The 70504-nt window shown below is 52.3% G+C and overlaps 5 non-coding genes across 5 annotated transcripts; 4 read left to right on the top strand and 1 right to left on the bottom strand.

The window, feature by feature from the left end:
* Positions 1-24657: 24657 nt before the first annotated feature.
* On the top strand, positions 24658-24729 carry TRNAA-UGC. Its single transcript has one exon. It is a non-coding gene; the product is annotated as a tRNA-Ala (tRNA).
* Positions 24730-36536: 11807 nt separating this feature from the next.
* Positions 36537-36608, bottom strand: TRNAG-UCC. Its single transcript has one exon. It is a non-coding gene; the product is annotated as a tRNA-Gly (tRNA).
* Positions 36609-45218: 8610 nt separating this feature from the next.
* TRNAT-CGU lies at positions 45219-45292 on the top strand. Its single transcript has one exon. It is a non-coding gene; the product is annotated as a tRNA-Thr (tRNA).
* A 6244-nt stretch (positions 45293-51536) lies between these two features.
* TRNAE-UUC lies at positions 51537-51608 on the top strand. Its single transcript has one exon. It is a non-coding gene; the product is annotated as a tRNA-Glu (tRNA).
* An 18606-nt stretch (positions 51609-70214) lies between these two features.
* TRNAQ-CUG lies at positions 70215-70286 on the top strand. Its single transcript has one exon. It is a non-coding gene; the product is annotated as a tRNA-Gln (tRNA).
* Positions 70287-70504: the final 218 nt, after the last annotated feature.

Here is a 70504-nt window from a genome sequence, read left to right as displayed (position 1 = left end):
GGAGGGAAGGCAGTGCCCCGCCCCTGCTGGAACGGCCACTCCCCAGTCCCCTCTCACAGCTGGGGATGGAAGGCAGCGCCTTGCCCCCGCAGGAATGGCCTCTCCCCTTTTCCCTCGCAGAGCTGGGAAGGGAAGGCAGCGCCCTGCTGCTGCTGGAACGGCTGCTCCCCAGTCCCCTGGCAGAGCTGAGAAGGGAACCCAGCGCCCTGCCCCCGCAGGAAAAACAACGTCCAAGTGCCCTTGCAGAGCTGGAAGGGGAACTCAGTGCCCTGCCTCCGCAGGAATGGCCGCTCCCCAGTCTCCTGGTAGAGCTGGGGAGGGAATAAAGTGCCCCACCCCCGCAGGAACGGCCACTCCCTAGTCCCCTGGCAGAACTGGGGAAGGAAGGCAGCGCCCCACCCCTGCAGGAACGGCCACTCCCTCTTCCCCTCACAGAGTTGGAGAGGGAAGGCAGTGCCCCAACCCCGCAGGAACAGCCGCTCCCCAGTGTTGGTGTCACTAGGCAGAAATCTAAGCCTTAGTGAACCAAAGCTCCTCCATGTTGAACTCTACTTGATCTGCAGCAGCACAGGAGCCAGCAAACAGAGCTGTAAACAGGGGAGTTTCAGTGGGAGTTCTGTTGGAGGAGCAGGATTTTGTAGTGTGTAGTTTGTGGATTGTAGTGTGTGTGTGTGTGTGTAGGCTGCTAGGGGCAGTGTGCTGGGAGAGCAGTGGAGCCCTGATTAGGGGGCGGGGCTTACCTGATTAGGGGTCTTATATAAGTAGCCAGCTAGTCAGGCAGCAGCACGGACAGCTGCAGCAGCACAGGAGCCAGCAACCGGAGCTGTAAACAGGGGAGATTCAGTGGAAGTTTCCAGGAGCAGGTTGCAGGAGAGACTAAGACAGAGGAACCGACAAGCAAGTCAAGGGATAGGGTGGTGGTCTGGTGCCTGCTGGGGGCTTGTGTTGTGTTGACTACCAGGCGTCAGGTGGGAAGGCCATGACTGATACAGAGGCAGCAATGAAAGACACAATGAGGATGACTGGATGTGGGAGCTCCGGCATGTAAATGATCCTGGAGGGGGCGCCTGAGAAGAGCTTTGTCTGCATGAAGTGCCGCCTAATAGAGCTGATGGAAGAGAAGATCCGAGGACTGGAGATGCAGGTGCAAACTCTGGTTGAGTTCAGAAGGGGGTTTGAGCAGACAATGGAGCACAGACATGAGGGGGCTGAAGGGATAAGCTCAGACATGCAGATGGAAGCAAGATCAAAGAATTCAGAGGAGAGACTGCTGGGTGAGGAAAGTGGACGGTGGAAACATGTGACTAAGAGAACCAGGCAGAGGAAAAGACGGGCCAGTAAAGGAGAAATAGAACTCAGGAACAGGTTTGCGGAGTTGGAAAATGAAGAAGGGGCACAGCAGGTGGTCGCTGAAGGAGAGAGGGCAAGGAAAAAGAGAAGAGCTGATAGTCCTGCAAGGGGAGGGGAGGAGTCAATGGAGGCAACACCAAATATAACCCCAAGAGGATTGCAAGGGGGAATAGGAATAGAGAGGACTTGCAGCCGGTGGGTGCGGGAGATAGACCGGAGAAGCGCATTGTCACCAGGAATAGGCAGGTCTACATGATTGGAGACTCCTTACTGAGAAGAATAGACAGGCGTGTGACTAGAGCTGATCGGGGGAACAGAAGGGTGTGCTGTATGCCGGGAGCTAAGATACAGGATGTGGACCTGCAGCTGAAAAGGATACTAGCGGGAGCAGGGAAGAATCCGTTGATTGTCCTTCATGTGGGAACGAATGATACGGCTAGATATTCTCTGGAATGTATCAAGGGAGACTATGCCAGACTGGGGAAGACGCTTAAGGAAATGGAGGCTCAGGTGATCTTCAGTGGGATCCTGCCGGTTCCTAGAGAAGGGCGACAAAGGTGTGACAAGATTATGGAGATCAACAGATGGCTCAGGCAGTGGTGCTATAAGGAGGGCTTTGGGATGTACGGCCACTGGGAAGCATTTAAGGACAGAAGACTGTTCTCTCGGGATGGGCTTCACCTGAGCAAGGAGGGAAATAGACTTCTAGGATGGAGGCTCGCCGACCTGATTAAGAGAGCTTTAAACTAGAAATTTGGGGGAGATGGTTGGGAGATGTTCGGGAGATCTCCACGCCGGAATTTAACCTTGAGAGGTAAGTAAACAAAGTAAGAGGTGATACAGCCATGGACAGAAGAATTGGCATAAGGAGGAAGGGTAGTATAGATAACAGACTAACAGGTGATGTTGGTGGTGGAATGTCTGTGCCTAACAGGGTACAGAATGTGAGTGAAGCCAAATGGTAAAAATTAAGATGTCTGTACACTACTGCGAGGAGCCTAGGGAACAAAATGGAGGAACTAGAGCTACTGGTGCAGGAAATGAAACCAGATATTATAGGGATAACAGAAACGTGGTGGAAAAGTAGTCATGACTGGACTACAGGTATTGAAGGCTATGTGCTGTTTAAGAAAGATAGAAATAAAGGCAAAGGTGGTGGAGTAGCATTGTACATCAATGAGGAGGTTAACTGTAAAGAAATAAGAAGTGATGGAATGGACAAGACAGAGTCTGTCTGGGCAAAAATCACACTGGGAAAGAAAGCTACTAGAGCCTCCCCTCAGATAGTGCTCGGGGTGTGCTACAGACCACCGGGATCTGATTTGGATATGGATAGAGACCTCTTTACTGTTTTTAAGGAAGTAAACACTAATCGGAAATGTGTGATCATGGGAGACTTTAACTTCCCAGATATAGCCTGGAGTACAAGTGCTAGCAAGAATAGTAGGGATCAGATTTTTCTGGATGTGGTAGCTGATGGATTCCTTCACCAAGTAGTTGAAAAACCGACAAGAGGGGATGCCATTTTAGATTTGGTTTTGGTGAGCAGTGAGGACCTCATAGAAGAAATGGTTGTAGGGGACAACCTTGGTTCGAGTGATCATGAGCTAATTCAGTTCAAACTAGATGGAAGGATAAACAAAAATAGATCTGGGACTAGGGTTTTTGATTTCTCAAGGGCTAACTTTAAAGAATTAAGGAAATTAGTTAGGGAAGTGGATTGGACTGAAGAACTTGTGGGTCTAAATGCAGAAGAGGCCTGGAATTACTTTAAGTCGCAGCTGCAGAAACTATCGGAAGCCTGCATCCCAAGAAAAGGGGAAAAAACGATAGGCAGGAGTTATAGACCAAGCTGGATGAGCAAGCATCTCAGAGAGGTGATAAAGAAAAAGCAGAAAGCCTACAAGGGAGGAAGAAGGGTGGGATTAGCAAGGAACGGTATCTTAGTGAGGTCAGAACATGTAGGGATAAAGTGAGAAAGGCTAAAAGTCAAGTAGAGTTGAACCTTTCAAAGGGAATTAAAACCAATAGTAAAAGGTTCTATAGCCATATAAATAAGAAGAAAACGAAGAAAGAAGTGGGACCGCTACATACTGAGGATGGAAAGGAGGTTAAGGATAACCTAGGCATGGCCCAATATCTAAATAAGTACTTTGCCTCAGTCTTTAATAAGGCTAATGGGGAGCTTAGGGGTAATGGAAGGATGACAAACGGGAATGAGGATATGGAGGTGGATATTACCACATCTGAGGTAGAAGCCATACTTGAACAGCTTAATGCACCTGCGCTTACCTAGTTGCTACAGGGGAGGAAGGAGGAGGAGGAGGGGTGGGGAAGAAAGAGGAAAAAAAATTATAAAACGGGTCAAGCCGCTTGTGTAGTGGTGCATGATTTGAGGCGTTCGTCTCCTTGCACTGCTTTGAGATCTCAAATAAACTTTGCTTGCTTCTCCACCCAGGTGTGTGTTCTTTGGGGCTTCGCACTCTGGGCATGAACCACTGTTGCTTGCCCCGGGCACCTTCTGTGTCGGCAACAGAAGGCAGCGCCCTGCCTCCCGCAGGAACGGCTGCTCGCCAGTCCCCTCGCAGAGCAGGAGAGGAAACCCAGCGACTGGCCCCTGCAGGAATGACGGCTCCCCAGTCGCATCGCGGAGCCGGGCAGTGAAGGCAGAGCCCCGCCCCTGCTGGAACGGCCGATACCCTGTCCCCTCGCAGAGCTGGGGAGGGAAGGCAGCACGCCACCCCCACTGGAACGGCCGCTGCCCAGTCCCCACGCAGAGCCGGAGAGAGTCTAGCGCCCTGCTCCCGCAGGAAAGGCTGTTCCCGAATCTCCTTGCAGAGCCGGGAAGGGAACCCAGGGCCCCACCCCCGCCGGAACGGCCGCTCCCCAGTCCCCTCGCAGAGCTAGGGAGGGAAGGCAGCGCCCCGACCCCGGTGGAACTGCCGCTCTCTAGTTCCCTGACAGAGCTGGGAAGGAAAGGCAGCGACCCCCCCCCCAGGAACGTCCGATCCTCAGCACCCTTGCAGACCCGGGGAGGGAACCCAGCGCCCCGCCTCTGCTGGAACGGCAGCTTCCCAGTCCCCTCACAGAGCTGAGGAGGGAACCCAACGCCCTGACCGCGTAGGAACAGCCGCTGCCCAGTCTCCCAACAGAGCTGGAGAGGGAACCCAGTGCCCACCCCCGGTGGAACAGCCGCTCTCCAGTTCCCTGGCAGAGCTGGGGAGCAAAGGTAGCGCCCCACCCTCCAGTAACGGCAGCTCCTCATTTCCCTCGCAGATCCGGGGAGGGAACCCAGCGCCCCACCCCGCTGGACTAGCCGTTCCCCAGTCCCCTGTCAGAGCTGGGGAGGGAATCCAGCGCCCCACCCCCACTGGCATGACCACTCCCCAGTCCGCTGGCAGAGAGGGGAGGGGAACCGAGCGCCCCTCCTCCACTGGAACGGGAGCTCCCCAGTCCATTGGCAGAGCTGGGGAGGGAACCCAGAGCCCACTGCAATGGCCGCACCCTAGTACCCTCCCAGAGCTGGGGAGAGAAGGCAGCACCCCGCCCCCGCTGGAACGGTCTCTCCTCATTCCCCTGCAGAGCCGGGGAGGGAAGGCAGCACCCCACCCCGCTGGAGAGGCGGCTCCACAGTCCCCTAGCAAAGATGGCGTGGGAACTCAGTGCCCAGTCCATTGGCAGAGGTGGGGAGGGAACCCAGTACCCCGCCCGGCTCGAACAGCCACTGTCCAGTCCCATCGCAGAGCCGGGGAGGGAAGGCAGCTCCCAGCCCCCATAGGAATGAACAGTCCCCACTCCCCTGGAAGAGCTGGGGAGGGAATGCAGAGCCCCGTTGCCGCAGGAACGAATGCTCCTCAGTCCCATCGCAGAGCTGGGGCCGGAACCCAGCGCCCTGTCCCCGCTGGAATGGTCGCTCCCCAGTCCTCTAACAGAGCTGGGGAGGGAAGGTAGCACCCTGCCCCCGTCGGAACGGATGCTCCCCAATCCCCTCGCACAGTTGGGGAGGGAAGGCAGGGCCACGCCCCTGCAGCAACGGCCACTGCCTATTCCCCTCGTAGAGCTGGGAAGGGAACCTAGCGCCCCGTCCCCGCAGGAACGGCCACTCCCCATACCCCTTGCAGAGCTGGGGAGGGAAGGCAGCGCCCCACCCCCGCAAGAAAGGCCGCTCCCCAGTCTCCTAACAGAGCTGGGGAGGGAACCCAGTGCCTCGCCCCCGCTTGAACTGCCGCTGCCCAGTCCCTTGGAAGAGCTGGGGAGGGAACTCAGTGCCGTGCCCCCGCAGGAACGACCACTCCCCATACGCCTTGCAGAGCTGGGGAGGGAAGGCAGCGCCCCGCCCCCGCCGGAATGGCTGCTCCCCAATCCCCTCGAAGAGCTGGGGAGGAAAGGCAGTGCCCCACCCCTGCTGGAACGGTTGCTCCCCAGTTCCCTGGCAGAGCTGGGAAGGGGAGGCAGCGCCCCACCCCCACAGCTACGGCCACTCCTGAGTCCCCTCGCAGAGCTGGGGAGGGAAAATAGTGCCCCACCCCCGCAGGAAAGCCGCTCCATAGTCCCCTTGCAGAGCTAGGGAGGGAACCCAGCACTTTACCCTCACTTGAACGGCCGCTCCCAAGTCCCCTGGCAGAGCTGGGGAGGGAAGGCAGGGCCCTGCCTCTGCAGGAACTGCCGCTCTCCATTCCCCTCACAAAAGTGGGAAGGGAAGGCAGTGCCCGACCCCGCTGGAATGGCTGCTGTCCTGTCCCCTGGCAGAGCTGGGTAGGGAAGGCAGCGCTCTACCCCCACAGGAACGGCCACTCCACAATCCTCTCGCAGAGCTGTGGAGGGAAGGCAGTGCCCCGTCCCCACTGGAACGGCCGCTCCCCAGTCTCCTGGCAGAGCTGGGGAGTGAAGGCAGCGCCCCACCACCGCAGGAACGGCCACTACCCAGTCCCCTGGGAAAGATGGAGAGGGAACAAAGCGCTCAGTTCCCGCAGGAATTGCCGCTCCCCAGTATCCTCGTAGAGCTGGGGAGAGAACCCAGTGCCCCACCCCAGCAGGAACGGCGGCTCCCCAGTCCAATCGCAGAGCTGGGGAGAAAACCCAGTGCCCCTATACTACAGTAACGGCCACTCCCCAGTCCCCTCGCAGAGCTGGGGAGGTAAGGCAGTGCTCCGTCCGCATTGGAACGACTGCTCCGCAGTTCCCTCGCAGAGCTGGGGAGCGAACCCAGTGCTCCGCCCCCACTGGAACGGCCGCTCCCCAGTCCCCTCGAAGAGCAGGAAGGAAACCCAGCGCCCCGCCCGCCCAGGAATGTCCGCTCCCCAGTCCGCTCTCAAAGCTGGGGAGGGAACCCAGCGCCCTGCCTCCACAGGAACGGGCCGCTCCCCAGTCCCCTTGCAGAGCTGGGGAGGGAACCCAGCGCCACATCCCAGCAGAAACGACAGCTGTCCAGTCCCTTCACAGAGCTGGGAGGGAAATCCAGTGCCCTGCCCCCGCCTGAATGGCCACCTCCCAGTCCCCTGGCAGAGCTGGGGAGGGAACCCAGCGCCCCGCCCACGCCTGAATGGCCGCTTCCCAGTCCCCTGGCAGAGCTGGGGAGGGAAGGCAGCACTCTGCCCCCCCTGGAACGACCGCACCCCAGTCGCCTCGCAGAGCTGGGAGGAGAACCCAGCACCCCACCCCCGCAGAAACGGCTGCTCCCCAGTGCCTTGGCAGAGCTGGGAAGGGAAGGTAGTGCCCCACCCCCGGAGGGGTGGACGCTCCCCAGTCCCCTCCCAGAGCTGGAGAGGGAAGGCAGCGCTCCGTCTCCGCAGGAACGGCCGCTCCCCAGTCCCCTCGCAAAGCTGGGAAGGGAACACAGCACCCTGCTCCTGCAGGAATGGCCGCTCCCCAGGCTTCTCGCAGAGCTGGGGAGGGAACCAAGTGCCCCACCCCTCTGGAATGGCCACTCTCCAGTCCCCTCGCAGAGGTGGGGAAGGGAGGCAGCGCCCTAACCCCGAAGGAACGACTGCTCCCCAGTCACTTCGCAGAGCTGGGGACAGTACCCAGCACCCCACCCCAGCAGGAATGGTCGGTCCCCAGTCTCCTTACAGAGCTGGGAAGGGAAAGCAGAGCCCCACCCCCGCTGGAATAACGGCCCCACAGTCCCCTCGCAGAGGTGGGGTGGGATGCCAGAGCTCCATCCCCGCAGGAACGGCTGCTTCCCAGTCCCCTGGCAGAGCTAGGGAGGGAACCCAGCGCCTTGCCCTCAGAGCAACGGCCGCTCCCCAGTCTCCTTGCAGAGCTGGGGAGGGTAAGCAGTGCCCCGCCCCTGCTGGAATAGCAGCCCGACAGTCCCCTCGCAGAGGTGGGGAGAGAAGGCAGCCCTCCATCCCTGCAGGAACGGCTGCTCTCCAGTCCCCTGGCAGAGCTGGGGAGGGAACCCAGTGCCCCACCATCGCTGGAACAGTCGCTCTCCGGTTTCCTCTCAGAGCTGGGGAGGGAACAAAGCGCCATGCCCCCACTGGTATGGCGGCCCTACAGTCCACACGCAGAGCTGGGGAGTAAAGGCATCGCCCCACCCCTGCAGGAAAGGCTGCTCCCCAGTCCCCTGGCAGAGCTGAGGAGGGTAGCCAGCGCCATGCCCCCGCAGGAACGACTGCACCCAGTCCCGTCGCAGAGCTGATGAGGGAAAGCAGCGCCCCGCCTCCACAGGAACGGCTGCACCGCAGTCCCCTCGCACAGCTGGGGAGGGAAGGCAGCGCCCAGCCCCCGCAGGAATGGCTGCACCCCAGTCCCGTCGCAGAGCTGATGAGGGAAAGCAGTGCCCCGCCTCCGAAGGAACGGCCACTCACCATTCCCCTGGTAGAGATGGGGAGGGAAGGCAGCGGCCCACCCCCGCTGTAACGGCCGCTCCCCAGTCCCCTCGCAGAGCAGGGACGGGAAACCAGCACCCCGCCTCCGTAGTAACGGCCGCACCCCAGTCCCCTGGGAGAGCTAGGTAGGGAAGGCAGCACACCCCCCCACAGGAACGGCTGCTCCCCATTTCCCTCGCAGAGCTGGGGAAGGAAGGCAGTGCCCTGCCCCTGCAGGAACGGACGCTCCCCAGTCCCCTGGGAGAGCTGGGTAGGGAAGGCAGTGCACCGACCCCCACAGGAACGGCTGCTCCCCATTCCCCTCGCATAGCTGGGGAGGGATCCTAGCCACCTTCCCCCTCAGGAACGACCTCTCCCCAGTCCCCTCACAGAGCTGGGATGGAACCCAGTGCCCCGTCCCTGCAGGTACGACCGCTCTGCAATACCCTGGCAGAGCTGGGGAGGGAAGGCAGCACCCCACCCCCGCAGGAACTGAAGTATCTCAGTCCCCTCGCAGAGCTGGGGAGGGAAGGCAGAGCTCTACCACCGCTGGAAATGTCGCTCCCCAGTCCCATCGCAGAGCTGGGAAGGGAACCTAGTGCCCCACACATGCAGGAATGACAGCTGCCCAGTCTATCTGTCCTAGCATTCTTTCTTAAATTTCAACTAGAGTCCAGAAAATGAGATACTAGCATGAATTTCCCTAAGCTTAATTACCAGCTTAGATCTGATAGGCTGCCACCACCCAAAAATACAGTGTTTTGGGGCACTCTGACCTCCCCAACCTTCCCTGGGAATCCCAAGAACCCAGATCCCTTGGGTTCTTAAAACAAGGAGAAATAAACCATTCCTCCACCTTTCTCCCTCCCAGAACTTCCCTCCCTGGGCTACCCTGAGATACTGATCCAACCTCTTAAATTACCATACAGAGAAGCATCTCCCTTCCCTTCCGCAAAGAGGCAAACAGATTCAAGGAAAACAGAGAGAGATTTTATCTCTCCCTCCTCCCGTCTCCCCCACCCGTCCTGGTGAGTTATTCCAATTCCCTGGGATAAAACAAGGAAAACAAGAAAGAAAAAAAATCAGTCAGGTTCTCTAAAAAGAAATCTTTTGATAAAAAAAAAGAAAAAAGTAAAGAATTATCTCTGTAACTTCAAGATGTAAATATTACAGGGTCCTATAGCTTACAGACACCAGAAAGAGACTTTCCCCCCAGTACCAATACAATCAAAATATTCTCAGCAACTACACATATAAAAGTTAACCAGCCAGTTAACAATTGCAAATAGAGTAAAACAATCAAACCAGCCACAATTGCAAATAGAGTAAAACAACCAAATAGAGTAAAACAACCAGACATTACTACAAGCTCTCTAAGTTTCTTTTCATATTTACTGTATGAAAAGAAACTTAGAGAGCCTGTAGTAATGTCTGGTCTCTCTCAGACCCTCTGAGAGAAGAACACACAACAGACAAAGAACACACACAAAAACTTCCCTCCACCCAAATGTAAAAGTATCTTGTCTTCTGATTGGTCTTCTGGTCAGGTGTCCAGTTCCCTGCTTGTAACCCTTTACAGGTAGAAGAGACATTAACCCTTAACAATCTGTTTATGACACTCTCACAGAGCTGGGAGGTAAACCCAGTGCCCCACCCCTGGGGGAATGAGAGGGGGCCAGTCCCCTCGCAGAGTTAGGGATGGAAGGCTGCGCCCCTCCCCCGCAGGAAAGGCCTCTCCCTAGTCCACTGGCAGAGCTCGGGAGGCAAGCCAGTGCCATGCCCCCACAGCAACGGCCACTCCCCCGTCCCCTGGCAGAGCTGGGGAAGGAAGGCAGCGCCCCACCCCCGCAGGAACCGCCACTCCCGAGTCCCTTGGCAGAGCTGGGGAGGGAGGGCAAAGCCCCGCCACCGCAGCAATGGCCGATCCCTAGTCTCCTGGCAGAGCCGGGGAGATAACCCAGTGCCCCGTGCCGACAGGAATGGCCGCTCACCAGCCACTCGAAGAGCTGGGAGGGGAACCCAGTGCCCCACCCCCGCTGGAACTGCCGCTCCCCAGTCCCATCGTAGAGCTGGGGAGGGAACCCAGCGCCCCGTCCCCGTAGGAACGGCTGCAGCCCAGTCCCCTCGCAGAGCTGAGGAGAGAAGGCAGTGCCCCACTCCCACTGGAACGGTCGCAGCTCAGTCCCCTGGCAGAGCTGGGGAGCGTATGCAGTGCCCCACTCCCGCAGGAATGGCCACTACCCAGTCCCCTCGCAGAGCTTGGAGCGGAACGCAGCACCCAGCCCCCGCAGGATCAGCCGATCCCTAGTCCCCTCGCAGAGCTGGAGAGGGAAAGCAGTGCCCCACTCCCGCAGGAACAGCCGCTGCCCAGTTTCCTGGCAGAGTGGGGGAGGGAACCCATCGCCCCACCCCCGCAGGAACGGCCGCTGCCTAGTCCCCTGGCAGAGCTAGGAGGTGAATCCAACGCCCGTCCCCGCAGGAACTGTCGTTACCAAGTCCCCTCACAGAGCTGGGGAGAGAACCAAGTGCCCTGCCCTCGTAGGAATGGCGACTCCCTAGACCCCTTGCAGAGCTGGGGAGGGAACCCAGTGCCCTGCCCCCGCTGGAACGGCCGCTCCCCAGTCCACTCCCAGATCTGGGGAGGGAAGGCAGCGCCCCACCCCCGCAGGAACGGCCGCTGCCCTGTCCCCTGGCAGAGGTGGGGAGGGAAAGCACCACACTACCACCGTTGGAATGTTGTGATGGAGTAGGGGCTGTCTGTGTGGGGGATGGGAGAGCCGAGGATGTCTTTAGGTGAGGGAAAGGATCTTAAATCCTGTAACCTGAGCCAGGTAGGAGGGAGGAGGTTAGCACCTTGGCCTGGGAAGTTGGACAAAGGAATCGGCCGGCTGGAGGAGGGACAGTTCAGTTCTGGTTTTGGGCTGGGTGAGGGGAATTCAGGGGATCCTATGCTGGACCCAAGCACCCTGAAACTCCAGAATGACTCGAATGAGAGGTCCTGACTGTGCCTGCAAGCTCTGCTGTAACCTGCATTCCTGTTATCCAATAAACCTTCTGTTTTACTGGCTGGCTGAAGAGGGGTGCCAGAACGGACTCCCCCATACTCCATGACAACTGGTGGCAGAGACGGGAGATACTGCACCCCGTGGACGGCACTTCCTTCAGTAAGTGACTGGGGAGCAGTAAAATGAAGGGACTATTTTAGGGGTGATTAACCCCTGGGAGTGTGTGCCCAGTGAGAAGGACTTTGCAGTAACAGGGTCCCCCAGGGGATTGCAGTGAGTGGTCCCAGGGGCGGAGGAGTCTGCAGCTTGACTCTGGCAGAGAGGTGGTGACCTCAAGAAGTGCTGGTGCACTGGGGTCTCCCTGGAAACCGTGGGGAGTGGTGAGCACCCCGGCGTGTGAGTGGCCAGCAAGAAGATGTATGCCCAGCTGCGCAAGTGCCACCTGGTGGAGCTGTGCAAGCAGAGGGGGCTGCGCAGTGGGAGACTCATGAAAGACCAGCTGATTGCCCAGCTGGAGGAGGGAGATCGCTTGAATGGACGGAGCCCTGTCTCTGAGGGAAGCAGCTGGGCAGATGCAGTGCAGGCACCTGTGTCTGTCCCAGCTGGGAGTGGTCAGCCGGCGGCTGAGGGCTTCCTGAGACCCCCCCTTCCTATGCCTAGGGGAAGGGAGAGGAGGATCCCAGCGAATAGCGAGGGCACCGTGACCCCCCCGGCCACCAGGGGATCCTCCTCGCCAAGCTCACCCCCCAGCAGGGGATCCCCTCGGCGGCGCTCGGCATCTGTGGAGCGGATTTGGCTGGAATATGACAGGGAGCTGAGACGGGAAGAGCTCGAGTTATGGAGGCAAGAACTGAAGGAACGGGGGATCCAGCGTAAACATGAGGCGAACCAGCGCCAGCGTGAGGAGAACCAGCGCCAGCGTGAGCTGGAGGAGAAGGAGAAACAGCGTAAACATGAGCTGGAGCTGGCCCGGCTGGCGAGCAGTGGGGCCCCGGCTGCGGTGAGTGAAGGGGGACCCAACCCTACAAAGAGCTTTGATAAAGGCTTGCTGGCCCGGCGTAAGGAGGGAGAGGACATAGATACCTTCCTGACGGCCTTTGAGAATGTCTGTGAGCTGCACAGGGTTGACCCTGCAGACAGGATCTCATTTCTCGCCCCCTTACTGGACTCCACAGCCTTGGAAGTGTACAGCTGACTGAAAGGGGTGGAGGCAGGGGACTACAAGCTGTTCAAACAGGCCTGCTCCAGGAGTTTGGGCTGACTCCAGAGATGCACCGGAAAAAGTTCCAGAGTCAGCGTAAAACCCTTAAAGTCACATACCTACAACTGGTCAATCGGGAGCAGGGGTATGCCCGCAAGTGGACAGCTGGGGCCCAAACTAAAGAGGACCTTCTTGACCTATTTATACTAGAGCACCTGTAAGAGCAGTGCCCGTCCGACCTGAGGCTGTGGTTGATGGGCCAGAAGCTGGAGAACCCGCAGCATGCAGGCCAGCTGGCCGACCAATTTGTGGACAGTCGAGCAGGGGACAACAGGAAGGAGTCTCAAAGGAGCAGGCCTGCCTCAACGCAGAGAGAGAGTCACCATGGGACCTCGCAGCGGGGGCCTATGGAGAACCCCCACCAAAGGGGAACATCCAGCGTCAGGTCCATCCAACCCACTCTAGGGGAACCACGAGACATGGGCTGCTATCACAGTGGCCAAGGAGGCCACATACAGGCCCAGTGCCCCAAGCTCAGGGACAGACCGAGCAGACCCAACCCGCAGAGGGTTGAATGAGTAAAGACCCAGTCGGAGGAGGGGGAACGTTCCCAGGAAAGGGGGGTTGGCAGCATGCAACCTGTGAAGGAGGGAGGAGGTCCCCAAGTCAGCCCTTCTGAGGGGCTGGATGCTTCAGGCTCTGGGTTTTTGGTTTTCAGGGTGGGCGCAGGGCTGCCCCTCCGGAAAGAGTGCCTTGTTTCCCTGGAGGTAGATGGGAGTAAGGTCACTGGGTACTGGGACATGGGCGCAGAGGTGACGCTCGCCCTGCCCGAGGTGGTGGCCTCAGATCGGATGGTGTCCGACACCTACCTGACCCTGAAGGGCGTGGGCGGGACCCCATTCAAGATGCCCGTGGCGGGGGTACACCTGAAGTGGGGAGCCAGGGAGGGCCCCAACGACGTGAGGGTACACCCACATTTGTCCACGGATGTGTTAATGGGAGGGGACCTCGAGGACTGGCCAAGTAACACCCAGAGTGCCCTGGTCGTGACTGGCAGTCAGAGTCAGCGAAGGGCACTGCACCCCCACAATAAGGAAGGGATTCTGCCTGAGGTGCAGGACCCTAACCTGGGGGGGGGGACGCCCAGGGACACGGCTCAGAGAGGCTGCCACCTCAGACCCAGCCAGCGAGAGAGAGGAGGTCCCCATCTCTGTCCCAGCTGCTGAGTTCCAGGCCGACTTGCAGAAAGATCCCTCCTTGCGGAAGCCCAGGGACCGGGCTAACCTCAATGCGGTACAGACCATGAGGAGAGGTTGCAAGGAGATGTTCCTGTGGGAGAAGGGGTTCCTGTACCGAGAATGGGCTCCCCCAGGGGAAGTAGAATCATGGGGGATCTGGAGGCAGCTGGTGGTTCCCCAGAAGTTTAGCCACAAGCTACTGTACCTGGCCCATGACATCCCTCTCGCAGGGCACAGGGAATCTGGCGCACCAGGCAGAGGCTGCTACAGAACTTTTACTGGCCTGGGGTCTTTACCCAGGTCCGACAGTACTGCCAAACCTGTGATCCCTGCCAGAGGATGGGGAAGGCCCAGGACAAGGGGAAAGCGGCTTTGAGGCCTTTACCCATCACAGAAGAACCTTTCCAGAAGGTGACCATGGACATAGTGGGACCTCTCAGCAAGACGACCCGGTCAGGGAAGAAATACATCCTGGTGGTGGTGGATTTCGCCACTCGCTATCCTGAGGCGGTGGCCTTGTCCTCTATTGAAGCAGACACCATGGCAGATGCGCTGCTGACCATTTTCAGCCTGGTGGGGTTCCCCAAGGAAGTCTTAACGGACCAGGGGTCCAACTTCATGTTGGCCCTGCTCCAGTGCTTGTGGGAAAAATGTGGGGTCCAGCATAACTGGGCCTCAGCATATCACCCCCAGTCCAACGGGCTGGTGGAAAGGTTCAACGGGACTCTGAAGATGATGCTAAAAACATTTACGAACCAGCACCCAAAGGAGTGGGACAAGTACTTACCTCACCTGCTGTTCGCGTACAGGGAGGTACCCCAGAAATCTACCGGGTTTTCGCCTTCCAAACTGTTGTATAGAAGGCGGGTAAGAGGGCCCCTGGACCTGATGAGAGACGAATGGGAGAGGAAGGCCACTCCTGAGGGAGAGTCGGTGGTGGAGTACATCTTGATGTTCCGGGAAACACTGGTCGAGCTCATGGGCCTGGCCAAGGAGAATCTGGCCCGAGCCCAGAGGAAGCAGAAGGTCTGGTATGACCGCGCGGGCTCGCGCCTTCGCCACCGGGGATCAAGTGATGGTTCTCATCCCCGTGAGGAAAAACAAACTTCAGGCTGCCTGGGAAGGGCCCTTCAAGGTTATCAAGCAACTAAATGAGGTAAACTATGTGGTGGAGCTGTCAAACCGGTCACATCACCGTCGAGTGGACCATGTGAACATGATGAAGCCATACTATGACAGGGGGAATGTGGTGTTGGCCGTGTGTGGACATTGGGAGGAACAGGGAGATGACCCTTTAGTGGATCTATTCCCTGGAACAAAAGCTGGTTCCCCCCTGGAGGCGATTCCCCTCTCTGATCTGCTGACCCTGGCCCAGCACGCTGAGATGAGAGGGGTGCTGCATCTATACCAACAGCTGTTTTCCAACCAGCCTGGAAGCACTAATTTGACTGTCCACCGGGCGGAGACTGGGCCACTTCCATCTATAAGATGCTCCCCTTTTCGGGTCACTGGGAAAACTGCTCAGGACCTAGAAAGAGAGGTCAGGGACATGCTGGCTTTTGGGGTGATCCATCCGTCTGCCAGTCCTTTGGCCTTGCCAGTGCTGCTGGTCCCCAAAAAGGACGGGTCAATCCGGTTCTGTGTGGACTATCGAAAGCTCAATGCCATCACCGTATCTGATGCCTACCCCAGGCCCAGGCCCGACGAGCTCCTAGACAAGCTGGGAGGTGCTTTGTACCTGACCACCATGGATCTTACAAAGGGCTACTGGCAAGTGCTGCTGGACGCAGATGCCAGGCTGAAATCAGCCTTTATCACCCCTCTGGGGCTCTACGAGTTTCTGACCCTGCCCTTCGGCCTCAAGGGAGCGCCAGCCACCTTCCAGTGCCTGGTAGACCAGCTAGTGAGGGGGATGGAGAGTTTTGCAGTGGCTTATATTGACGACATCTGCGTCTTCAGCCAGACCTGAGAGGACCACGTGACCCAGGTTAAACAAGTGCTGGGGGGACTCCAGGAGGCTGGGTTAAGCGTAAAGGCTGAGAAGTGCAAGGTGGGGATGGCTGAAGTATCTTACCTGGGCCATCGGGTGGGGAGTGGCTGCCTAAAGCCGGAACCAGCCAACGTGGAGGTGATCAGAAACTGACCCGCTCCCCAAACCAAAAAACAGGTCCAGGCCTTTATTGGGATGGCGGGGTACTATCGAAGGTTCGTGCCCCACTTTAGCACCATAGCCGCCCCCATCACTGAGCTGTGCAAGAAGGGGAAGCCAGACAAGCTGGTCTGGACCGAGCAGTGCAAGCAGGCTCTCCGGGCGCTGAAGAAGGCTCTGGTTAGTGGCCCAGTTCTGGCAAACCCAGATTTTAACAAGCCCTTTATGGTGTTCACTGATGCCTCAGACACGGGACTGGGGGCGGTGTTAATGCAGGAGGATGAAAAGGGGGAGAGACACCCCATCGTGTACCTGAGCAAGAAGTTGCTACCCCCGGAGCAGAACTAAGCGGCCATCGAGAAGGAATGCCTGGCTATGGTGTGAGCCCTTAAGAAACTGGAGCGATGTCTCTTTGGGTGACACTTCACCGTGTACACCGACCACTCTCCCCTGACCTGGCTGCACCAGATGAAAGGAGCCAACGCCAAGCTCCTGAGGTGGATCCTTCTCCTGCAGGACTATGACATGGATGTAGTCCATGTGAAGGGAAGTGCCAACCTTATAGTGGACGCGTTGTCCCTGAAAGGGGGCCCTGAACTTCCCCAGGTCACTGGGCAGAGTGACCCTGCTCAGTTCAGTGACAAATGGACACTCCCCAGTCCCATCGCAGAGCTGGGAAGGGAACCCAGCGCCCCACCCCCGGAGGAACGACAGCTGTCCAGTCCCCTCACAGAGCTGGAAGCGGAACCCAGCGCCCCGCTCCCGCAGAAACGGCCGCTCCCCAGTCCCCTGGCAGAGGTGGGGAGGGAAAGCAGCGCCCCGCCCTGCAGGAATGGCCGCTATCCAGTCCCCTCACAGAGCTGGGGAGGGAACCCAGCTGTCGTGGAAAATGACCACCACCGAGTTGAGTTGATCAGACAGCCTCAGGCTCCTTTATTGATTAATCAGAGAATACATGCATATGCATGGAGAGACGACAGGTCCTCTAGCAAGAGGTAAGTCGCTCTACCTTACAGCAGAGATACCTGTGTTTATAAAGCCTAAAACCGCAAATTATCACATGAGCTTTCACAGCTGTCATTACCTTATTTGGCTAACATCTGACATCTTTTCAAAACAATTGCTATTAATTATTTTTATATATTGCAAAAAGAGCTAAAAATTGCAAAGCTTGTCCCTTTTTACTTCCTCTTAGGAAGATCTTGCTATTGCCAAGACCTTGACACCCGATTACCTTGTACTTGCGGTTTCAGCAGCTGTGTTCTGAAGCAAATTTTGAGGAACTTGGGTCCAAAAATACGTTTGTTCTTTTGGCCAAATTATTAGGGGTTATCTTTTATGCTTGCATGAGCTACTTAATAAACTACAATGACCTAGCAGCTGTTAGGCTATTCCTGCAGTGATGGATGGGTTATTTAAGGGATTTTATGTCAGTTTTAACCCCTTTTTAGCAGCATTTTTATTGTTTAGCAGCATTTGGTGGTTATTGTAGTGTTAGTAGCATTTAATAGTGTTATGATAGTGTATTACATCAGAGAGTGAGCCTCAGGCGAGTTAGTGATTGATTATTGTCCTTACTTTTCTGTATGTTAGTATTGATTGAGGCCTATTGTCTTGATTTAATTTTTGGCAGCATCAAGACCTGGCTTTTGGGGCCTGGGGTTATTTTCTTTATCACAGCGTTCCGCCCCCGCAGGAACTGTGGCTCCCCACTCCCCTCGCAGAGCTGGGAGGGATCCCAGTGCCCCATCCCTGCAGGAATGGCCGTTCCCCAGTCCCATCGCAAAGCTCGGGGGGGAGAGTAGCGCCACGCCCCCATGGAATGGCGGCCCCACAGTCTCCTTGCAGAAGTGGGGAGGGAAGGCAGCACCCCGCCCCCGCAGGAACGGCTGCTCCCCATTCCCCTCACAGAGCTGGGGAGGCAACACAGCGCCCCGCCCCTGCAAGAATGACCACTCCCCAGTTCTCTCACAGAGCTGGGCAGGGAAGGCTGCGCCTCTCCCTCGCTTGAACTGGCGCTCCTCAGTCCCCTGGCAGAGCTGGGAAGGGAGCCCAGCGCCCCACCACCGCAGGAACGGCTGCTCCCTAGTACCTTTGCAGAGCTGGGGAAGGAAGGCAGCGCCCCGTCCCCGCAGGAACGGCCGCTCCCCAATCTCCTGGCAGAGCTGGAGAGGGAACACAATGTCCCGCTTCCGCAGGAACAGCCGCTCCCCAGGCCCCTCACAGAGCTGGGAAAGGAAGGCAGCGCCCCGCCCCCGCAGGAACGGCTGCTCCCCATTCTCCTTTCAGAGCTGGGGAGGTAACACAATGCCCCACCCCCACAGGAACGGCCGCTCCCCAGTCCCCTCGCAGAGGTAGGGAGGGAAGGCAGCGCCCCGTCCCCGCAGGAACAGCCGCTCCTCACTCCCCTCGCAGAGCTGGGAGGGAACCCAGAGCCCCGCCCGACCAGGAACGGCCGCTCTCCAATCTCATAGACTCATACACTTTAGGGTCAGAGGGGACCAATATGATAATCTAGTCTGACCTCCTGCACAAAGCAGGCCACAGAACCCTACCCATCCACTTCTAGAACAAACCCCTAACCTATGTCCGAGTTACTGAAGTCTTCAAATTGTGGTTTGAAGATATCAAGCTGCAGAGAATCCACTAGCAAGTGACCCATGCCTCATGCTGCAGAGGAAGACGAAAAACCTCCAGGGCTTCCGCCAATCTGCCCCAGAGGAAAATTCCTTCCCGACCCCAAATATGGCAATCAGCTAAACCCTGAGCATGTGGGCAAGACTCACCAGCCAGCACTCAGAAAAGAATTCTCTACAGTAACTCAGATCCCATCCCATCCAACATCCCATCACAGACCACTGGGCATACTTATCCGGTGATAATCAAAGATCAATTGCCAAAATTAAGCTATCCCATCATACCATCCCTTCCACAAACATATCAAGCTTAGTCTTAAAGCCAGATATGTCTTTTGCCCCCACTACTTCCCTTGGAAGGCTGTTCCAGAACTTCACTCCTCTAATGGTTAGAAACTTTCATCTAATTTCAAGTCTAAACTTCCTAGTGTCCAGTTTATATCCATTTGTACTTGTGTCTACATTGGTACTAAACTTAAATAATTCATTTCCCTCCCGAATTAATTCCTCTCCCTCCCTAAATAATTCCTTTGCCTCCCTAATTCCTCGCAGAGCTGGGGAGGGAAGGCAGCGCCCTGCCCCCCCGGAATGGCAGCTCCCCAGTCCCTTCGCAGAGCCGGAGAGGGAACCCAGCGCCCCACTCCCGGAGGAACAACAGCTGCCCAGTTCCCTCACAGAGCTGGGGAGGGAACACAGCGCCTTGCCCCTGCAGGAATGGCCGAACCCCAGTCCCTTCACAGAGGTGAGGAGGGAACCCAGTGCCCCACCCCCTTTGGAACGGCCACTCCCCAGTCCCCTCGCAGAGCTGGGAAGGGAAGGCAGCACCCCGCCACAGCAGGAATGGCTGCTCCCCAGTCACCTGACAGAGATAGGGAGGCAACGAAGCGCCCTACCCCTGCAGGAATGGCCGCTCCCCAGTCCCCTTGTAGGGCTGGAGAGGGAACCCAGCGCCCCACCCCCATAGGAATGGCCACTCCCCAGTCCCCTCGTTGAGCCGGAAAGGGAAAGCAGCGTCCCAACCCCGCTGGAATGGTGGCCCCACAGTCCCCTCCCAGAGCTGGGAAGGGAACCCAGCGCCCTGCCCCCGCAGGAACAACTGTTCCCCCATCTCCTCGCAGAGCTGGGAAGGAACCCAGCAACCCGCCCCCGCAAGAATGGCCACTCCCCAGTTTCCTGGCAGAGCTTGGAAGGGAACACAGTGCCCCGCCCCCAAAGGAACTGTCGCTCCCCAGTCTCCTGGCAGAGCTGGGGAGGGAAGTCAGCGCCCCGCCCCTGCTGGAATGGCCGCTCCTCATACCCTCGCAGAGCCGGAGAGGGAAAACAGTGCCCCGCCCCCATTTGAACTGCCACTGGCCAGTTTCCTGGCAGAGCTGGGGAGAGAAGGCAGCACCCAGCCCCCGCTGGAACGGTCGCTTCCCAGTCCCCTCGCAGAGCTAGGAAGGGAACCCAGCGCCTCGCCCTTGCAGGAACAGCCGCTCCCCAGTCCTCTGACAGAGCTGGGGTGGGAAGGCAGCGGCCCTCACCCACTGAAACGGTCGCTCCCCAGTCCCATCGCAGAGCTGGGGAAGGAAGGCAGCGCTCTGTCCCCGCAGGATTGGCTGCTCCCAATTCCCCTGGCAGAGCTGGGGAGGGAAGGAAACACCCTGCCCCAAATGGAACAGCCGCTTCCCAGTCCCCTCGCACAGCAGGGGCGGGAAGGCAGTGACCCACCACCACAGGAACGGCCACTCCCCAGTCCCCTCGCAGAGCTGGAGAGGGAACTCAGCACCCTGCCCCTGCAGAAACGGCCACTCCCCAGTCTCCTGGCAAAGCTGGGGAGGGAACACAACGCCTGGCTCCCGCACGAAAGGCCGCTCCCCAGTCCCCTCGCAGAGCTGGAGAGGGAACTCAGTGCCCTGCCCCTGTAGGAACGGCAGCTCCCCAGTCTCCTGGCAGAGCTGGGGAGGGAACACAACGCTTGGCCCCCGCAGGAACGATCACTCCCCAGTCCCCCCGCAGAGCTGGGAAGGGAACACAACGCCCGGCCCGCGCAGGAACGATCACTCCCCAGTCCCCCCGCAGAGCTGGGGAGGGAAGGCAGCGCCCCGCCCCCGCAAGAACGGCCACTAGAGAGTCCCCTAGCAGAGCTGAGGAGGGAACACAGTGCCCCGCCCCTGCAGGCACGGCCACTCCCCCATCCCCTGGCAGAGTTAGTCAACTATTAATGAAAACTAGGGTTGATAAGTCATATTCTTTGTAATATCAGGATGGTGGAATGGTCTAAAGTGCTAGTTATTAGACTCTTTTTTTTCCTAATCCCTTGGGTGTTCTGGTCTCTGCATGGAGATGTGGTTTCACATCCCACTCCTGATATTATCATTAATTCTATCTGGAGAATATGGAATCACTTCAATCTCCTTTGGAACAATAGAACACCATTTGCTTAGCTTTTCTATTCCAGTAGCTGTGAGAGAAGCTCCAAACCAGGAGAAACAGTGCTTGTTCTCTCGACTCATCAGTTTTTTGTCTTCCTTCATTCCAAACCATTTTCTCAAATACATCCGTATTTCCCACACTGTTATGAAACTTTAGAGTCATCATTTAATTGCCACACAACTGTACTTATGAAGTGAAGTGAAACACAACATTTTTTGGATATTCTTGCAGAAGAGTTTTGTTTTCTGACCAGGGGCTACCTGAGGGCGACAATTCTACTCCATTTTCTTGACTCATCCAAAAAACATAAGTGTGTGGTGCCCTTTGCTTACCTGTTCTTCAAACACCTGTCAGGGATGGCCTAGGGAGACTTGGTCCTGACTCTCAGGGTCCCTCCCTTCCCTACCTTTCTATATGATTCTATTGTGTGGGTTTGTGCTGTGTTGTTGTCCCACACTGAGCTGCTTTGCACAGTGTCACTTTGCACTCTGATGCATTGTTTCATGTTGTATGGTTTTTTAACTGGCTTGTGTTGCGTTGGTTTGAGCTGAGCTCTTTTGCAGTGCTTCATTTTGCCCTATGGGACGTTCATTTGCATAGTGCTGAATTGTCGGGCTTTGCACTCCTACATGTTGTCTCTTTGTGTTGTGGAATGTCATTTCACAGTGAATCGTTAGATGTTAGATTGTGGTGTTTCCACTTTTGTTCTTGTTTATATTACATTGTGATGGCATCGAATTATAGAGCTGTATGGCTGCAAGGGCCCTGGAGAGGTCATGAAATCCAGCCCTCTCTGCTGAGGCAGGGCCAAGGAGAGATGATGCATCGGGGGCATGTGGGATCAAGTGCTCACAGCAGTCGGCCCAGGCAGGGAGCAGAAGGAGGGAACCAGAGCCAGAGCAGGTTGTCTATAGGACCAAGTATATGCAGAGTATCCTTGACAGAGGTTTGTTCAACTTGTTCTTAAAAGCCTCCTAGGACAGAGACTCCACAGACACCCTTGGGAGCCTATTGCAGAGCTTAACTACCCTCAGAGTTAGAAAGCTGTTCCCAACATCTAAAGTGAATCTCGCTGGCTGCAGATTAAGCCCATTACTTCTTGTCCTACCATCAGTGGACATGGAGACCAATTGATCATTGTCCTATTTATAAAGACCAAACTTTTCCCTCTGCAATCATCCGTTAACTGGTTACTATCCTCTCTTCTTGCCTAGGGTACAATGGAAGAGGAGAAAATACCCTCTTAACAGAGGATGCAAATGTCAGTTTGTTCTCTCTTCATGTTTTAGTGAAGCTCAGAGAGAGGAAGAAACATGACCTGCCGAAGAGAATAGAGAGTTTGTTTCATTTTGATCTGTGACTATTAGCAGAAGAGTGACGCCTAAGGTTTGTTGCGACCACCTACCATGGGGCTTGAATTTATAATGGTGGGATTAAGAGCATCATGCTCTACCAACAGAGCTAACTAGATTTAAAGTCAGTCAACTGCCCAGTTGCAGTGTAGAAGGAGCCTGAGGGTGTTTATTTGTGAGCTGAGGTTCCCTGTCTGACATTTGTCTTCTTTCCTGGTTTGTTATGTCTCCAGCGAGCAAACCGGAGCTGTCACAAGGCTGGTTAGATGCTGCTTTCTAGACCAGAGAGCTTGTGTTGATTTAGCATGCTGCTGCCATCAGCTGGTCAGAGTAACCAGGGCGGGAAGTCGGAATTTAGGATTCTCCCACCAAGGGGAGGTGCTGTTGGACTCACCTAGTGGGGGAGAGTCTGAAAAAGTTTCTCAGTTCCCAGAGAGGGGGCAGACAAGCTGGTGCCACACACACATTTTCACAGGGAATCGGGCCCCCCCTTGGGAAAAAACTCAAAAGAAGCCCAGACCCAGGAGTGTCAGAGAAGAGAATCACTGTTTGCTTTAAGAGATGAGTGAGGGAAACCTGCAGGTCCTTAGATCCCTCCAGCACCTGATAGAACCATTTGTGGGGAAAGTCTGGGGAAGCCAAGGAGAGGGAAAAAGGCCTTGCAGCTGTTGTGCAATCACCATGCTCTCAGCAGAAGGGTCCGGGGAGCTCTCCTCTCAGAACTCACAAGATGGCAAAGTTCAGAGCCCTATTACATGGAGTCAGACTGTGATCAGCTCACAGCGAAGGGAAGCAACACCCTTTCCTTGGTCTCTATGCCAGAGCTCCTATCAGCTCAGTGTCCTTCCTGCAAGAGTCAGCTGCTGAGACGGTTGCGATGAGGTAAATGAAGGCAGAGGAGGATTGTTCCTCATGGGGTTTTTTTGCTGTGTTTCTGTGATCCTGCTGGAGGAAGCATCATTAGAGTTTGTTTCAGTGGCTTGTGTAGGGCTGAGGTTGTGACCCTGAGTACAGGGGTTCCTGCACTCTCTGTTCTTAATCCCTCAGGGAGTGGACAATGGAGTGGTTTCAGAAAGTGGATAGAAAGTAGCCTAAGAAAGTGTAGTATAAATAGGGGAAAAAAAAAACATTAGTGGTCTAGTGATTAGGATTTGACACTTTTACTGCCATGGCCTGGGTTTGATTCCCAGTCAGGGAAAAGTAACTTTAAACCAAAAAAGCTTCAGTTATTCTTCACTTGCAATGTAAGCAAGCCTGTGGTTTTTTCCGGATTCCCCCATCTTCCCAGTGTCTCCAGGGCAGGGCTGGCTCCAGGCACTAATACAGCAAGCAGGTGCCTGGGACGGCCAATGGAATGGGGAGGCTTCTGCGGCAGTTGGGCCCTCTCACTCCCTCTTGGAGGGAAAGACTTGTCGCCAAAAGTGGCAGAGGTAGAGCTGCCGCTGATTGCAGCTTTTTTATTTTTTTTTCCCCGCTTGGGATGGCAAAAATGCTGGATCTGGCCCTGCTCTATGGAGACAATTTGTTAAATCCCAGATGAGTGGAGTTCTATCAGTTCTCAGCCTGAGTCCTTAGGTCTTAATCCTGAGGATATTGTCCCATCATGGAGCCATTTCCCTCCTCTCTTTCATACAGAAGCACAATTTTCCTTGCACAGCCACAGGAACAGAAATATCTCTCTCTGTCCCTTGTGCAAAGCAGGGGGCCAAATTCCATGGAAACAATGGATAAGTTGGGGCCCTGGGCACATCCAGCCCTGGCAGTGAGATGTTCCCTCCCCTCTTTCTTTATGCTCCTGTTGTTATTTCATGGATTGTCTGGGATGGGGGAAAAGCTGAGTTCACCCCAGGTGGAGGGTAAAAAGGACCCTCAAAGTCTCAGGACCCAACTCCTGCTACCAGGATCACTGAGGTGCTGGGGATTTGAGTAGGAAAGGGACTGTGTGAATTGTCAAGGTGGGGAATGAATAACAATCTACAACTAGATCCACCTCATTAACAATTGACACAGGCTAATCCTGCTGCAGCTAGAAGGGAAACTGGGAGTGGTTCTTTGCTGTGCAACCATGGAAACAGTGACCCAATTGCACCGCAGTGAATTTGCTGGGGAAAGCTGGACTTTACAGGCAGGTGGAAATAGCGGATCCTGAAAACACTTGGAGCTCCCCACAGCAATTCTGCCACCAGGGTCAGGTGTTGAGCGACTCACAGCGCCACTCCCCTCCCATTACCTTCCAGCAGGAGGTGGCCGCACTCCCCACCCAATGCAGGGGAGAGGGCTGAGTGTATCTCTGCACTCTGAGTCCAGGGCACCCACTCTCTCTGCCCCACACATAGAATCTGGCCCTGCTGCAAAGTGACACCTAAGAACCAGCCACCTCCAGGGTGGCAGGTTTGGCCCTCAGAGGAGGGAATGTGTCCCCCATGCTGCTCCTAGGCCACTGGATGCTCTGGAAACAGGAGGGCTCTGAGTGTAACCTATAGCACCCACCACCTGTCAGGGGATGTAGCTCAGTGGTAGAGCACATGCTTTGCATGTATGAGGTCCTGGGTTCAATCCTCAGCATCTCCTGGTTCTTTTCACTCTGCTGCTTTGCTCATGGCCAGAGGGGATGTGGCCCACCAGTTGCCCTTTAGAAGCTTCAATCCTACTGAGTGAGGGGCAAGTGCCAATTGCAAGGAAGGTCTGGGGGGTTGGGTTCTGTTCCTAAGTCTCCTCTGTACATTCAAGATTCCCACTTGCTTTCTGCTTTGGACAAGGGTAGATGAGAAGGGTGAATCTTCCAGCACTGGAGGGAAAGGTCCTGTCTGCTCAGACTGAGAGGCAAGGAAAGGGAGGGGCAGTCAGTGCTTGGAGAGGAGAGAGGTCAGTGATTTACACCCACCAGGGGATACTGTCTTTCTGATGCAAGTGCAGCTGGCTTGGGATGGTGCTGGTGATGGACAGTAAAAAGGCTGGACTCAATAACAGATGAAACCAGGGAAGGGGAATGGCAGCCCCACAGAAGGTCCTGGGTGCTCAAATACCCCAATTATTGTGCCCTGGCCTGTCATAGAGAGAGAAAAGACAATGAGGGACCCAGCCCCCCTACAGTGATCCCATGGACAAGAACCTTGTTGGGAGTGGGGTGAAGGGTCCCTCTGGGCAAAGTGGAGCTGAAATCCCTCAGTGTCCTGGAATTTAAGCAATGGAAGCTTCAAACCCTGCACGAGTGTGGGCTGAGGTGCATTGGCAGCAGGTTTGTACAATTTTTGGTGGTGTCCAGAATGGGAACAAGTCCTGCCCAACCCACCCACCCCTGCCTAAGGCTCTGGGAGGGTGTTTGGGTGTGGGAGGGAGAGGGGTTGGGCTCTGGGAGAGTTTGGGTGCAGGGTATGGGCTCAGTCAGGGGATTGGGGTACAGGAAGGGATGCGGAGGGCAGGCTCTTGGAGGGAGTTTGGGTGCAGGTTTGGGGTCTGGGTTGGGGCAGGGGGTTGGAGGTGCAGGAGAGGGTGAGGGGTGCAGCATTTACCTCGGACATCTCCCGAAAGCAACCTGCACCCCTCTCTGGCAGCAGCCCCTAAGCAGGAGGGCTGGGGGCATATCTGAGCATGGCTGCCCTCAGACTCCACCCTTGCAGCTCCCATTGGCACAGTTGGCAGAGTTGGCACTTGGGGTGGGGGCAGCACGTGGAGACCCCCCCACCCCAGGGGCTGCAGGGACGTACCAGCCACTTCCGGGAACGGTGTGCCACATGGAGCAAGGGTGGGCAGGATGCCGCCTTAGTCCCCTTGTGCTGCTGCTGCTGGTGGCAGGGGACCCCGGGCCCTTTTAAATTGCCCAGGAGTGGCAGGTGGGACCAGAGGGGACACTCCCAAGGGCCTAACATTGCTTTGCACAACAATAAATCTTGGAACAGGACAGAAATGAAATGGCAGCAGAACCTAAGGAATTAAAAGCCTCCGGATTCATGTGTGTGCACTGACTCCAAACAGAAACTGTAATTTGACTCACTTTGTGTCTGCAGCCAGTAAAATATCAAGGGAAAATCATTCCAGTGATCATGACCTTGGGTTTGAGGAGGCTTTGGTCTTATTAAAATGTAACTAGCATGTTTCACTTGTGTTTTTAAAGGTGGCTTCCCCAAGCAATCCCAAGTTGTTCTTCCCACAGCTGGCTGATGGGGAGCAGCAGGGGATCTTCCCAGTCTGGGGGAATCTCTCTGGGCCCCACTGTTAGTTCTCCATCCTTTCTCCCCCTAATCACAGCCACCCCTTCCCTCTCCCTATTATCAGTGTTTTAGAGTGACCCCTCCCTCCCTTTATGGGATACAGACTCTGTGACAGAGACTGAATGGGGCTCCTCTCTGCATATCCCCAATGGGGAAGGAAAGAGACTGGGGGAGGGAGGAGAGAAGACAAGCAGAAGGAGTCAAATGGCGCTAAACCAGAATAGAGGAGATTTTCTTCTTGTTAAAATGTACTGGAGTCTCATGTCTGAAAAGCCGCATCTTGAGTTAGGTTTGATGCATCAGCCTTTCAATTACCATGCAAAGGTGTGACCCACAGAGACTGATAACCTCCTGCTTCCCAGCTTTGTCTAAGAAGCACCTGCAGTGGTGCAACTGGTTAGTGCAGAGGGGGATACTGCTGGGGTTATGAATTCAACCCTTATCTGAAGCACTGGTTTCTATTCCTTCTGTAATTTCCCCATCCTGCTTTGCTTAATTCACCTGGAAAGTGCCATACTAGGAAAAGGAGAGTAAGTTCCGAAAAGTGCATAGCTTGGAAACATCCCCCCTGTGCTGCCATTAGTTCCAGTAGATTGTTCACTAGCAGCATGAATTGATTTCTTTGCTGCTGTGAAAGCTGCCAGGAAAAGTCTCTGGTCACCAGAGCTCCCTGCTTCTTCCAGCACGTCTCTGGCTCCTTTGCTGCCCCAGTCACTGCTGTAGGAGTGTCCTATATACACTGAGCCTAAAGCTTATCCAAGCCTTCTTAGCCCAGTTAGCAGTGTGTCAGTCTCATAATCCAAAGGTCCTGAGTTCAAGCCTCAAAGAAAACAGTGGGTTTCACTCCCTGCTTCAGGTTTTCTACAGGAAATCAGAGAAAAGAAACTATAGGAGAGTGGTTTCTAGACACACACACACATACAGACTTTTCTAGGGCATTACCTTTTCCTTCTCTATGGAGCTTGTATTCTTCACAGAGCAAAATAAAACAAAAATATGCAAGTCCAAGCCTAATACAGGATGAAACTCAATACAGATCAAATTTCACCCTCAGAGATCTTCCAATAAGCTTCTTTTGCAGACTAGACTTATTTCTTGTCTGGGCCCAATCTTTTCACCAGGTATAGTCCGTGTTCCAGCTCAGGTGGTAGCTAGGGGATGTCTCATGACTGCAGCCACCTTTCTTCTGTTCCACCCCCTTATAAAACTTTGGTACAAGGCAGGAATCTTTTGTCTCTCTCCTGGGGAAGAGCTCCAGGTTTAAGATGGATTCCTGTACCAGGTGACATGGTCACATGTTCTGTGAGACCCCAAGCCTTCATTCTTCCTGGCCTGACTCACAGATGGTGCAGGACAGAGCCATCTGCAGTCAATTGTCCTGGTTAATGGGAGCCATCAAGAGTCCAAACCACTATTAATGGCCCACACTTTGCATCTTTACAACAGGACCTCAGAGTTATACTTCCTATTTCTAGTTTCAGATACAGGAATGATCGGTTCATACACATAGGATGAACACACTCAGTAGATTATAAGCTTTGTCATGATACCTTACAAGAGACCTTTTGCATGGAGCATAATCCAGTTACATTATATTCACACTCATTAGCATATTTTCATAATATCCTATAGCGTGCAACTTCACAGCTGGGAAAGGGTTTTACTGCAGCACCTGGGAGCAGTTGAGTTTCATGTTCAGGCTGTGGTATGAGTTCCTCCAGGTTTCTCGTAAGCACACAGGGACCTTCGCGGGTACTCTCGATACAGAAATGGCCCAGACATGATAAAGTGGTGGGGATTGCATTTTCCTTTTTTATTTTTGTATTTCCAATGACATTTCTGTTTGTGATTTCTTTCTGCTTTGTATAACTGTGTTTTCTCCTGGATTTGATATTTAACTAAAAGAAGAATAAGGCCTCAGGGCGCCGGATTGAAGAGCAGGCTGGGGCTAGGACTGCTAAGAGAGGGAGAGTAGCAGGTTTTCTGTATTATTTCCTGCCCTCATTTTCATGACTAGTTTCTATTCTGCATGAAATTTGTTCCTTTCCTATGTGAGCCTGGCTAGCTCAGTTGGTAGAGCATCCAGCTTTTAATCTGAGGGTCCAGGGTTCAAGTCCTTGCTCAAATAAAGAGGGAACCATTCTCCTCAAAAGGAAAAAAGAAGGTGTCTTTCCAGGATGTTATTTGACATCACCTTTTTCCCCCAGGACTTGGCATTTCCTAGGAAGGGCCGTGTACTGCCTGGGACTGAAGGGGCAACTTCTTCACATGCCCACTGGCCTCTCAGTCTGGATTAAGAAAGGTCTCTGGGAGCTGCAGCAAACTGCTGCATGCCAACTTGGTGAGTAAATGCAGGGCTGCCCACACAGGGTCATCCACACCAGAACTCAGCAGAGGTCTGGGTGTTCCCTATTGGTCCCATGGTGTAAGGGCCAGCACTCGGGACTTTGAATCCTGCAATCTGAATTGAAGTCTTGGTGGGATCTTAGGACAATTCCTGTGCCACAAACCCTGCTGGGTCTTCCAAGGCTCTATCTTGCTTTCTCAAAGGCCATGAAAGCCTGTCTTTTGCCCGCTAGCTGTTGTGACTTGAGCACAAGAGGGGACATTTGGTCCAGAAGCCTGATCGTGCCTGGAGTCCTGTAGGTAGGGATGCGAGCTGCTTTTCCTCTGAGTCCTGAAGCTGGGCTGCAGCCTGGCCTAGGAGGCAGCCCTATTGGTTGACCTACTGGCCCAAAGTCACCTGGGCAGTGTTGGTGTTCCCCAGGAATGCTGAAGGGCCTAAGGGAGGGAGGAACAATACCCCCCCCCTCAGTCAGGGCGGAAGAGGAGGGGTGTAAGAGTGGGCAGGTTGATGAGCTGGGCCTTCTACCATTCGGTTGGGGATGAGGTGGAGAACGCAAACTGGGAGAAATGGTTGCTGGCCTGTGAGGAATGGTTTGGCTGGAGGCGTAAGTGGACCTTGTCATTACCTACAAGGTTGTGATGCTCAAGACCCATCTGTGGGGAATTTCCTCAGCCATGTGTTTCCCCTGCTCCATGAGTGCTGCTGAGACCGAATACAATGGCCTTCCACCTCTTGTGGGGCAATAGGACTTCCCTACCTAGTCAGGAGAAGTGCGGCTTTTCTACCGTATTAGAAGGGGGGTTGGGGCTGGTGGGCTTTGAAGCCTTGTACGGCTCTACTTTTTTGTGTTTCAATTTTCAGTTGTGGCTAAGCTGGAGGGCAGATCAGGCCCGAGGGGAATGGTGGGGCAACCGCATAGAACCCAACTAACTCTTCCTATATGGCCGTATTTTTTTTGACCCCACTGGATGCAGCACCGGGTATAGAATGGCTGATGGTGGCAGAAGGGGAAGGCGTAGACTCATAGACTCATAGACTTTAAGGTCAGAAGGAACCATTATGATCATCTAGTCTGACCTCCTGCACAATGCAGGCCACAGAATCTCACCCATCCACTTCTATAACAAACTCCTAACCTATGTCTGAGTTATTGAAGTCCTCAAATCGTGGTTTGAAGACCTCAAGCTGCAGAGAATCTTCCAGCAAGTGACCCATGCCCTATGCTGCAGAGGAAGGTGAAAAACCTCCAGGGCCTCTGCCAATCTGCCCTGGAGAAAAATTCCTTCCAGACCCCAAATATGGCGATCACGTAAACCCTGAGCATGTGGGCAAGACTCACCAGCCAGCATCCAGGAAAGAATTCTCTATAGTAACTCAGATCCCAACCCATCTAACATCCCATCACAGACCACTGGGCATACTTACCTGCTGATTAGGAGGTTAGGAAGTCCCGCTGCCCCCAGTGTTCTTCTATTCTCACCTTACACCCTACATGATTTTCAGTGGGTGGCTAGGTGGAAGGTGCTTGCAGGATGGCTTCATCCGCAACAGTGCCTGCCCTCACAGAAGCGGCGGCCACAGCAGTGAGCCCCCCCCTCCCTTTTGGCTCAATCTGAACAGAGGTCAATGTATCACGAGGTGTGATAGGCCAATTTTAGAGAGTTTCCTCTGAAGGTGAGCAACTTTCCCCAGAACTTACTAACAGGCGCTTTAAAGTATTTGCAAATGTGCATGGCCAGCATGTGAAGAGCAAAGGCTGTCCACAGGCACTGTGTCAGACTCTGGCACCGCTTGAGACAATGGACCATCTTCAGCCACCGGGTAACCCAGGATCTAAGGCAGGAATGGGGTGAGGAAGCAAGTCAAGCTGGGCAAGGCAGGCAAAAATTCATCTTGCCTTCATGGACGCTCGCAATGATGCCCTTTTTGTGTGCCAGGGCTGACAAAAACATCCCAGACAGAGAAACAGCAGGCCCAAAAAGTGCCATTAGGGTGCTGACTTAGCTCAGTTGGGAGAGTGTTAGGCTGACAATCTAGAGCTCTCTGGTTCACTCCTATGCTTTGGCATGCTCTTTGTGCGCAGGAGTGGGCTTTTCTCTGGAAGCACAGTAGTGCCTTGACCCACCACAAATCCCTCATTTCAGGCTCCCAAGCAAGAAAAGAGAGCATGGACTTGTGCACCAAGTTGGCCCACCTGACCTTTCTTTCTTCTCTTGCTCTTTGTCAGCAAGGGGAAGAAAAAGAAGCTCTCCTTCAAGCTGGAGTCAGAAGGGCGACGTCAGGATGACTTCCTGAGCGCCGGCTCCAGTCCTTTGCTCTACCAGCTGACCTATCGAAAGGCTGCCACCTCTCTCTCCAGGTTTGCCCATCGGTGTGTTCAGAATGGAGAGGGGTAACTAATGGTGTTCCCCAATGGTCACTCCTAGGACCAATCCTATTCAATTTATTCATAAATGATCTGGAGGAAAGGGTAAACAGGGAGGTGGCAAAGTTTGCAGATGATGCTAAACTGCTCAAGATAGTTAAGACCAAAGCAGACAGTGAAGAACTTCAGAGACGTATCACAAAACTGTGATTGGGCAACAAAATGGCAAATGAAATTTAATGTGGATAAATGTAAAGTAATGCACATTGGAAAAAATACCCCCGACTATACATACAATGTAATGGGGGCTAATTTAGCTACAACTAATCAGGAAAGAGATCTTGGAGTCATCATGGATAGTTCTCTGAAGACGACCATGCAGCGTGCAGCAGCAGTCAAAAAAGCAAACAGGATGTTAGGAATCATTAAAAAAGGAGGCTAAGATAGAGAATATCTTACTGCCTTTATATAAATCCATGGTACGCCCACATCTTGAATACTGCGTACAGATGTGGTCTCCTCAGTTCAAAAAAGATATACTGGCATTAGAAAAGATTCAGAGAAGGGCAACTAAAATGATTAGGGGTTTGGAATGGGTCCCATATGAAGAGAGATTAAAAAAGACTAGAACTTTTCAGGTTGGAAAAGAGAAGACTAAGAAGGGATATGATAAAGGTATATAAAATCACGAGTGGTGTGGAGAAAGTGAATAAGGAAAAGTTATTTTCTTGATCCAATAATATAAGACCTAGGGGCCACCAAAGGAAATGAATAGGCAGCAGGTTTAAAACAAATACAAGGAAATTCTTCTTCACACAGACACAGTCAACATGTGGACCTCCTTGCCTGAGGGGGTTGTGAAGGCTAGGACTATAACAGGGTTTAAAAGAGAACTAGATAAATTAATAGGTTTCAGAATGGAGGCCACGTTAGTCTGTATCAGCAAAAAGAATGAGGAGTACTTGTGGCACCTTAGAGACTAACAAATTTATTTGAGAAACAACTCTGACATCATAATAAAAAAGGCTGACAAAGGAGGTGCTGTTGTCATCATGACTAGGTCGGAATATGAACGAGAGGCTGCTAGGCGGCTCTCTAACACCACATTCTACAAGCCATTAGCCTCTGATCCCACTGAGAGTTACCAAAAGAAATGACACCATCTGTTCAAGAAACTCCCTGAAAAAGCACAAGAACAAATCTGCACAGACACACCCCTAGAACTCCAACCAAGGGTATTCTATTGTCTATCCAAGTTCCATAAACCTGGAAATCCTGGATGCCCCATCATCTCAGGCATTGGCACCTTGACAGCAGGATTGTTTGGCTATGTAGACTCCCTCCTCAGGCCCTATGCTACCAGCACTCCTAGCTATCTTTGAGACACCACTGACTTCCTGAGGAAACTACAGTCCATTGGTGATCTTCCAGAAAACACCATCTTGGCCACTATAGAGATAGAAGCCTTCTACCCCAACAAAGATGGATTATAAGCCGTCAGGAACAGTATCCCCAATAATGTCACGGCAAACTTGCTGGCTGAACTTTGTGACTTTGTCCTCACCCACAACTATTTCACATTTGGGGACAATGTATACCTTCAAATCAGCGGCACTGTAATGGGTAACCGCATGGCCCCACAGCATGCCAACATTTTCATGGCTGACTTAGAACAACACTTCCTCAGCTCTCGTCCCCTAACGCCCCTACTCTACTTGCGCCACACTGATGACATCTTCATCATCTGGACCCATGGAAAAGAAGCCCTTGAGGAATTACACCATGATTTCAAAAATTTCCATCCCACCATCAACCTCAGCCTGGACCAGTCCACACAAGAGATCCACTTCCTGGACACTACAGTGCTAATAAGGGATGGTCACATAAACACCACCCTATACTGGAAACCTACTGACCGCTATACTTACCTACATGCCTCCAGCTTCCATCCAGACCACACCACACGATCCATTGTCTACAGCCAAGCTCTAAGATACAACCGCATTTGCTCCAACCCCTCAGACAGAGACAAACACCTACAAGATCTCTATCAAGTATTCTTACAACTACAATACCCACCTGCTGAAGTGAAGAAAGAGATTGACAGAGCCAGAAGAGTACCCAGAAGTCACCTAGTAGAGGACAGGCCCAACAAAGAAAGTAAGAGAAGGCCACTAGCCATCACCTTCATCCCCAACTAAAATCTCTCCAGCGCATCGTCAAGGATCTACAACCTATCCTGAAGGACGATCCCTCACTCTCACAGATCTTGGGAGACAGGCTAGTCTTTGCTTACAGACAGCCCCCCAACCTGAAGCAAATACTTACCAGCAACCACACAACAAAAACACTAACCCAGGAACCTATCCTTACTACAAAGCCTGTTGACAATTCTGTCCACATATCTATTCAGGAGACACCATCGTAGGATCTAATCACATCAGCCAAACTCTCAGAGGCTCACTCACCTGCATATCTACCAATGTGATATATGCTATTACGTGGCAGCAATGCCCCTCTGCCATGTACATTGGCCAAATCAGACAGTCTCCGTAAAATAATATATGGACACAAATCACATGTCAAGAATTATAACATTCAAAAACCAGTCGGAGAACACTTCAATCTCCCTGGTCACTCGATGATAGACCTAAAAGTCACTATATTATAACAAATAACTTTCAAAAACAGACTCCAAACGAGAGACTACTGAATTGGAATTCATATGCAAACTGGACACCAATAAATTAGGCTTGAATAAAGACTGCGAGTGGATGGGTTATTACACAAAGTCAAACTATTTCCCCATGTTTATTTGTTCCCCTACTGTTACTCACAACCTCTTGTCAACTGTTGGAAATGAGCCATCCTGATTATCACTACAAAATGTTTTTTCTTCTGCTGATAATAGCTCACCTTAACTGCTCACTCTCTTTATAGTGTGTATGGCAACACTCATTTTTTCATGTTATCTATCTATCTATCTATCTATCTATCTATCTATCTATCTATCTATCTATCTATCTATCTATCTATCTATAGATAGATAGATAGATAGATAGATATCTATATCTTCCTGCTGTATTTTCCACTGCATGCATCCTATGAAGTGGGTTTTAGCCCACAAAAGCTTATGCTCAAATAAATTTGTTAGTCTCTAAGATGCCACAAGTACTCCTCTTTCTTTTTGCAGATAAATTAATGGAGGTTAAGTCCATGAATGGCTATTAGCCATTGGGTAAGGGTAAGGAATGGTATCCCTCACCTCTGTTTGTCAGAGGGTGGAGATGGATGGCAAGAGAGAGATCACTTGATCATTACCTGTTAGGTTCAGTCCCTCTGGGGCACCTGGCATTGGCCACTGTTGGCAGATATGATGCAGGGTGGACGGACCTTTGGTCTAACCCAGTATGGCCATTCTTATGTTCTTATGAAGGGAGGGGCAGAACATTGTGACAGGGTTTCTGTAGTGTAGTGGTTATCACATTTACCTAACACACAAAAGGTCCATGGTTTGAAGCCAGGCAGAAAAAGGAGGGCTTAATTTTCCCAGCTCCTACTGGTCTGTCACTGCTGTTGTAGGAGCAGCAGTGATTTCTATGCTCAAAAGGTCTCTTATACTTTTCCTGTTCCCACTTTTGTCTCCTCTCCCTCTCTGAATTCCTGTGAAGTGGCTTTTCCCCTCTTCCTTCCTCCTGGACTGCTCGTGGGATGAATGTTCTGGTTGAAGAGCAGAAGAGCTCCCAGGTAGACAAGGTGTCTGGGACTCTAATTAGCCAGCACTCACACACCCAGAGCATGGACACTGCCCAAGGCGGAGTGTGACCAACCAGATGCAGCCAAGTCACTTCTAATTGCAGGCCATGAGGTGTAGGCCCTTAAAAGGGGAAGGGGCCATGTGCTCAGGAGAGCACTCACAAGCTTGTACCTCCAGTGAATGCCCTTTGCCCAGACCACCTGGCCAGTGGTTCTCTGTGTTGTATCTCATTGTGCCTCAGGAAGACTTATCTTCATCGCACCATCCATAGCTGTGCTGTGAGACACTTACATTGCAGAATCCTGACATCTCCAGTGCTGTGCCTGTCCTGGGAGCTTGAGTATGCGAGTGTGAGTGTGATCCGTCCTCCCCCGCTTATTTTGAGCTTAGCTATCCGTATAATAAATGTGCTGCTATCTTCCAGACTCTGGTGGATCATTAGTCCTCCCTATGCTTACTAGCTCGCCCAATTTTGGGTAACACCTGCGATAACCCTAACCCCTGCATGGCAGAGGGTGGTGAAATGAGCTGAGGAAAAAGCCTTGGCATCAGCAGGGGAAAGCTAGAGGATCTTGGCCAGTCACCTTTTGAAGCCTTGTGACTTGGCTTCCTCTGCCCTTGGAGGTTGGTCTACGGAGGCCGGCTGCTCCTGCTGGCCTCCTTTGTATGACTTGCCAAAGCAGGAAGTGAGGCAGGAGTGTGGCAAAAGAGGAAAGTCGAGCTGAGGAAGGCAGGGCAGAAGCTAAGTGCCTTAGTGTGGCTAAGTGGGGTTAGTAGAGCGCCACCATTTGTTCTGCAAAGCCTGTGGAGGTGCGGTTGGCTACTGGGAGGTAGAATTCTGTGCCTGCCTCTTGGCTTCCCAGGGATGGCTACTTGCATCCCAGAAGAAGAAGGATGGTTCTGGGTGAAAGGAAGGCAAGCAAAGCTATGGGAGGAAATTTGGGTGCGGGGTGCTGGCTCTGCACTGGGGGAGCAGGTTGGGATTCAGGAAGGGTGGCGCTTACCCCGGGCAGTGCAGCTCCCAAAGTGACCAGTACACACAACCCTGCATCAGCAGCTCCTAGGTGAGCCATGCCAGGGGGTCTCCGTGCGCTGCTGCCTGCAGGCTCTGCTGCAGTTCCTGGCCAATGGGAGCTGCAGAGTTGGTACTCGGGGCAGGGGTAGTGAATGGAGACACTCCCCCCACCCCAGGGGATGCTGGGACATGCCGACCCTTTCTGGGAGTGACGCGGAGGGACAGAGGCAGTGTGGGCAGGGAGCCACCTTAGTGCTGCTGGCACATCTCTGCACACCCATTGGGGGAGCGGAGCAGAGCAGAGGTCATCCATGTGCTGCCTGGGGTAGGGGCAGTGCACAGAGCTGCCTCCCCTCCCGGGTCTATTACAGGAGGGGGAGGGGAGTCTTTTGGCCAGTAAGGTGCAGCAGGTTGGACTAGATGATCACATTGCTCCCTTCTGACCTTAAAGGCTCCAAGTCTAAAAGGGAGAGGGAAGTAAAGGAAGTTTTAAAAAAAGATTAAACCAAACATTGTAATACCAGGATAACTCCACCTGCTCATTGTATAGTCCCACACCTTTCTTCCTCCATTGTGTTTGGAATGCCCTGCAGGACATTGATTCTCTCATTCCATTGCTACATTGATACAATGTTACTGAAATTAAACCATTTCCCAGGGGAGAGAATATCACATTATGTCACTGCATTGGCTGGGAATTGAACCCAGATCAACTGCTTGGAAAGCAGCTATGCTCACCACTATACCACCAATGCATCCAGCAAAAGTGCTACTTATGCTTGCTCAATGAGGCTAGAGCAGCATTGAGGAGCTGTTCAGCCTGTTAAAATGTACTGGATTCTCATCACTGAAAAAAACACCTCCATCTTCACTTGAGTTTGAACCATCAGCCTTTCAATTAGCCACCAAAGCTGTTAATCACAGGGTATGTCTACACTACGGGTATCACAGCATTCCTTCTCAGATCTGAACCTTAGAGTTCAGAAAATGAGATACTAGCACCTGAATCCTCTAAGCTTAATTACCAGCTTAGATTTGATAGTGCTGCCACCACCCAAAAATATAGTGTTTTGGGGCACTCTGACCTCCCCAGCCTTCTCTGGGGACCCCAAGAACACAGATCCCTTGGGTTCTTAAAACAAAGATAACTAAACCATTCCCCCACCTTTCCTCCTCCCAGAATTTCCCTCCCTGGGCTATCCTGAGATACTGATCCAACCTCTTAAATCACCATACAGAGAAGCATCTCCCTTCCCTTCCACAAAGAGGCAAACAGTTTCAAGGAAAACAAAGAGAGATTCTATCTCTCCCCCTCCCGTCTCCCCCCCACCCATCCCGGTGAGTTATCCCAATCCCCTGGAATAACACAAGGGAAACAAGGGGAAAAAATCAGTCAGGTTCTCTAAAAAAAGAAATCTTTTAATAACAGAAAGGAAAAAGTAAAGAATTATCTCTGTAACTTCAAGATGTAAATATTACAGGGTCCTATAGTTTACAGACACCAGAAAGAGACTTTCCCCCCAGTACCAATACAAATCAAAATATTCCCAGCAACTACACATATAAAAGTTAACCAGCCAGATTCACAATTGCAAATAGAGTAAAACAATCAAAAAGCCTAAACCGCCTGTTTTTACTTACTATTTGAAAAGAAACTTAGAGAGCCTCTATTAATGTCTGGTCTCTCTCAGACCCTCCGAGAGGAACACACAACGGACAAAGAACACACACAAAAACTTCCCTCCACCCAAATGTAAAAGTATCTTGTCTTCTGATTTGTCTTCTGGTCAGGTGTCCAGTTCCCTGCTTGTAACCCTTTACAGATACAAGAGACATTAACCCTTAACAATCTGTTTATGACAACGGGATTATTCCGATTTTACAGAAACCAGTTTTTGGAAACAGATTGTATAAAGTCAAGTGCATGCGGCCCCACTAAGCACATTAATTCAGCGGTGTGCGTCCATGTACCAAGGCTAGCATCGATTTCCAGAGCGTTGCACTGTGGGTAGCTATCCTGTAGCTATCCCATAGTTCCCACAGTCTCTGTTCTTACTAAAATTTAGGGGTTAGATCAATGTTAGGACAGAGTGGCAGTAAAGGGATGAGTGAGTCCCTAGACAACATAGTGAGTATGGTGCCTTCTTATTTCCCCCCCTTTCTACCGAGGATGGCAGGTGAACTCTACAGAGGCACCTCTAGGCTTGCACTGACTAAGGACAACAGCTATGAGTGGGGTGAAGGGCAGGGTTGGCTCATATTAAAGGACTTTTGGCTGCTGGACTTATGAATCGTAGAGAGAAGGACATTGCCCAGCTTATTTGGGGGTGGGTCTTTTCCTTGTAGTTTAGGTTTATGAGTTGGAGCTGCTGACATGACTTCTGCTAACCCTGGGCTTACATTGCAATGTAGACATGCCCTGAGAGGGCATCTATACTGTGATAAAAGCCCTGTGGCCCGGCTGGCCTAGGTCATCTGACTTGGACTCCTGGGGCTCAGGTTGTGAGGCTAAAAACTGCAGTGCAGACATTTGGGCTCAGACTGGAGCTCAGGCTCGGAGACCCTCACCCCTCATGGGGTCTTGGAGGCTGGGCTCAAGCCCAAGTGTCTACACGGTAATTTTATAACCCTACAGCACAAGCCCCACAAGCCTGAATCAACTGACCCAGGGTTTGAGAATAGTGACTTGGGTATGTTTATGACAATGTAGACATAATGCTATGCTATGTCCAGACTGCAATGAAACACCTAAGGCTGCCCCATGCCAGCTCAGGCTCCCGAGGCTTTGGCTGTGGGGTGGTAAATTTGCAGTGTAGATGTTTCAGCTCAGGCTCAATACTGGGCTCTGGGACCCCTCAATGTTGGGAGGGAGCTTAGCAAGCAAAAAAGGTAAAACCGCAATGAAGTATTACCCTGGACTCAATGGTATTTCTCCATTGGTCTGTCTGCTTTGGGGCAGGGACAATAACACGTCCTGCTGCATTCGTTATTTCAAAGGGCGGTTTAGGATTTTCATTTTCAAACACGGTGCACAAAGCAGGACTTAACACTCAGTGTAACCTAAATGAGCAGCCCACAGATTCTGGCAGCCACAAAGAGCATTTGGTGTGAGAGCCCAGACCTGCCCCTGCCCCTGTGGTGGGGGGGTCATCCACAACCTACCAGCTGCTAACTCCTAAACTTTCAGTAACTCTATTATCAGTGCCTGGAGTGTAATTTAAACCATAAGAAAAACCACACTGGGCTAGACCAAAGGACCATCTAGCTCTGAAACTTGTCTTCTGACAGCAGCCAAGAGCAGGTGCCCCAAAAGCCACTCAACAAGGCACCACTGAGAGTTATTATCCCTGCCCCAAAAGCAGACAGACCAATGGAGAATTGACATGACTCCAGGGTTATACTTCACTGCGGTTTTACCATTTCCACTTGCTTAATTCCCTCCCAACCTTCTGGGCTCCTAGAGCAGGGTACAGAGCCTGAGCCGCGACACGTACACTGCAACTTTACAGCCCAAGCCACATTGCTCTGATTACTCCAACACAGGCCTGCCCTGGATGTTTCATTGCACTGGAGACGTACCCTAACATTATGTCTACACTGTGATTAACACACCCAGGGCACCTGTCTCAAAGCCCGGGTCAGCTGACTCAGGCTTATGGGGCTGGGACTGCAAGACTATAAAATGACAGTGCAGACATATGGACTTGAGCCCAACCTCTGAGACCCCACGAGGGGCGAGGGTTTCTGAACCCAAGCTTCAGTGTGAACACAAATATCTGCACCACAGTTTTTAGGCTCTGAGCTTTAGCTCTATGAGCCCAAGTCAGATGACCCAGGCCAGCCATCCTGCCATGTTTATCCCAGGAGAGATGGACTCTAAGGGTACATTCCCATTGCAATGGAAGCCCAGGTGTGGCACGCTGTGCTTAAAGCAGCACCCTGCAAGCCCCATATTCACCACTCTCATATAGTGATGATATGTTTTGAACCTGCCTGGTGAGGTATCATTTTAAAAATCTTGAACTGTTCATCTATTGAACATTAATGTCTTCTTGCATTCTATGTGCTCACATTGGTTTGGGAAGTTATGAAGTTTGCTCTGTGTGCATTACAGAAATATGTTATGAGGTTGGGAAATGCCCACCACCAGCCTTTCAGGTGCAAAAATGGAGGAGCCAGACTCCCTGCTGGCCCATTGAAGGTATCCACATTCCCAAGGACTATTCCACGAACCGTGTACAATGCAGACTTCTCCGAGATAGCACAGAGACAATGGACAGTGCTTGACTCATGTTGTAGCAAAGGTACTTCCTAGCAAGTTGGAAGAAACTATGAAAGGGAAGTAGAGACATTATGAATTGGCCTCTCTTCCCCACAACTCAACAGCTGGAAACACATCTGGAGGACAAAGGCTTAAATGAGATAAATGAGAAGAGAATAACAATAATACATTCAAATCAAAGTCCTCAAACAGACTAGTACTGGTTTTTCAGCAGAAAATTTTCAGTTTGGGGAATTTTCTTTTCCCAGTCAGACCTTGCCAAGGGAAGCAGGGAGAAAATGTTTGAGTTGCCTTCTTCAGAACAGCTTGCCCTAGACATTCTAGCTAAGGGTCACTGTCGTGGCCTTGCTGAGAAATGGGGTATTTTTATAATTTGAGGAGGTCCCAGGGTGTTTGGGGGAGATTATGAGGATGCTACCTTTTGAGATAAAAACTAATACAGAACTAGAGAATTTTTTTTTTAGAAATCTGAGATTTAGACATTTTATTTAAAGCTGGGGAGGGGGAGCAGAGAGGGTTGTCTGAGTTTCTGAGAAGGTTTTTGTTTGCAAGAAGCATTATTGTTTGATCTGTCATTGTACCAAAGGGGAGATGGTTGTCTATAAAGGAGGGGTGAAGACAAAAAGCATCCAATGAGAATGGGATTCAAACCCATGCATGCAGAACACAATGGATTAGCAATCCATCACCTTAACCTCTCAGCCACCTCATCTGACCTGTTGAAAAAGGGACAGTAGGAGAAATCTAAGGCCTGCAGTGATAGGGACACTAAGGAGTTTTTAAATACTAAGCAGAAGCAGGGGCTGAATGAGCTCCCCCCTCACATCTAGTGAGCAGCTGGGGGAAAGACTTCAGGAACAGACCGTGTTTGCATAGACACTCCTACTCTGCCTAGCTATGCAGCATGATCGGGCCGCTTCCCCAAAATGACTGGTTTTGGCTGCTGGCAGGTTACAAATCACTTTAGCACTGAAGTGATATGAAATGTTATTATCCTTCCTGTATGAGTGAAGGGCAGAAGAACATACCTAGTGGGTCCTGATGGAAGGGTAGGTGGGTGAGGAATAACTTTTATTGAACTGTATAGAAATGATTGAGGACATCATCCTAAACCAGTGGTCCCCAAACATTACACACTGTGCCCTCTAATCCATGTCTGTGGCCCCTCAGAAGCCACAGTTGAAAACTGGAGCTGGGAGTGGGGCTGTTGCTTGCTGTGGAGAGGGGTGCAGACAAGGGTGAAGGGGGTCAAGGCTGAGCTACAAGCCAGAGGCCCAGGCTGAGGGTGGGGTTGAGGAAAAGCTGGGACAGAGTGGGGCTCAGTGCTGCTCCCTCCACGGGGGCTGGCTTGGGCCCCCATGAATGTTCCTCTGTGTCCCCCTAGGAGTCACACCTCACATTTTGGGGAGCACTGAAACCTACTCGCTAATCAGGGGTTAGTGATGCCAAAGCCCAGGGAAAGGGAGAAAAGTGCAGGGACCCCATCACCAGAACCATGCCCCCCTCACTTCTGTCTGTGGATCTGCCCCCTTCTGCACCTTCCACTCATGGCCCCATCCACTATGTCACCTCTGTTCCACCCCTTCCCCCACTGGCCCCCCCATCACTCCTTTACCCCTGCACCACTGTGGCCCCGAGACCAGAGAAGCTCTGTGCCCCTGCTGCAGCTCCCAGGTCGTAGCAGGGAGTGGGAGCTCCTCCAGCCCTGGGGCTGACATGGGGGAGACTTTTCCAGGGGGGCCCAATTTGGCCAGGGCCCCTAGTCATGGGCGCCACTGCCCCCTTGGCCATCCAAGGTTTGGGGAGGCTAAGCCCCACCCCCTGAGCCTCCATTACGAGCCACCCAGGCTACTACTGCTCAGTGTGTGGCCAGTCTCCCTGTGTTCTCTGCTGTTCGTGCTGGGGAGCCTGGCCGGCCTTAGGGATGGGGCCCCCGGCAGCCACCCAGGGCTCCAGGGGGTCAAAGGGCACCATGTGCCAGGTGCTCACTGCTCTCCCCTGCCCCAATGCTCCTCCGTGGCCCCATAGAGGGTCGTGGGGAGCGAGGAGCAACACTTTGTGCTCCATGCATCCTGGTCACTTTCCCCACCTGGGCTGTGCTGTGAGGGGAGCATCAGAAGCTGCTGCTCTCTGCCCTCCCCTTATGCAGCCTGGCTGAGGAAAGTGACCTGGATGCAGGGAGCTCGGATGATGTCGCTTCTCACCCCCACAGCCCCTAGGGGTGCCCAGAGAAGCAGCGTTCCAGGGAGGAGCAGGCAGCAATGCCAGCTGCTCCATGCACACAGGTCAGTGTCCTCACCTGGATGCAGGAGGGGGTGCAGGGGTTAGGGGTGAAGGGGGTGCAGGAGGGGGCAATGGCTGGTGGCACAGGAGGGGAGTGTGGGAGTTAAGGGCAAAGGGGATACAGCATAGGGGTTAGGGCACGGGAGAGGGCAGGAGTTGGGAGTGCAGGAGCTAGTGGTAAAGGGGGAGGACGATCGTCCAGGGGTGATGGGGAAGTGCCTAAGTACATGTTTTGCCCAGGGCACCAGTTCCCCTAACGCTGGTCCTGGATAACATTTCTTGCTGGGAGGGAGAGGGTAGAAAAGGAAGGAGTCCTAGCAGCTCTTCTGGGAGCACAGGTGAAGAATGACTCCCTTTTCTCTAGATTCTCCCCGTGGGGCTCTGGGGGGAACAGAGCCACATAGCTTCCGCTGCTTTCTCCAGATCGTCTGTGCTGGGCTCCAGTGGAAGTTACAGAAGGCAACAATTACCTGATGTTTCTCGGCCATCGTGGACAGAGCCGCACAGCTTCCTCTGCAAACTCTACAGGTTCAAATCAAGTCTCTGAAGTCCATCCACAGCTGGGATGGGTCATTCAGTCCTTTGTAGAGAGCTTCAGTTTGTAGAAAAGTCCCTCCAGAGGTATGAAGCAGGATTGAAAACAAGGTGGAGGCGAGGCCTCAGCATTTTATAGTCTTTTGCCATGTAGTCTTCGCTTTCTTTGTCCCAAGGACACTTTATCCAGCATGTGACATAGAAAAACCTTAGAGTTCTGTCCATAGGCAGGTCCCTGCATACCTTGCTGAGTCACAAGGCATATCTGCCTTCTCTCAATGGGTCGATTTTATAGCTGATGGTCCTTAATGGGCCATCAAGCAGGCTAGGCAGAACTGACACCAACTTGTCTGGGGTGTTCCCTGTAAGCAGAGCACAAGTTTGAAATATGAGCAGCATAGAGCCAATATTTATAACGTCTACTACAAAAAATGATACACATCTAGAGATAGCATAATTCTAATCAACCAATCATAACCTCTCCACAGACCCCTTAAACGACAACCTTTCTACAATATTGGCTGCAAATATATGTCAGTGGTCGTAATGGTGATCTATACAGTTACAGATTATGTCAATAACGTCACAGGAGGTGACACGGCATCAGTGAGACTGATACTGGAATACTGCCTCCAGTTTTGGTGTCCTCATTTGAAAAAGATGTTGTGAAATTGGAGCTGGGGCAGCAAAGAGCCATCAAATGTTCTGAGGGCTGGAGAAAAATGCCTTCTAGTGAGTTGCTGAAAGAGCTCGACCTGTTTAGCTTATCAAAAGAAGACTGAAAGGTGACTTCAGTGATGTGTTGAAGGGCCTTAATGGAGAGAAAATATTGGGCATTAAAGGGCTCTTGAATCTAGCAGAGAAAGGCATAACAAGACACAGTGGCTGGAAGGTGAAAAGAGACAAATTCATATTACAAATAAGGCACAAAAATTCAACAGCGAGGATGTTTCACCACAGGAACAAGCTACCAAGGAAAGTGGTGGATTCACCATTTCTTGATGTCATTTAATGAAGACTAGATGCCTTTCTGGAATGTGTTTGCCCCAAAAGTAGCTATTGTGTCATACAGGAGGCCTGTGATATGCAGGGGGTCAGATTAGATGCTCTAATGATCTCTTCTGGCCATAAAGTCGACTAATTTCTGAAAAACGGAGTGTAGCATTGGGATCAGAGTCTGATGTTTTCCTGTCTAGCCGGCTTGCTTCCTAGAACGAACGCTCCTTGAGTGGGGTGACCACAGGAGTAGCTCAAACCTCCAAAGTTCCTGGCCAGGGGCAGGACATTAGCACAGCAAGGGAGGGATGTGGCAGTGACATCACAAAGGCCTTTTGCAGGACCTCAGACTATTGGTCAAAGGTGATGGGGAGATGGTGACCTCACAGAGAGATGCTGACATCAGCCAGGCAGGACAGGGGCAAGGGGCCAAGGAAACCTCAGAGACCCCTGTGGCTTTGCTTCAGCAAGTCTCTTTCTCAAGGTCTCTCTTTGAGGACTGAGAAAGTATTCGGGTTCATGTATGTGAGTGCCAGGAGGAACTTCTTTCGAGTTTTCTCCTTCCCTTTTCCTGATTTTACTAGAAAACAGCCGTCCCTGTTTAGAAGGTAAGAGCCTCCTCGAGAAAAGGGGTGTCCTGGGCATGTCACAGTTCGGATGCCAGTGGCCCCCCACACTGTAACGAAGTTCCCGCCACCCTGCTCTGTGTTCGCAGTGCGGGAGAGAGCAGCATTCCACGGCAGTGATTTGCTCCTGGCTGCCAGAGCAGCAGGCTCAGCTGTCAGAACTTCCCAGAGCAATGAAAGGGGAGGGCCCATGGCTCTGTAGCAGGAATGCAGGGTAGGCGAGTTCATGGCGGCCATTGTGGGATACTGGAGAAGGCCAGTTATGGTGATATAATGAACGGCAGCGTCTACTCTGTCACTTCAAGTTTGCTGCAAAAAGCTCTAGACCTCTCATCAAAGTTGTTTTATTTTGTCAGCAAAACAGGGTAGTTTTGTCGCCAGACGTGGCATTGCAGTGTGTACACCTGCCACAAGCTGCCGACTGAGGTAGCGTTGTGTGTTTTTCACACACCTGAGCAACATAATTCTGCTGAAACAACTTTGTAGTGCAGACCTGGCCAAAGATTCACTCACACACAACTTGTAAGAACAACGTCACCTGCTCCTCTGCTTTGCAGAATCCAAATACAAGCAAAGCTTGTCAGGCCCTGGTGGCGATGGCAGGAAGTCAGGTGTGGGCAAACACTGTGCTTTTGCTACCCACAGGCACCATGGCTTAGCTGGCTAAAGCATCTGTTTCGTAAACAGGAGATCCTGGGTTCAACTCCCAGTGGTGCCTTGCTGACTGGTTGTTGGGGCACCTGCCATTGGCTACTGTCAGAAGACAAGAATCAGAGCTAGATGGGCCTTTGGTCTAGCCCAGTGTGGCTTTTCTTATGGTTTTAAATAACACTCACAGGTACTGATAATAGAGTTACTGAAAGTTTGGGAGTTAGGAGCGGGTAGGTCAGTGGTCCAGTCCCCACACAGATGACACTCTCCCTCTGGGACAGGGGCAGGTCTGAGCTCTCACCCGACTGCTCATTGTGGCTGTCAGAATCTCTGAGCAGCTTGTTTAGTTTATGCCAAAGGTTGAGTCCTGCTTTGTGCACTGTGTGTGAGAATGAAAATCCTAAACTGCCTCTTGAAATAACGAATGCAGCAGGACGTGTTATTGTCCCTCCCCCAAGGCAGACAGACCAATGGAGAAATGCCGTCAAGTCCAAGGTAATACTCCACTGCCATTTTACATTTTTTGCTTGCTAACTACCATTTTACATTTTTGCTTGCTAAACTCCTTATCTGCCTGGCCCAGGCTGTCCTCTGCCTCAGCTGCTGCTCCCAGCCTGCTCTAGAGTCAAACATGGAGGGCTCCCAGAGGAACAGAGACTGGGACGGGGCAGCAGCCTGGGTTGGGCTGGGAAGATGCTGGGAGTTCTGGTTCCCTGAGAACTGGCCCGGCTCCCTTCTCAACAGCGAACAAATCAATTCCACGTCCCCTCCCCAGAAAAATCAGCCTAGAGCCAAGGGCAGCAGGGGACGATTCCCTCTAGTTCCCACCGAGGCAGGAGAGAACCCAGGGTGTTTTTAGGAGAGCTTATGGAACTGACGTGGGGAAAACAGCCTTTAATAACAGGCAGTTCCAGTTTAAGCTAAGTGTTTTTAACAATTTCTACAACATTAAAAAACCCTTCCATCGTAGTGTCACCACCCATAAAATTGCTTCAGCCTTATAGGTTCCTAAGTGCACAACTAAACATCTCTTCAAATCCAAGGGAGTGGAGATCAGTCAATGTTCAGAGTCATCCCACATAAAAGAACCATGTTGTGGTACATACTGGCCCCACCATGTGGTCGTCGCCTTTCCCTCCTCTCTGTTAAAAGTTTTAGTATTTTGCACAGAAACTTTCTTCCCTCAGGAGACACCTGGGAACCAGGGCTGCCAGCCAGACAAACACCTTTAAGAGGAGGCGTCATCTGTCAAAAAATGATCTCCCTCCTTCAGTTCAGTGACACCCTGAAATGTTTCTTATCCCAGCAGAGCCGGAGGACTGAAAGCAGCTACATCAAGCATCTGTGTAGCTAGCAGGAGTGAACACAAACACTCTCTTGTATCTGAAGAGATGTTTAGTTTTACCCTTGGCAAACTACAAGGCTAAAGGGAAAGGTGATGGTGGTGTCAGATATAAAGAGTGAAACATAAAACAATCATCATAGTTATGCCCATAGCAACTGTAAATATTTCTAAATTCTTCTTATTATCATCAGTGTATTATTTTCTCTGTCATCTAGACATTGACTAGATCTTGACCAAGAAATTTGGATCTTGACAAAATAATCAACTACCCCTCGTTAAGGTAATGGACTTGACGCCCACTTGGGTGTCTCCACGCAGGTTCAAGTACTAACAACAGTGGCACCTTACAGCCATAGCTTTTAATCAGGGCAATACATTGATACAAATTCCTGTTAAATCATTTCTCAGCCAGAGTCAATCGCCCACATTCCTTAGGGCATTGGGCCACCATGTGGACGTTTAATTTCCCTCCTCAATTTCATATAGAGGCACAATTTCCTTTGCACAGATCCAATAACAGTAAAACCTCCCTGTGTCTCTTGTCTGAGCCAGGGCATTCGATTCCAGTGAACCCTTCTCTCCTGCAATGGCAATGGTCAGACAGAGGGGACGTGGTCACCTGCATCCCTGCCAGGGAGATATTGGCTCGGCTCTTTCTTTCTGCTGCTGTTGTTAGTCCATGAAACATCAGGGATGGAATGCAAGGCTGAGCTCACACACCAATCCCCTGAAACATTTCAGTGCCCCAGAGAAATCCTGCCCCCGGCTATTGGAATGATATGGTGGAGATTCGAATAGGAAAGGGACTGTCTGAATTGTCAGTGTGGGGAATGAACAACAATCTATAGCAATGTCGTTAGCCACAAACACACTAATCATGCTCCAGCTGGAAGGGAAATGGGCAGGAACTCTTGCTGTTCACCATGGACACACTTACACTAATGCACAGCAGTGAGTGTGCTGGGGGAGCTGGTCTAAGCCATTTGAAGTGACAGGTCTGTGAGAACAGAATCATTGTGTAGTGAAGCAGCTGTGTATTGAGTAGTTGTGGCTGAATGGTTAAGGTGATGGGCTAAAAAGTCCTTGGGGTCTCCTGGTGCAGGTTCAAAGCCTGTTGAGTACAGGATGCATTAGTGTGTTGTCAGTTCTGCTGTCTTAGTGCCTGAGCAGATTCTGGTCTCACTCTGAGGCTGTTTACACTTAAAATACTGCTATAGCACTGTGGAGAAGACAGTTGCTACAATGAGAAGAGAAGTTTTCTTTCTCTCTAATAGCTATGTTGACAAAACAGTCTTTACTTTCACTTAGCACTACCTAACCATGGCTTAGATCTGCTTAATTATACTGGTTCTGGGGTTTTTCACACCCTGAAAGACGTACTTGTTAGAGGGTTTATCCCATCACCCTCCCATTCCCTGGTCCTTCTCGCTTGACCAGAGAGCAGCAATGCACGAAGTTCAAAGGTGCAAAGAATTCAATGTTTATTGGCGTAAATTTCCAGCAGGCAATGATTCCAATTTCCTTCCTCAGTGTCCCCCTTCCCAGCTCTGACACCACAAAGCCTTGCCTGTGTCCCTGTTCCCCTTCTCTGTTCCTATTCCCCTCCTTAGCAAAACATAATTCCAATTCCCCTACCCCTACCGCTACCCCCATTCCCATTCCCCCCTTACTTCCTGACTGACTGCAGACTATATAGTGAAACTGGAGTTCGCTTAGCTCTATCTTAACCAATCATTTTATTGAAATGTAACTAACCAATCCTAACATACTGTAACATGATTATCTAACCAATTATACCCCACCACCTTAATTGGTTTACATCCAACAATTTAATTATACAGCAGACAGAAACGGTTACAGAACCAGACAGAGATTATACAGACAACAATAGGAAGGAGGGGACTACAGTGATAGAACAACAAAGAAATGAGGATTTCACACCCCAGCTGTTGGTAAGTGAGTTGTTCCCAGACAGGATGCTATCATAGTAGAGGTTGTGGGTGCTGGTTGCTTAACTGTCTGGCGCACAGGGCAGGATTTTGAGGTTCACCATTACTCTCTTAGAATGCCAGCACCCATCTTTTGTTCACTTAAAAAGCGAACAGGGAGATTCCAACACCGCAGAACTCATGGAGCTCCAGGAAACGTGTAACTTTAGGTCCGGGTGAGTGTGTCTAAAAATCAGCTGTGCTGTAGAAGGTCTCTAGGAGTTGAAAGAGATGTGCCATCTTGACCTCCCTAAAGAGTTCATCAACTATTAATGAAAACTAGGGTTGATAAGTCACATTCTTTGTAGTATTAGGATGGTGGACTGGTCTAAAGTGCTAACTAAAAGTATCTTTTTTTTCCAATCCATTGGGTGTTCTGGTCTCTGCATGGAGACGTGGTTTCAAATCCCACTCCTGACATGACCATTTAATTCTATCTGCAGAAAATGGCCTCACTTTAATCTCCTTTGCAACAATAGAACACCATTTGCTTAGCTTTTCTCTTCCAGTAGTTGTGAGAGAAGTTCCAAACCAGGGGGAAACAGGGCCTGTTCTCTCGACCCATCAGTTTTTGTCTTCCTTCATTCCAAGCCATTTCCTCAGACACATCCATATTTCCCACACTTTTATGAAACTTTAGAGTCATCATTTAATTGCCACACAACTGTACTTATGAAGTAAAGTGAAACACAATATTTTTTGGATATTCTTGCAGAAGAGTTTTGTTTTCTGACCTGGAATTGAACAGGGGCTACCTGAGGGGGACAATGCTACTCCCTTTTCTTTGCTCATCCAAAAAACATAAGTTTGTGGTGCCCTTTGTTTCCTTGTTCTTCAAACACCTGTCAGAGACAGCCTAGGGAGACTTGGTCCTGACTCTCAGAGTCCCTCCCTGCCCTACCTTTCTATATGATTCTGTTGTGTGGGTTTGTGCTGTGTCGTTGTTCCACGCTGAGCTGTTTTGCACAGTGTCACTTTGCACTCTGATGCATTGTTTCGTGTTGTATGGTTTTTGCACTGGCTTGTGTTGCACTGGTTTGAGCTGAGCTCTTTTGCAGTGCGTCATTTTGCCCCATGGGGCGTTCATTTTCATGGTGCTGAATTGTCGAGCTTTGCACTCCTACGTGTTGTCACTTTGTGCTGTGGAATGTCAGTTCACGCTGAATTGTTAGATGTTAGATTGGGGTGTTTCCACTTTTGTTGTTGTTTATATTGTATTGCGATGGCATCGAATTATAGAGCTGTACGGCTGCAAGGGCCCTGGAGAGGTCATGAAATCCAGCCCTCTCTGCTGAAGCAGAGCCAAGCAGAGACGATGCATTGGGGGCATGTGGGATCAAGTGCCCACAGCAGTCGGCCCAGGCAGGGAGCAGAAGGAGGGAACCAGAGCCAGAGCAGGTTGTCTATGGGACCAAGTATATGCAGAGTATCCTTGACAGAGGTTTGTTCAACCTGTTCTTAAAAGCCTCCTAGGACAGAGACTCCACAGACACCCTTGGGAGCCTATTCCAGAGCTTAACTACCCTCAGAGTTAGAAAGCTGTTCCCAATATCTAACGTGAATCTCCCTGGCTGCAGATTAAGCCCATTGCTTCTTGTCCTACTGTCAGTGGACATGGGGAACAATTGATCATTGTCCTATTATAATGACCAAACTTTTCTCTTTGCAGACATCCATTAAATGGTTATTATCCCCTCTTCTTGCCTGGGGTACAATGGAAGAGGAGAAAATACTCTCTTAACAGAGGATGCAAATGTCAGTTTGTTCTCTCTTCATGTTTTACTGAAGCTCAGAGAGAGGAAGAAACATGACCTGCCAAAGAGCATAGAGAGTTTGTTTCATTTTGATCTGTGACTATTAGCAGAAGAGTGACACCTAAGGGCTGTCGCTACCACCCTCCATGGGGCTTGGATTTATGATGGTGGGATTAAGAGCATCATGCTCTACCAACTGAGCTAGCTAGATTTAAAGTCAGTCAACTGCCCAGTCCCAGTGTAGAAGGTGCCCTGAAGGTTTTTATTTGTGAGCTGAGGTTCCCTGTCTGACATTTGACTTCTTTCTGGTTTGTTATGTCTCCAGCGAGCAAACCGGAGCTGTCACAAGGCTGGTTAGATGCTGCTTTCTAGACCAGAGAGCTGGGGTTGATTTAGCATGCTGCCGCCATCAGCTGGTCAGAGCAACCAGGGCGGGAGGTCGGAATTTAGGATTCTCCCACCAAGGGGAGGTGCTGTTGGACTCATCTAGTGGGGGAGAGTCTGAAAAAGATTCTCGGTTCCCAGAGAGGGGGCAGACAAGCTGGTGCCACACACACATTTTCACAGGGAATCGGGCCCCCCCCTTGGGAAAAACTCAAAAGAAGCCCAGACCCAGGAGTGTCAGAAAAGGGAATCACTGTTTGCTTTAAGAGATGGGTGAGGGAAACCTGCAGGTCCTTAGATCCCTCCAGCACCTGATAGAACCATTTGTGGGGAAAGTCTAGGGAAGCCAAGGAGAAGGAAAAAGGCCTTGCAGCTGTTGTGCAATCACCATGATCCCAGCAGAAGGATCTGGGGGACTCAGCACTCAGAACTCACAAGATGGCAAAACTCAGAGCCCCATTACACAGAGTGAGAATGTGATCAGCTCACATCAAGGGGTAGCAACATCCCTGCCTTAGTTTCTATGCCAGAGCTCCTATCAGCTCAGTTCTTCCCACAAGATTTGGCTGCTGAGAGAGTTGCGATGGGGTAAATGAAGGCAGAGGAGGATTGTTCCTCATAGGGTTTTTTTTGTGTTGCTCTGTGGTCCTGCTGGAGGAAGCATCATTTGAGTTTGTTTCAGTGACTTGGGTTGGGCTCTAGATTGTGCCCATGAGCACAGGGGTTCCTGTACTCTGCTCCTATCCCCTCAGGGAGCAGACAATGGAGTGGTTTCAGAAAGTGGATAGAAAATAGCCTAAGAAAGTGTAGCATAAGTAAGAAGAAAAAATATGTCATTGTTCCCTGGTGGTCTAGTGGTTAGGATTTGGCACTTTCACTGCCAAGGCCTGGGTTCAATTCCCAGGCAGGGAAAAGTGGCTTTAAATAAAAAAAAAAGCTTCAGTTATTCTTCACTTGCAATGGAAACAAATCTGTGTTTTCTTCCTGATTCCCCCATCTTCCCAGTGTCTCCAGGGCAGGGCTGGCTCCAGGCACTAGCGCAGCAAGCAGGTTCCTGGGATGGCCAATGGAATGGGGAGGCTTCTGTGGCAATTTGGCCCTCTCAGTCCCTCTCGGAGGGAAGGACTTGCTGCCAAAAGTGGCAGAGGTAGAGCTGCCGCTGATTGCAGCTTTTTTGTTTTTTTTTTTCCGCTTGGGGTGGCAAAAACACTGGATCTGATCCTGCTCCATGGGAGACAATTTGTTAAATCCCAGATGAGTGGAGTTAAATTAGTTCTCAGCCTGAGTCCTTAGGGCTTAATCCTGAGGATATTGTCCCATCATGGGGCCATTTCCATCCTCTCTTTCATACAGAAGCACAATTTTCCTTGCACAGCCACAGGAACAGCAAGATCTTTCTCTGTCCCTTCTGCAAAGCAGGGGGCCAAATTCCATGGAAACAATGGATGAGATGGGGCCCTGGGCACATCCAGCCCTGGCAGTGAGATGTTCCCTCCCCTCTTTCTTTATGCTCCTGTTGTTATTTCATGGATTGTCTGGGATGGGGGAAAAGCTGAGTTCACTCCAGGTGAAGGGTAAAAAGGACCCTCAAAGTCTCAGGACCCAACCCCTGCTACCAGGATCACTGAGGTGCTGGGGATTTGATTAGGAAAGGGACTATGTGAATTGTCAAGGTGGGGAATGAATAACAATCTACAACCAGATCCACCTCATTAACCACTGACACAGGCTAATCCTGCTGCAGCTAGAAGGGAAACTGGGAGTGATTCTTTGCTGTTCAGCCATGGAAACAGTGACCCAATTGCACCGCAGTGAATGTGCTGGGGAAAGCTGGACTTCACAGGCAGGTGGAAACACCTAGAACTCCACACCCCACTCACTGCTGCCACCAGAGTCAGGTGTTGAGCAACTCACAGCGCCCCTCCCCTCCCATTACCTTCCAGCAGGAGATGGCCGCACCCCCCACCCAATGCAGGGGAGAGGGCTGAGTATATCTCTGCACCCTGAGTCCAGGTCACCCGCTTTCTCTGCCCCACACATTGAATCTGGCCCTGCTGAAAAGTGACCCTAAGAACCAGCAGCCTCCAGGACCGCAGGTTTGGCCCTCAGAGCAGGGAATGTGTCCCCCATGCTGCTCTTAGGCCACTGGATGCTCTGGAAATAGGACAGCTCTGAGTGTAACCTGCAGCTGCTCTAGGGATGTAGCTCAGTGGTAGCACATATGGTTTGCATGTATAAGATTCTGTGTTCAATTCTCAGCATTTCCATGTTCTTTTTTTCGCTTTGCTCATGCCCAGCTGGGATGTGGCCCAGCAGTCTCCCTGCAGGAGTTTTAATCCTGCTGAGTGAGGGGCAAGTGCCAACTGAATGCAAGGTCTGGGAGGGTTTCTGCTCCTAAGTCACCTTGGTACATTTAAGATTCCCTCTCACTGTGCTGCTTGGGACAAGGGTAGATGAGAAGGGCGAATCCTCCAGCACTGGAGGGAAAGGTCCCATCTGCTCAGACTGAGAGGCAAGGAAACAGAGGGGCAGTCAGTGCTCAGAGAGGAGAGAGGTCAGTGATGTACACCCAACAGGGGACACTGTCTTTTTGAGTATCACAGGGGTAGCTGTGTTAGTCAGGATCTAAAAAAAGAGACAGAGTCCTGTGGCACCTTATAGACTAACAGATGTACAGGAGCATAAGCTTTGAGGGGTGAATCCCCACTTCATCAGATGAATGTAGTGGGAATTCTGTGCCTGGCTAGCCAACTACAAAAGCAATTTCTCCTCCCTTGGCGTTCACACCTCAGCTGCTAGAAGAGGGCCTCATCCTCCCTGATTGAACTAACCTCCTTATCTCTAGACTGATTCTTACCTGCATATTTATACCTGCTCCTGCAAATTTCCACTACATTCATCTGACGAAGTGGGGATTCACCCACGAAAGCTTATGCTCCAATATGTGTGTTTCTCTGTAAGGTGCCACAGGACTTTATGTCTTTTTGAGGCGAGCGCAGCTTGCTTGGGATGGTGCTGACGATGGATAGAAAAAAGGCTGGAGTCAATGACAGATGAGACCAGAGAAGGAGAAGAGGAATGGCAGCCCCACAGAAGATCCTGAGTGCTCAGATGCCCCAGTTATTGCACCCTGGCCTGTCTTAGAGAGAGAAAAGACACTGAGGGACCCAGCCCCCCTAACAGTGATCCCATGGACAAGAACCTGGTTGGGAGTGGGGTGAAGGTTCCCTCTGGGCAAAGTGGAGCTGAAATCCCTCAGTGTCCTGGAATTTAAGCAATGGAAGCTTCAAACCCTGCACGGGTGTGGGCTGAGGTGCATCAGCAGAAGGTTGGGCTGGACAGGGCGGCAGGTTTGTATAATTTTTGGTGGTGCCCAGAATGGGACCAAGTCCTGCCCCATCCCCCCCAAACACCTGCTTAAGGCTCTGGGAGGGAGTTTGGGTGTGGGAGGGAGAGGGATTGGAGTCCGGGAAAGAGTTCGGGTTCAGGGTCTGGGCTCAGTCAGGGGGTTGTGCTGCAGGATGGTGTGCAGGGGGCAGGTGCTTGGAGGGAGTTTGGGTGCAGGTGTGGGGTCTGGGTTGGGGTTGGGGGTGCAGGAGAGGGTGAGGAGTGCAGCATTTACCTCGGGCATCTCCCGAAAGCAACCTGCACCCCCCTCTGGCAGCAGCCCCTAAGCAGGAGGGCTGGGGGCTTCTCTGTGCATGGCTGCCCAAAGACTCCACCTTTGCAGCTCCCATTGGCACAGTTGGCAGAGTTGGCACTTGGGGCGGGGGCAGCACATGGAGACCCCCCCACACCAGGGGCTGCAGAGACATACCAGCCGCTTCCGGGAGTGGTGTGCGACATGGAGCAAGGGTGGGCAGGATGCCGCCTTAGCCCCTTTGTGCTGCTGCTGGTGGTGGCAGGGGTCCCCGGGCCAGGGCCGGCGCTTCCATTTAGGTGACCTAGGCAGTCGCCTAGGGTGCCAGGATTATGGGGGGCGGCATTTTGCCGGGGGGACGGCAGGCGACTCCGGTGGACCTGCCGCAGGCGTGCCTGCGGAGGGTCCGCTGGTCCCGCGGCTCCGGTGGAGCATCCACAGGCACGCCTGCGGCAGGTCTATCAGAACCGCGGAACCAGTGGACCCTCCACAGGAATGCGTGTGGCAGGTCCACTGGAGCCACAGGACTGGCGCACTGGGAGGCGAAATAGCCGTGAGCCTAAGGTGCCAAAAAGCCTGGCGCCGCTCCTGCCCCGGGCCATTTTAAATTGCCCAGAGGTGGCAGGCGGGACCAGGCGGGACCAGGGGGGACACTCCAAAAGGCCTAACGTTGCTTTTCACAACAATAAATCTTGGAACAGGACAGAAATGAAATGGCAGCAGAACCTAAGAAATTAAAAGCCTCCAGATTCATGTGTGTGCACTGACTCCAAACAGAAACTAATTTGACTTGCTTTGTGTCTGCGGCCAGTAAAAAATCAGGACAAAATCATTCTAGTGATTGTGACCCTGGGTTTGAGGAGGCTTTGGTCTTATTAAAATATAACTAGCATGTTACACTTGTGTTTTTAAAGGTGGCTTCCCCAAGCAATCCCAAGTTGTTCTTCCCACAGCTAACTGATGGGGGGCAGCAGGGCATCTCCCCAGTATGGGGGAATCTCTCTGGGCCCCACTGTTAATTCTCCATCCTTTCTCCCCCTAATCACAGACACCCCTCCCCTCCCCATTATCAGTGTTTTAGAGAGATCCCTCCCTCCCTTTATGGGACACAGACTCTCTGTTACAGAGACTGAGTGGGGCTCCTCTCTGCATGGCCCCAATGGGGAAGGAAAGAGACTGCGGGGGAGGGGGAGAAGACAGGCAGAAGGAGTCAAATGGGGCTAAACCAGAAAGGAGGAGATTTTCTTCCTGTTAAAATGTCCTGGAGTCTCATGGCTGAAAAGCCGCATCTTGAGTTAGGTTTGATGCATCAGCCTTACAATCGCCAGGCAAAGGTGTGACCCACAGAGACTGATAACTGCCTGCGTCCCAACTTTGTCTAAGAGGCACCTGCAGTGGTGCAACTGGTTAGTGCAGAGGGGGATACTACTGGGGTTATGAATTCAACACTTCTTTGGAGCACTGGTATCTATTCCTTGTGTAGTTTCCCCTGCTTGCTTTGCTTAATTCACATGGAAAGTGCCGTACTAGGAAAAGGAGAGTAAGTTCTAAAATGTGGAAGTAGGTGCATAGCTTGGAAACATCCCCCCTGTGCTGCTATTAGTTCCAGTAGATTGGTTACTGGCAGCATGAATTGATTTCTTTGCTGCTGTGAAAGCTGCCAGGAAAAGTCTCTGGTCACCAGAGCTCTCTGCTTCTTCCAGCACATCTCTGGCTCCTTTTCTGTCCCAGTCACTGCTGTAGGAGGGTCCTATATATGTAAACCTTCTTCTGCCCCTCTGAGATGGCAGCAACAAGGGCCGGGTTCAGTATCCAAGGGTTCTGTTTCAATAACACAATGCATAACCGGCTCGAACCCCCACCCAGTGACCTGGGACACTTACATACCACATCCCCGGGCTCCTCTAGGAGGCAATACTTTCCCTCTTGCAAGCACGGAGTCGGAGTGTAGCAAAATCCTTTTAATAAAGGAAGGAAACAATTCGGCATCCCATTGAAGAAACATCACAAACAGGATTATAACACAAACCATAAACAAAAACCCACCTCCAAGTATGCTTGGCAATGTCCTTTTCCCCTAAGGGTCTTAAGTTCAATCACCCCAAATCCAACAATCCAAAAGTCCCTGGTCCATGCCACCCCAGAATTCAAGAGTTTATCTGCAGAGTATTAACCCCCCAGTCTGGGTGGAAATGGGGGGGGAGTCCACACAGAGTGTTAAGGGGCACCTTACATGGGCCAGGGACAACTGTTCTGCTTCTCCATGGAGTTCTGCTGCAGCCTTCACCACGACCAGATCCACCACACCAGCTGTACTGCTTCTCTAGTTGTCCCTGCAAACCACTTCACTCCACTCACTGTTCCATGGGCTGCTCCAACACACCGTAAACTGCTCTGCTCTGCCAGCCACTTAATGATAGGATTTCAGGCTCCCCTACTAGTTAACACAGCACTCAGGAATCTCAGTTCTTAGTAGGGGACCCCTGGTGCTGGTGCATTAGTGGCCCAACATGAAATCAGCTCAGCAGTCTCTAGATGGACTCCTAATGAAATCAAAATTAGCTTTACTCCTTAACAGTGAAGAGAAGAGAATATGCAATTAGTGTTCTGGGCCCTCAAAACATGATCCTGCCATCAAGTACACACACCAATCATCAATCTCTCTAAAATCAATGGGTTTTGGAACCAATGTCCCTTGTCTAGCAAGTGTCATTTAATATATATTGAGACATTTCTGTTCTAAAGCAGTCTTGTAGTTCCTCATTCACATAATCAGGTGGCAACACTTTATTTATCCTGCCCCAATAACAAAGAAATTGGGGATCCCAGAGCTGTCAAAATAACCATCCCAGGCTGCCTTGCTGAGTGTGCCCATGCAAATATTTGAGATTTCACACTTCTTCACATTCTTTCCGCACTTCCCATAATTCACCACTAGATGTCAGGGTAGATGTCATCCTGACTCTGCTTACATATACACTGAGTCTAAAGCTTTTCCAAGCCTTCTCAAGGCAGTTGGCAGTGTGTGGTCTCATAACCTGAAGGTCCTGAGTGAGTTCAAACCTCAGAAAAGGCAATGGGTTTCATAGACTTTAGTGTCAGAAGGGACCAATATGATCATCTAGTCTGACCTCCTGCACAAAGCAGGCCACAGAACCCTACCCATCCATTTCTATAACAAACCCCTAACCTATGTCTGAGTTATTGAAGTCCTCAAATTGTGGTTTGAAGATCTCAAGCTACAGAAAATTCTCCAGCAAGTGACCCATGCCCCATGCTGCAGAGGAAAGCAAAAAACCTCCAAGGCCTGTTCCAGTTTGCCCTGGAGGAAAATTCCTTCCCAACCCCAAATATGGCGATCAGCTAAACCCTGAGTATGTGGGCAAAACTCAGTAGCCAGCACTCAGGAAAGAATTCTCTGTAGTAACTCAGATCCCATCCCATCACAGACCACTGGGCATACTTATCTGTTGATAATCAAAGATCAATTGCCAAAAATAAGCTATACCATCCCTTCCATAAACTTATCAAGCTTAGTCTTAAAGCCAGATATGTCTTTTGTCCCCACTACTCCCCTTGGAAGGCTGTTCCAGAACTTCACTCCTCTAATGGTTAGAAACCTTCGTCTAATTTCAAGTCTAAACTTCCTAGTGTCCAGTTTATACCCATTTGTTCTTGTATCTGCATTGGTACTAAGCTTAAATAATTCATCTCCCTCCCTAATATTAATCCCTCTGATATATTTATAAAGAGCAAGCATATCCCCCCTCAGCCTTCTTTTGGCTAGGCTAAACAAGCCAAGCTCTTTGACTCTCCTTTCATAAGGCAGGTTTTCCATTCCTCGGATCATCCTAGTAGCCAGTCTCTGAACCTGTTCCAGTTTGAATTCATCCTTCTTAAAAATGGGAGACCAGAACTGCACACAGTATTCCAGATGAGGTCTCACCAGTGCCTTATATAACGGTACTAACACCTCCTTATCTTTGCTGGAAATACCTCGCCTGATGCATCCTAAAACTGCATTAGCTTTTTTAACGGCCATATCACATTGGCAGCTCATAGTCATCCTCTGATCAACCAATACTCGAGGGTCCTTCTCCTCCTCTGTTGCTTCCAACTAATGTGTCCCCAATGTATATCTAAAATTCTTATTATTAATCCCTAAATGCATGACCTTGCACTTTTCACTATTAAATTTCATCCTATTACTATTACTCCAGTTGACAATGTCATCCAGATCTTCCGGTATGATATCCCAGTCCTTCTCTGTGTTAGCAATACCTCCCAGCTTTGTGTCATCCGCAAACTTTATTAGCACATTCCTGCTTTTTGTGCCAAGGTCAGTATTAAAAAGGTTAAATAAGATTGGTCCCAAAACTAATCCTTCAGGAACTCCACTAGTAACCTCCTTCCAGCCTGACAGTTCACCCTTCAGTATGACCCGTTGGAGTCTCCCCTTTAACCAGTTCCTTATCCACCTTTCAATTTCCATATTGATCCCCATTTTCCAATTTAACTAATAATTCCCCATGTGGAACCATGTCAATCGCCTTACTGAAATCGAGGTAAATTAGATCTACTGCATTTCCTTTGTCTAAATAATCTGTCACCTTCTCAAAGAAGGAGATCAGGTTGGTTTGGCACAATCTACCTTTAGTAAAACCATGTTGTACTTTGTCCCAGTTACCACTGACCTCAATGTCCTTAACTACTTTCTCCTTCAAAATTTTTTCCAAGACCTTACATACTACAGATGTCAAACTAACAGGCCTATAGTTACTCGGATCACTCTTTCTCCCTTTCTTAAAGATAGGAACTACGTTAGCAATTCTCCAGTCATACGGTACAACCCCTGAGTTTACTGATTCATTAAAAATTCTTGCTAACGGGCTTGCAATTTCATGAACCAGTTCCTTTAATATTCTCGGATGAAGATTGTCCGGGCCCTCTGATTTTGTCCCATTAAGCTGTTCAAGTATGGCTTCTACCTCAGATGTGGTAATATCCACCTCCATATCCTCATTCCCGTTTGTCATCCTTCCATTACCCCTAAGCTCCCCATCAGCCTTATTAAAGACTGAGGCAAAGTACTTATTTAGATATTGGGCCATGCCTAGGTTATCCTTAACCTCCTTTCCATCCTCAGTGTGTAGCGGTCCCACTTCTTCTTTCTTTGTTTTCTTCTTATTTATATGGCTCTAGAACCTTTTACTATTGGTTTTAATTCCCTTTGCAAGGTTCAACTCTACTTGACTTTTAGCCTTTCTCACTTTATCCCTACATGTTCTGACCTCCCTAAGATAGCTTCTCTTGCTAATCCCACCCTTCTTCCACTCCTTGTAGGCTTTCTGCTTTTTCTTAATCACCTCTCTGAGATGCTTGCTCATCCAGCTTGGTCTACAACTCCTGCCTATGGTTTTTTTCCCCTTTCTTGGGATGCAGGCTTCCGATAGTTTCTGCAGCTGCGACTTAAAGTAATTCCAGGCCTCTTCCGCATTTAGATCCACAAGTTCTTCAGTCCAATCCACTTCCCTAACTAATTTCCTTAATTCTTTAAATTTAGCCCTTTTGAAATCAAAAACCCTAGTCCCAGATCTATTTTTGTTTGTCCTTTAATCTAGTTTGAACTGAATTAGCTCATGATCACTCGAACCAAGGTTGTCCCCTACAACCATTTCTTCTATGAGGTCCTCACTGCTCACCAAAACCAAATCTAAAATGGCATCCCCTCTTGTCGGTTCTTCAACTACTTGGTGAAGGAATCCATCAGCTATCACATCCAGAAAAATCTGAGCCCTACTATTCTTGCTAGCACTTGTACTCCAGTCTATATCTGGGAAGTTAAAGTCTCCCATGATCACACATTTCCCATTAGTGTTTACTTCCTTAAAAACATTGAAGAGGTCTCTATCCATATCCAAATCAGATCCCGGCGGTCTGTAGCACACCCCAAGCACTATCTCAGGGGAGGCTCTAGTAGCTTTCTTTCCCAGTGTGATTTTTGCCCAGACAGACTCTGTCTTGTCCATTCCATCACTTCTTATTTCTTTACAGTTAACCTCCTCAATGATGTATAATGCTACTCCACCACCTTTGCCTTTATTTCTATCTTTCCTCAACAGCACATAGCCTTCAATACCTGTACTCCAGTCATGACTACTATTCCACCACGTTTCTGTTATGCCTAGAATATCTGGTTTCACTTCCTGCACCAGTAGCTCTAGTTCCTCCATTTTGTTCCCTAGGCTCCTCGCAGTAGTGTACAGACATCTTAATTTTTACCGTTTGGCTTCACTCACATTCTGTACCCTGTTAGGCACAGACATTCCACCACCAACATCACCTGTTAGTCTGTTATCTACACTACCCTTCCTCCTTATGCCAATTCTTCTGTCCATGGCTGTATCCCCTCTTACTTTGTTTACTTCCCTCTCAAGGTTAAACTCCGGCATGGAGATCGCCCAAACATCTTCCAACCATCTCCCCCAAATTTCTAGTTTAAAGCTCTCTTAATCAGGTCGGCGAGCCTCCATCCTAGAAATCTATTTCCCTCCTTGCTCAGGTGAAGCCCATCCTGAGAGAACAGTCTTCTGTCCTTAAATGCTTCCCAGTGGCCATACATCCCAAAGCCCTCCTTATAGCACCACTGCCTGAGCCATCTGTTGATCTCCATAATCTTGTCACACCTTTGCCGCCCTTCTCTAGGAACCGGCAGAATCCCACTGAAGATCACCTGAGCCTCGATTTCCTTAAGCGTCTTCCCCAGTCTGGCATAGTCTCCCTTGATATATTCCAGAGAGTATCTAGCTGTATCATTCGTTCCCACATGAAGGACAATCAACGGATTCTTCCCTGCTCCCACTAGTATCCTTTTCAGCTGCAGGTCCACATCCTGTATCTTAGCACCCGGCATACAGCACACCCTTCTGTTCTCCCGATCAGCTCTAGTCACAGGCCTGTCTATTCTTCTCAGTAAGGAGTCTCCAATCACGTAGACCTGCCTATTCCTGGTGACAGTGCGCTTCTCCGGTCTATCTCCCGCACCCACCGGCTGCAAGTCCTCTCGATTCCTATTCCCCCTTGCAATCCTCTTGGGGCTTATATTTGGTGTTGCCTCCATTGACTCCTCTTCTCCTCTTGCAGGACTATCAGCTCTTCTCTTTTTCCTTGCCCTCTCTCCTTCAGCGACCACCTGCTGTGACCCTTCTTCATTTTCCAACTCTGCAAACCTGTTCCTGAGTTCTATTTCTCCTTCACTGGCCCATCTTTTCCTCTGCCTGGTTCTCTTAGTCACATGCTTCCACCGTCCACTTTCCTCCCCCAGCAGTCTCTCCTCTGAATTCTTTGGTCCTGCTTCCATCTGCACATCTGAGCTTATCCCTTCAGCCCCCTCGTGTCTGTGCTCCATCGTCTGCTCAAACCCCCTTCTGAACTCAACCAGAGTTTGCACCTGCATCTCCAGTCCTCAGATCTTCTCTTCCATCAGCTCTATCAGGCGGCACTTCATGCAGACAAAGCTCTTCTCAGGTGCTCCCTCCAAGATCATGTACATGCCGCAGCTTCCACATCCAGTCATCCTCATTGTGTCTTTCACTGCTGCCTCTCTATCAGTCATGGCCTTCCCACCTGATGCCTGGTAGTCAACACAACACAAGCCCCCAGCAGGCACCAGACCACCACCCTATCCCTTGACTTGCTTGTCGGTTCCTCTGTCTTAGTCTCTCCTGCAACCTGCCCCTGGAAACTCCCATTGAAACTCCCCTGTTTACAGCTCTGGTTGCTGGCTCCTGTGCTGCTGCAGCTGTCTGTGCTGCTGCCTGACTAGCTGGCTACTTATATAAGTCCCCTAATCAGATAAGCCCCGCCCCCTAATCAGGGCTCCGCTGCTCTCCCAGCACACTGCCCCTAGCAGCCTACACACACACACACACACACACACACACACTACACAATACAATCCACAAACTGCACACTACAAAAACCTGCTCCTCCAACAGAACTCCCACTGAAACTCCCCTGTTTACAGCTCTGTTTGCTGGCTCCTGTGCTGCTGCAGATCAAGTAGAGTTCAACATGGAGGAGCTTTGGTTCACTAAGGCTCAGATTTACGCCTATTGACACCAACACTGGGGAGCGGCTGTTCCTGCGGGGGTGGGGCGCTGCCTTCCCTCCCCAGCTCTGCGAGGGGAATGGGGAGTGGCTGTTTCTGCAGGGGCGGGGCGCTGGGTTCCCTTCCCCAGCTCTGTGAAGGGGACTTGGGAGTGGCCTGTATCATGATGGGGTGGGGCGCTGCCTTCCCTCCCCAGGTCTGCGAGGGGACCAGGAAGCGGCCTTTCCTGCGGGGGCGAGGCTCTGGGTTCCCTCCCTATCTCTGTGAGGGGACTGGGGAGCGGCAGTTCCTGCGGAGGCATGGCACTGAGTTCCCCTCTAGCTCTGCAGGGGGATTTGGACGTTGTTTTTCCTGCGGGGGCTGGGCGCTGGGTTCTCTCCCCAGCTCTGCGAGCGGACTGGGGAGCGGCCAATCCAGCGGGGGCGGGGCACTGAGTTCCCCTTCCAGCTCTGCAAGGGGACTTGGACGTTGTTTTTCCTGCGGGGGCAGGGCGCTGGGTTCCCTTCTCGGCTCTGCCAGGGAACTGGGGAGCGGCCGTTCCAGCAGCAGCAGGGCGCTGCCTTCCCTTCCCAGCTCTGCAAGGGGACTGGGAAGAGTCCGTTCCAGCAGTGGTGGGGTGCTGCTTTCCCTTCCTAGCTATGCGAGGGAAAAGGGGAGAGGCCATTCCTGCGGAGGAGAGGCGCTGCCTTCCCTCCCCAGCTGTGAGAGGGGACTGGGGAGCGGCCGTTCCAGCAGGGGCGGGGCGTTGCCTTCCCTCTGCAGCTCTAGAAGGCCACTGGGAATCGGACGTTCGTGCGGGGGTGGAGCGCATTTTTTTCTCTCCAGCTCTGCCAGGGGTCTGGGAAGCGTCCGTTCCTACGGGGGCAGGATGCTGTCTATCCTCCCCAGCTCTGCGAGAGGACTGGGGAGCGGCCTTTCCTGTGGGAGCGGGGTGCTGCCTTCCCTCCCCAGCTCTGTGAGAGGACTGGGGAGCAGCCGTTCCTTCCGGGGGTGGGGTGCTGCCTTCCCTCTCCAGCTCTGCCAGGGGACTGATAAGCAGCCTTTCCTGTGGGGGCAGGGCACTGTGTTACCTCCCCAGATCTGCGAGGGGACTGGGCAGCGGCCGTTCCTGCGGGGGTGGGGCATTGGGTTACTCTTCCAGCTCTGCGAGGGGACTCTGGTGCCACCGTTCCTGCGGTTGTGGGGCGCAGGGTTCCCTTCCCACCTCAGCGATGGGACTGGGGAGCGGCCGTTCCAGCGAGGGTGGGCACTTTCTTCCCTACCCAGCTCTGCAACGGGACTGGGGAGCGACCGCTCCTGCGGGGGTGGGGCACTGGGTTCACTTCCCAGCTCTGCAAGAGGACTGGGGAGCGGCCATTCCTGCAGGGGCGGGTCGCTGTGTTTCCTCCCCAGCTCTGCCAGAAGATTGGGGAGTGGCCGTTCCTGCGGGGGTGGGGCGATGCCTTCCCTCCCCACATCTGCAAGGGGCCTGTGGGGCTGCCATTCCAGCAGGGGCAGGATGCTGCTTTCCCTCCCCAGCTCTGCGAGGGGACTGGGAGCGGCCGTTCCAGTGGCAGCGGGGTGCTGCCTTCCTTCACCAGCTCTGCGAGGGGAATGGGGAGTGGCTTTCCTGCAGGGGTGGGGCGCTGGGTTCCCTCCCCAGCTCTGCGAGTGGACTGGGGAGTGGCCATTGAAGCGGGGGCGAGCCGCTGCCTTCCCTCCCCAGCTCTGACAGGGGACTGAATAGCAGCCTTTCCTGTGGGAGGCAGGGCACTGGGTTATCTCCCCAGCTCTGCAAGGGGACTGGGGAGCGGCCGTTTTTGCAGGAGCGGGGCGCTAGGTTCCCTTCCCAGCTCTGCAAGGGTACATGGGAAAGGCCATTCCAGCGGAAGCAGGGCGCTGCCCTCTCTCCTCAGCTCTGTGAGGTCACTGGGGAGCATCCGTTCCTACAGGGGCGGGGCACTGTGTTTCCTCCCCAACTCTGCCAGGGGACTGGGGCATGGCCATTACTGCGGGGGAGGGACGCTGCCTTCCTTCTCTAGCTCTGCGAGGGGAATAGGGAGCAGCCGTTCCTGCAGGGGTGGGGCGCTGCATTCTCTCCCCAGCTATGTGAGGGGAATGGGGAGCGGCAATTCCAGCGGGGGCGGGCCGCTGGGTTCCCTTCCCAGCTCTGCTAGGGGACTGGGGAGCGGCCATTCCAGCGGGGGAGGGGCTCTGCCTTCTCTCCGCAAATCTGCAAGGCCACTGGGGAGCGGACGATCATGCAGGCGTGGGGCACTTTCTTCCCTCCCCAGCCCTGCCAGGGGACTGGGGAGTATCCTTTCCTAAGCGGGCGTGGCGCTGTGTTCCCTCCCCAGCTCTGCGAGGAGACTGGGAAGTGGCCATTCCTGCAGGGATGTTGCCGGCAGATAACTGCCTGAGGCCAAGCAACAGCGGGGGGGGGGTCCATCGCCTGGTGTGCCGCGCCAACAAACACACCAGGGTGGAGAAGCAAACCAAGTTTATTTGAGATCTCAAAGCGGTGCAGGGAGATTGACTCAGATCAAGCACACCTAAAACAAGCAGTCTGTTCCTTTATATCCATGAGAACTTTTCTCACTGACTAGCAATCCCCTGTTTCCCCTCCCTCTTCTGTCCGGCTGCAGCATTCTTTTCTCACACACACTTCTTTGTCTTCCCCCTCCCTCCTTCTCCTTCCTCCCCCTGTAGCAATTACGTAACTGCAGGTGCATTAAGTAATCTTGGCGGCGGCAGCTCATTAGTAAGTTTTCCTTCTGCAAGTTATCTTGTCCTTCTGCTAAAGGTGCGCAGGCCTCATTATTTCTGCTTTAGACCAGTTAGAACTGTTGCAACTGATAACGGCTGTTACACCTGGCCTTTTAGGTCGATTAAAGTTCAAACATGGAGGGACTCTTGTCTGCTGAGGCCTAAAACCAGGAAGGCTCCATACTCTTGTGGCCTTCCACCCTCCCGAGTTACGTAGGGTTATGCTTAGTGACACCAACAGGGGCGTGGCGCTGTGTTCCCTCCCCAGCTCTGCCAGGGGACTGGGAAGTGGCCATTCCTGCAGGGGCGGGGCGCTGTGTTCTCTCCCCAGCTCTGCCAGGGGACTGGGAAGTGGCCATTCCTGCAGGGGCGTGGTGCTGTGTTCTCTCCCCAGCTCTGCGAGGAGACTGAGGAGTGGTCTTTCCTGCGGAGTCTGTGCTCTGGGTTCCCTCCCCAGCTCTGTAAGAATACTAGGTAGCGGTCGTTCTTGCGGGGGTGGGGCGCTGCCTTCCCTCCTTAGCTGTAACCGGGGAATCGAGAGTGGCCGTTCCAGCAGGGGTGGGGTGCTGTATTCCCTCACCAGCTCTGGGAGGGGACAGGGGAGTGGCCCTTCGAGAGGGGAAGGGGCGCTGGATTCCAGACCCAACTCTGGGAGCATACACGGGAGGGGCAGTTCCAGCGGGGGCACGATGCGGACTTCCATTCCCAGCTCTGGGAGGGGCCTGGGGAGTGGTGGTTCCAGCAGCGGGGGGGGGGGGGGGGAAGCGCTGGCTTCCCTCCTGTCATAAACAGATGGTTAAGGGTTATTGTCTCTTTTACCTGTAAAGGGCTAAGAAGCTCAGTGAACCTGGCTGACACCTGACCAGAGGACCAATCTGGGAAGAAGATACTATCAAATCTTGGTGGAGGGAAGTCTTTGTTGTGCTGTTTGTTTTGTTCTTTGTTCGCTCTTGTGGCTAAGAGGGACCAGACGTGCAACCAGGTTTTCTCCAATCTTTCTGAATCAGTCTTTCATGTTTCAAAGTAGTAGGTATAGCCAGGAAATGGATCAATCTTATGTTTGTTTTCTTTACTTGTAAATGTGTCTTTTGCTGGAAGGATTTTTACCTCTGTTTGCTGTAACTTTGAATCTCAGGCTAAGTGAGGCGGGGAGGTCCCTCTAGGCTATATAAAACTGAATACCCTGTAAAACATTTTCCATCCTGATTTTACAGAGATAATTTTTACCTTTTCTTTCTTTAATTAAAAGCTTTCTATTTTAAGAACCTGATTGATTTTTTTCCTTGTTTTTAGACCCAAGGGGATTGGGTCTGAACACATCAGAGATTGGTGGGGTGTAAAGTACAGGGGGAGGTTAATTCCTCTTTGTTTTAAGATTCAAGGAGTTTGGATCAGTGTAGCCTCTCAGGGTAACCCAGGAAGGGGAAAGTCTCGGGGGAAAAAGATGGGAGGGAAGGCTAATTTCTCCTTGTGTTGAGATCCAAGGGGTTTGAGTCTTGGATTCCACAGGGAAGGCTTTGTGGGAACAGGAAGTGTGCCAAACACTATATTTTTGGTTGGTGGCAGCATACCAAATTTAAGCTGGTAATAAAGATTAAAAGTGATCATGCAGATCCCCACTCTTTGGACGTTAAATTTCAAAGTGGGGAAAAAACCTTGATACCCCCCCAGAATGGACCTTGCTTGGGTGGACTCCCTGTGGGAAGCGCACGGAGGGTCAGAGGATGCTGAATGCTCCAAGGAGAGACCCAGGAGGTATAGACTTGTGAGCCCTTGCCCTAAAAACTTCTGCTCCAAGGGATAGGAGGCTCCTCAAAGTCCTGACTGGTTTTGTGGGAAGCAGTTCCAGAGGATTGCCCATGGTCTCCGTGACAACTGGTGGCAGAGGTGGGATATACTGCTCCCCGTGAATGGCGCTGCTTTCAGTAAGTGACTGGGGAGCAGTAAAACAAAGGAGGGATAATGAGAACCAGGCATGCTGAAGACTCAGAGAGGGACAGTTTCAGGGAGCGGTTAACCTCTGGGAGTGTGTGACCAGCGGGAAGGACCGTTGGAGTACCAGGGTTCCCCTGAGGACTGCAGCGAGCAGTCTCAGGGGCGGAGGAGCTTGCTGCTTGCCCTGGGAGAGAGGATTTTTGCAGTAGCAGGTTCCCCTGGGGATGGCAGCTCGACCCTGGCAAAGAGGGGGTGACCACAAGAAGGGGCTGCCACACCAGGGTTTCTTCCTGGAAACCATGGGGCAGCCAACAGCACACAGGCCTGTCAGTCCAGAGCCACTTGGGAATGGTGAAGTGATGGCCTATCACCATCTCCTTGAGAAGGACATTGTGATCCTATACACAAAGAGGGTTACGCACGGGGAAGTTCAATGAGGCACAGTTAATCATGAGTGGGAAGAGAAGGACATGTCTGAGGAGCAGATTCCTGACCCAGATGGGGCTACAAAAGTAGCTGGGAGCAGCTGGAGCAGCAGCCAGACATCCCCGAGAGTCTGGTCTCCAAACAGATGATGGTTTTCACGATCAGGTTCCCCATCAGGGGATCGAAGACATATGGGATGGGAGCAGAGCCTGAGAGTGCAAGAGGATCATTAGAACAAGAGCCTGAGGAAAAGCTGCAGGAGAAGCAGCACCAGCATGGACTGCGATGGTGGAGCAGAGAGACACAGGGGGCTGCCCAAGGGTCAGTGGGGAAACATGCATGGGGTGGCAAGACCCTGGGACAGAGAAAACTGTGGTGGTGCAGCCGCAGATGCTGAGGGGCTGTGGGACCTGGGTGAAGGTCCCCAGGGTGAAGCCCCCCGTCCTGCATATGGCCTGGATCCGTGTGCAGACCCAGGAGGGCTCTGGCTGGCTGGTCGTTGGGGTTCTCCAATATATTGGCTGGGAGGCCCTGTTGGGGGCTGACTGTGTCTCTTTGGGACAGGATACAGGCCCCGCTCCTGTAACGGCCGAGGATTTGAATTCAAATCCAGGGAACCAATTGGGTAAGATGGAAATGATCTGTGAAAATGCAAATGATGTGGCTGGCAGGGGGGAGGGGCTGCTGGGCTCAGGATACCTGCCTATCTGTAACCAGCCCCCTTGGGCTGAGTGGAAGGGAGAGACGCTCCCCCCCCCCCTGCACACCGGAGAGGGGACTCACGCTGGCTCTGAGGCTGTGACTAAAGCAAGGAACTCGCTGCCTGCCCCCACTCGAACCGCCACCCCCCAGGCCCCTCCCACAGCTGGGGAGGGAAGCCAGCGCCCTGCCCCCGCTTGAGCAGCCACACCCCACGCCCCTTTCAGAGCTGGGGAGGGAAGCCAGCGCCCCGCCCCCGCTCGAGCGGCCACACCCCACGCCTCTCCCAGGGCTGGGGAGCGAAGCTAGCGCCCCGCCCTTGCTGGAACCGCCACTCCCCAGGCCCCTGCCAGAGCTGGGGAGGGAAGGCAACGCCCCTCCCCCGCTCGAACTGCCACTCCCTGCTCCCCTCCCAGAGCTGGGGAGGGAAGCCCCGCACCCGCACGAACGGCCAATCCTCAGTCCCCTGGCGGAGCTGGGAAGGGAACCTAGCGCCCCGCCCTCGCAGGAAAGACTGTGTCCCAGTCCCCTCTCAGAGCTGGGGAGGGGAGGTAGCACCCTGCCCCCGCAGGAACGGCTGCTCCCCTGTCACCTCGCAGAGCTGGGAAGGGAACCCAGGGCCCCAACCCCACAGGAACGGCTGCTCCCCACTCCCGTCGCAGAGCTAGGAAGGAACCTAGCGCCCCACGCGCCCAGGAACGGCCGCTCTCCAGTCCCCTCGCAGAGCCGGGGAGACAACCAAGCGCCCTGCCCCTGCTAATACTGCCGCTGCCCAGTCCCCTGGCAGAGCTAGGGAGGGATGGCAGCGCCTTACTCCCGCAGGAACGGCTACTCCCAATTCCCCTAGCAGACCTGGCAAGGGAAGGCAGTGCCCCGCTCCCGCAGGAACAGCTGCTCCCCACTCCCCCTGCAGAGCTGGGAGGGAACCCAGCACCCCACCCCCGCAGGAACGGCCACTTCACATTCCCCTTGCAGACCTGGAGAGGGAAGGCAGCGCCCCTCACCCGCAGGTTTGCACACAGGCCATAGCCATGGCCAGGAGCGCAGCGCGGAAGCTGCTCCAGCTCTGCAGCCTGCAGGGGAGCATAGTGGGGCTGGGGGCAGCATGGAGTAGGTAGGGCACAGGTGGGCAGGGAGCGGAGACACAAGTGGGGTGGACACACTCCTGCCAGGAGCTGCCTGATTCACCCCTTGCCCGGGAGCTGCAGGAGGGGCCCGGATCATGACTCGGCTGCGGAGCTCAGAGCCCAAGCTCAGCCCAGGAGTGAGACGATGGGTGAGCTGGGGGTGTAGCGGGGCTTGGAGCCGAGAATTGGTTGGAGATGGGGTTGTACCACTTCCGCTTGGCGGCAGGGGGGGCCCTCCGGCTTATTTTTTTTTGCTCCGCCCCCAACATCCCAATATTTCATCTTGACATCTGGTCACCCTAGCCTGATATGAACAAGGATGTCTGGACCAAGGGGCCAGGGACTGGCCTTTGCTAAAGAAACCACTGTCAAGTTTTAGCCAATTAGGACAAGTCAGCAAATAAGAACAACCTCAGGTATCAGTAACTGCTACAGGTTGCAAATTCCTACATGCAGCAGTTTCTGGCACTACACCTGCACAGCTCTGCTCCCCAGCTCTTCTTGGTCTCCTGCTCTCTCCTTAGCTCTGTCCCACTCTGGCCCAGGCAGTTCCAGCTCACATGGAGGATGGGACCCCCTGGCCTGGTGACTCTCTCATTACACTGCCTGGCCTGTCAGTGCGGCTAACTTGGAGCTTTGGCCTCTCCCCATTGTCCTTGGGGACTGTCAGTCTCAGGGTTCTGATTTCCCATTGATCCTTCCCCCTTCTATTGGTGCTGGGAACTAGCCAACCAACCCCCTCCCACACACACTAAGTTTTAGTAAAGGGCCAAGAGCCCCCTTACACAAGCCAGCCCCATGAGGGTCACCGATGTGCAGAGAAAGCAGCACAAGCTGGTCCCATGGTGTAATGGGCATCACTCAGGACTCTGAATCCTGTAATCTGAGTTCAAATCTCAGTGGGATCTTGTGTTGGCTTGTGGTCATAGGCAGCATGTTATATACTTGTGTGGTGCTCGGGCTCCAGGAATATTCGGGACTGGGGGGCCCTGATCCAGTAATATTTGGAGTTGGGTCTCTTCCCCTGGCCCCTGCCTGGCACCCCTCCCCCTGCCTGACAAAAAGCAGCATGGGCCTGTCTCCTGCCTGCTCCTGCTGCTGGAGTAGAGAGATTCTGGGCAGAACT

The sequence above is a fragment of the Gopherus evgoodei genome, unplaced genomic scaffold, assembly GCF_007399415.2.
Source record: "Gopherus evgoodei ecotype Sinaloan lineage unplaced genomic scaffold, rGopEvg1_v1.p scaffold_72_arrow_ctg1, whole genome shotgun sequence".
Lineage (NCBI taxonomy): Eukaryota > Metazoa > Chordata > Testudines > Testudinidae > Gopherus > Gopherus evgoodei.
This window is presented reverse-complemented; position numbering and strand designations above follow the sequence as displayed.